Here is a 72,089-nt window from a genome sequence, read left to right on the forward strand (position 1 = left end):
CTCTCAAAAAGGGCTGGGTGTGCTGTGGAAGAAATGCAGAACAGGACTCAGCAAGTGCACTCACAGCCTGGAAAGCCAAACATTATGTGCATTATGCACCCAAAGCCCTGTGGGCAGCAGGGCAGGGAGGGGATTCAGCTCCTCTGCTCTCATAGGGCCCCACCTAAATCCTGCATCCAGTTGTGGGGTTCTCAGCACAGGAAGGACTTTGGTCTCTTGGAGAGAGCCCAGAGGAGGCCACGAAGGTGATTAGAGGGATAGAGCACCTCTCCTGTGAGGAGAGGCTGGGAGAATTTGAATTCTTTGGGTTGGAAAAGAGAAGGCTTCAGAGTGGCATAAATGGGACATTCCAAGGGAAGAGAATGGAAGGGAAGGAAGGCTACAGGAAAGATGAAGAGAAATTTTTTATAAGGGAATGTAGTGATAGGATAACTCGTAATGGCATCAAATGGAAGGAGAGTAGCTTTAGATCAGATGTTAGGAAGTAATTCCTTAAAATGAGGATGTTGAGGTACTGGAACAGGTTGGCCAGAGAAGTTGTGGATGCTCCAACCCTGGAAGTGCTCAAGGCCAGTTTGGACAGGTCTCTAAGCAACCTGGTTGAGTGGGAGGTGTCCCTGCCTATGGCAGGGGTTTGGAGCTAAGTGATCTCTAGGGTCCCTTCCAACACAAACTGTTCTGTGATTCTCTGGATTCTATGAATTTTTCAGAAAGTAAAGCTTTGAATCCAGAAGGACATCTTGAACAAAGGACATTCTTTTTGTTTTCAGCCCTGGAGTGGATTTGTGCATCTCAGGAGTATGAAATATCTTCTTCAGGTTCAATTCTTGACAAACAATCTATGGAAAGTGTGTAGGAGAAATAGATCCATCATGCTTATGTGCTGAACATACAAAGGGGAAAAGTATGGCAGGAGTGTGTCTCTTGCCCAGATAAGCAGGTACATGTTACTGTAAGAAGCCACACTAACGTTGATATGTCAGCCACCTTGACAGCAAGTGCATAAATACATAATTGCTTCTAAAGAGTGTAAGAAATCGAAACCAAAAAAAATTTCTAAGGAAAATGTATATAGAATGGAATCCAGTTCTGCAAACAAACAGAAACCCAGCTCCAGTACTTGAACAAATGTATTTCTTGAGAGGTAATGTGCAGTACTATAGTTAAAGACCAGGCCATCTTTCTTATCGGCATTGGACAGAGTTAAGGATGTGCAGCTAAGCTTTTTTTAACTGCAGACCTAAGGCAGTTATTTTTAATTATCCAGATTACTAGCTCATCATTTATAAATGAGTTAAGTATTTTTAGTTCTCCTGATTTTACACCACCTACTCACAGAGCTTTCTTGCTCTCACATATCTGTGTGGACTTGTAACAAATCAAAAAAGATGATGTTAGAACTCAGTCAAGAGATGCTGCAGCCAAAAGTGACAGCTCTCTGAATTTCTTGACTGGGCATGTTAAGTGGAAACAAAGCATGCCAATAAAATGCTGGAGCTCATCTGGAAGGATGTTGCAGTCAAAGAATGGTTTTCCTGTTACATTTTTGGTTCTTCCATGCCTTGAATCTGGTGCATGATCTGAGTTTCTGCATCTCAAGGGCATGAGGGTTAGGGGAAATGGCAAGGAAAGTGACCAGCATAATTTAGGGATTGGAGAAGCTGCTGTATGAGAAGGAACTGGAAAAGCTGAGGCTCTTCTGGCTGAAGACAAAGCTGAAGGGGGGATATGATGGGGACTGAGTCTTGAGGAGGTGCTGGGTTGTGACTGCAGAGCAGTTACAAAACACCAGAACTGCCTGACACCCACTGAAACCAGCAGAGGATCTTTTAAAAGCACAAAAAAAGAAAGAATTGCTTTGGTGGGGTGTCCCAGACTTCTGACACTGCTGCTGGAGCAGGCTGTGAAACATGCCATGAGCAGCACCCAGAGGGAACCTGAACATCTCTGCTCTGAGTGTCAGTGCTGGGGGAGTGTGTGGGAAATGAACTACAAATAGTATCTGGGCTTGTGAGTTCTCTTGAAATAGCATCTCTGACTGTCACTGGTGGAATAGATGGATGACAGATCTAACACAGCAGGGCATTTCTAATGAGCTTATGCTCTTATGCAGAGATTGCTTATTTATTTTGACTTCTGAAGAAAACCAGGGAAATTTTCAGCTAAATGGAGACAATATTGGGGAGAATTTCAGCCAGATTTGATGACTTCAAATAAAAGCTTAGTACTAAAAAAAAATCAAGCATCTTTAAAAATCTTGTTACCTCCTAATAAACATTCTACATAGAATACATTTCATTTTAATCATAGAACCACAGAGTAACGGGGGTTGTCAGAGACCTCTGGAGGTCTCTCAAAGCAGGGTCAGCTTCAAAGTTAGATCAAGCTCCTGTTATCCCTCTGTAGTACATCTCTGAGAAGTCTGGCTCCATCTTGTCTGTAATGCTCCTTTTAGGAATATAATAATTCAGTGAGCTGTATAAGAGTGATGTGAATTTTTTTCCATGTGTGTTTCAGCAATGGGCTATAACCTTGCATTAACACAAGTGTCCTGTGTGTGGATGGATTTTCTATGAGTGTTCCTTTCTCATCTCTCTTCCCTGTGGGACAGTCTCAGCAGAAGTGTTGAGTGAATAACTAAATTCCTTGGAAAATGCACACACCATCTTACAGCAAAGTCCTATGGTAACATAAAGGGGAACCTCTGTTCTCACAACTGCTTCCTCTTTTCTCCCAGGCTTCTGCTAAAAAGGTGGTGAGAAAACAAAGCCTGATTCTGATTTGCTCTGTGCTTTCCTCCTCCTTGTCCTGGAAATGTGATCCATGTGCCCCAGCTGGTTCATAACATACATAGGAGGCAATACTACCAAAGCTGTTCTTTCAAATAATGCCCTGCCAAGGGAGGAGTGCAGCTGCAGCATCCCAGGATCTTGAGAGAGGATATCAGTGTGAAAAGGAGTCTGAGGCAGCTGTAGGAAGGGGAACATGCCAGCTAACCACAGATCACTTCTCTTGAGTATAGGCTGTGATGGTGGCTGGCTTTTGAGTAAAAAAGGCAAGGAGAGGACTTTTTATGACTGTCCCCTGTAAAAGCACACATGCAGAGTTCTGGAGACAGGACAGCATTGTCCCAGGGACTGTGGGAAAAGACACCAATTGCTGTGTGCTGTGGGTCCCATTGGCCACTGCTGGGTGGAGTGAGGAGCAGGTACTCCTGACCCTAAAGTCCTGCTTTCTATAGCCAGGCACTCTGCAGGGAGCCACCACCATGGCACAATCCATGCATTCTTCTGTGATCATGAGACAGCCATTACTTCAGCATTTTACAGTCCCTGTGGATGTGGCTGAATAAATTCCACAAGGATCATTATATAGGGTCCAATTGCGCAGGAAATTGAAGGTGAGGGAACAAAAGCACTGTGGGCAGGTAAGCTGGGTAACAAGAGTAGTGAGGCAGGATTTGATGGATGCCAACACTGAATCAGGCAGGATTCATCCTTTGAGGGTTCATATCCAGTCTGTCAGTGTGCATGAAATGCTGCATTGCCACACAGTGTTTGCTGCTTATGTTCACGTTTGCTGGATCTCTATGGAGAAATCCCACTTGTGAATCAGAGGGTGGGACATGGCTTTGAGGAACGTGGAGGTCTTGCAGAATCAACTGTGACTCTCCCAAAGTGGCCACTCACATTCAGTGCATGCAGAGTGGTGGTGCTGGAAGCAGTAATGCTTAGCACTGACACAGCACTTCACCCAAACATTGGGTAATTAATCTGCAAAGCAGCAGGAGATGCTCTTTGCAACTGGTTCTGTAAGCACAACTAAAGGACTGGAGTGGAGAGAGCTATTAAAAACCATGCTGACATCCAAATTGTCCCTTGGCAACTAAAAAAAAGCCTCCAAAACTTACCATGTCCTCTTTGTTTTATTAGTCCTCTTAATATTCAGATGAAGAGAGAGTTTTCCAAAGTTTGTCCTGCCTAGCTCACAGAAGTTTGGCAGACTTCAAAGGAGCTGCAACAATTTATTGTGGTTCCCACTCCAGTGATTTTGTGACAATGAATACATATTCTATCTGGAGAGTAATTCACTTCTAAAAATTACAGTTAGCAGAACACTGTAAATTACCTGGGTTTATAGATTTACCCCTTCCCTCCCTTAGGTCTTTGCCATATAAAAGTTTGGAAACAGGATTTCTTTTGCTACTTTTGAGTTAATTTTCCAGTTGGTGAGCACTGAGGGCTTTTTCCCCTCCCCCAGTGAAGCTGCACAAGCAGGGCCATGGGAGGAAGGAAAGAGAATTTTGTGGTTACATCTCAGATTTGGAACCTTGGATGTCAGAGCTCTGCTGCCAGTCCTGTCTGTTTCCATGTGACTCCAAGCAAACCATGTAGCTCATTCTCCAAACTGTGTTGTAGCACTTGGTGCACCAAGTGGCTGCATTCTCTGACTGGTATCAAACAGATGATTTTCATTCTTTTAATATAAATTTTTCCAAATGACCACACCCATGCTTTAAAAGAAACCATGAAAGGAGGGTAATTGTTTGGCTCCTGTGTAAATGCTGGCTTCTCATCCTGATGAGAATCTGAGGTTTAATTCTCAGGGGTAAAATCCAGACTGTTTTAGGTCATGCTCAGAATTCACAGGACATGGGTGATTGTGCCAAGGGAGGGCAGCTGTGGCAGCCCTTGGTTTGGGTACTCCAGCTTTTTGTGCCATGTGGTCTGGTATGGAGAACCATATCAAGGTGTAAGGTTTTTCTTTGGGTTTTGATTCTTAATATCCTCTGCAGCTTATCTGGTTTTTTTTTTTTCAGCTCTACCCTGAACATGTATTTTCCTTTTATGTGTACTCCTTATAGCTTTGTTGAATTAGTGAAGCCTTTTTAACACCCTTACTTGGGGAGGACATTTAGACATTCTAGTGATCCTAAGTTAGTCCGTATAGATCCCTTGATGTTGCCATTATTTCCCAAATTTACCTCTACTTTATCAACATTCCTTATTACAGCTGTAATGATTTTTGCCACATATACCAGCTAGCAGAACAATTCAGAACTGGTTGCTTCCTCCTTTTATCACTAGTCCTGAAGTGGAAAGATGTCTTCCCAAAGGGTTTCCCAGTAAAAAAATGGGGTAGTAAAGCACAAAGTGCTGCATGGACCATTATGAATGGCCCAGCCACTTAACTGACAGCTCCTGATGTGGCTGAGAGGAGTCAGAGAGCTGCATGAAAAGATTGAGATACTGAAGGGAATACTGAGAAATAATTATTGACTATGGAGGGAGAAAGAATATGGAGACCAATTGGGATCATGGTCAAGATGCTGATGTGGATGTGTGTTTGGGCACACAGTGAAGCACAGGCAAACAACCTTCAGTGTTTTGGTGGGGTGTTTTGTTTTTTTGGTGGTTTTTTTTTGTTTGTTTGTTTGTTTTTGGTTTTGTTTTTTTTTTCCTTTTTTGTATGTATTTTGGGTTTTGGGTTTTTTGGGGTTTTTGTGGAAATTAGTGTGAGTGCACTTGAAAACCTGACCCCAGACTGTTGGTGAGGGAACTGGGACAGGCTCAGCTGCACCCAGCAAGGAGGGGCTCAGACAGGTGAGGCACAAACTGGATGGGTTTTTCTTTGCTCCTCCTGCTCTTTTTGCCTTGTTTCACAGTGCATCCAGGACTGTGCCTGTTTCCACACTCCTGCTCCCCACGGGGACAGAGCTGCATCCCTGGATTTGTTTTGATGGACTTCCTTGATGTCCTTAAGTGGGTTGATTCCATGCCTGTAAAGTTCTGCTTTTCTGTCACTCACTGTTTCTTTAAGAAAGAAACTCTGTGGTTGCCATGGAAAGCCCTGCATGTCTCCTGAGACTGAACCACAGAATATATAGTGCAGCCACAGAAAATATCTGGAAATATGTTTGCTGGAGAGCTGCAGTCCTCAGGAGCTTGGCAGCCTTGTAAATGGAGATGCCCCAGCTGGGAAAGGGAATTTCTTTTCCCCAGGCAGCTGAAGTGGGCATGGGGATTTGATGGTGCTTCTGTCAGGGGGCAGGGACAGCTGGGGAGCAGCTCAGGGATGTTTTGGTGGCCCAGTACAGTCACTGCAGTGGAGGAGCTGGTGGCAGGGCAGGCACAGGGCTGGAATGGGAGCCACTGGTGCCTCTGCATCCTCTCCTGTGCCCCTGGCAGCTTGTGAGGCTGACACAAACATGCACACAAACAGCACAAGCCTGCTGCTCCAACAGCTCGCTAAAAAACTGGTTCCCACACCTTCCTCTAATCTAAAAACCACAGTTTCCCCTCATTCCAGCTGCCAAAACCTACAAGCTCCCCCTCAACTTCCTTAACACAATGCCCTACTTCATGCTAAAATGAAACTTGGAAGTGAAAATCAATTGGGATGAATACTGAATTAAAGATAGTACATTGATTGAACTACCAATTCTCATTTATTTATTTTTTAAAGGGCCCATTAAGAATGCCTCAATCAATGATAAGATTACTGGGTCTGGAACAGAAATGAGGCCAAGTACAACTTTAAAGGCTCTCTCTATCTCTGCAAATTTTGATTTTTTTTTTTTAAGTGAATATTACTGGCTAATTTTTCCAATCCAAGAGTTAAAGTTTGGGCATTAAAACCAAAAAAAAGAGAAAAAAAAATCCCCAAACAAAACCAAAAGCCAAACATTCACATCTCAGCAAAATCTCTTTTTAAGGACAGATTAATTGATATTCTGGTGTTCTTGTCTCAATGACAACCAAGATGTCACTTTAATACACAAATTTTCCCAAGAATAGTTTGGGGATACTGAATGATCTCTTGGCTTGTGAGCAAGAGTTGCAGGACTCACAGGACTCAGGGATGAAAACAGATTTTCAGCCTTCTCCCATCCTTACAGTGTGGCTGCCACTGACCATGCTGGGCCTCGGGTTATCAAACATTTCCACTATATGTGTCTGTTTTTAAAATACAGTGGTTTTTGCTGAGAGTCTTTCAAAATCAACATTTTTTAAGGTAGTTTTAACTGAGGAAGTTCTGCTGTTTGCAGGAGGGAGGCTGGGGACACATTGGACAACCTGTGTTCACTTGGCACAGGTATCCAGCTCCTGGAAATTGCTCCAGATGTCTCATGTGCTCAAAGATGATGAAGCATGTGCCCCACAGGGGACAGCTTTGTGGGTCTGGATGGAACAGGATTGCTCAGAAATAAAATAGCCCCCTAGTTCTGCAGTGCTCAGTGCTCTTTGCACAAATGCAAAACTCCACGTGCAAAAAAGCCATCCATAGACAGGGGTGCAGGGGAGTCACTGAAATGAATTGTAGAAACTCATAAAGTCCCTCTTACTGTGTTTATTCCTTATCTTAAGCCAGTTGCTGGGCCTTTCATGCACACAGGAAGGTCATGTTTCCTTCAGCATCTCCTCAGTCCTCATCAGCTGCTGCCTCAGTTCACCTCAAGAGCAGTAGGAAATGCTTTGGTGAAAGCAAACTTGTCTCACTCTCCAGCCAAGCTGCCAGGGCTTTCTGCTGGTGCTTCTGCCACACTCCTACACCCACATGGAGTTCATCCATGCTGTTGTTGGCCCTAAACTCCCTGCAGGCCCCCAGACCCCTTAAACTGCCTTGAAGCCCCTCCTTGACTCACAACCTGTCATCAGGCATGGTTGGTCCAACTGGAAATGAAAAAGATGTTTTAATCTGCAGCTTTAATTCCCCATTTTCTTTTCCAGACAGAGTCCCAGTTTCTTCTTCAGGGCTTTCTGCCTGCCTGAGCTGCAGATATTCCCAGTTAGACCTCAGCAGGAACAGCCTCACTCCTGGATCCATCCAGGCCCAAGGCACAAATCTCTCTGCAAATCCCTTCCCAGTACTTGCAGGTTGCCACTGCAGGACCCTGCTGATCTGCATCAAGCTCTCTCCCAGCAATGCATTTCTTTTATATTCACCAGAAAGGAGAGCTTTTGTGGGCATAGGAGAAAGAACAACAAAGCTTCTCTTGTAATATTTAGCTCCACTGTTATGTGATGCCTCTCCTCTGGCCTGAGCCCAGCCTCACCAGCTGGAAAATGGGTGAGTGGACACAAAGAGGTCTGGACAATGCTTCCCCTGCAAGGATCAGCTGGTGCAGTGACACAGCCATTTACTGCCCTCAGTTTTTGGGAAGTTTATGAAAGGAGTGCTCTGAGGTTGGCTTTTTTGCTTTCAGTTTACAATTTTCAATTTCCAAGTAGTTCCACTGACAAAATACATCTTGCTGATCTTGGTAATATGACTACCTGGATGATGCCTGCAAACCATTCTCAGAAAAGTTTTAGTATTAGTTTACCAAGAAAATGAAACAATGCAAATATTTTTCAAATAATATCATCAAATTCTTTGTAAGTGCTCTGCATAGAGAATCTGTTTTGTGTTTGAGGCCAAGGATTTGTCACACAAAACAATTGGTGGATAGAGATACAGATACACTCAGCATGATGCACAAGTTTGCTCTTTGCTGCTACAGGCTCAGGCTGGATAATTTTGCAAATTTTCCTTGTTTCACATTTCCAATAAATCCCCTCCCTGCCTACACCCCCTGGGACTGAGGGTGCTCATGGCCACCACATGTAGATCAGAGATTTCTCCTGCTGAAAGCCTTTTGCTGCTGGTTGGCAGTGAAATCCCTCACACCAGCTTGCAAGCCACAGCATCCTTTCACTGAGATAACATCCCAGTGCTCCCAGCAGTAACTTGGGCTGTCCCTCTCCAGGCTGGACAACAGCAGTACCAGAGGCATGCTGCACAGTGGAATTCAGCAAAAGCCCTCCATATGTTTTATGCAAAAGAAAACATTACTTTTGGCACCATGTTTTGCACCAGAAGCCAATTGCCACCAGAACACAGATGCAGGACTTGCCAGAACAAACCTAATTGCAATACTTCGGAGGTGTTTTGTATTTTTCTTCCTAATTGTGTCCAGGTGTGTTGAATTGTTTGAGGGAAACTCAGAGTGTTGAGAAACACAAAAGGGTGAACTGTTTAGCTAATGATGGCAGCAATATAGTTGCTGATCCTGAATGTCTGAATTAATTTTTTGCTTTGTTGGTTTCATAAGTCTAAATAAACAACATTATGTGTAACAGCTACTTCTGAGATGCCTACTGTTGGAATTTATGGATGGACAAATATATGAATTAATGGATTATTTTTGAGTAAGCATTAAGGGGTAAAAGAAAAAATAAGGGAAAATAAGGTAAAGATTATATGAACACTTTCCAAATATTTAAAAATCAGGCTTTCAATCAAATCCAAATATTTTTAAGAATTTTGATCCATAAAGCATTTTCACTGTTTTTACTTTTCATCTTGTTTCAATGTATTTTTATGAGTTCCTGAAAGTACTTAAGTGAAGTGAAAGTTTTATTTTATCAGTTGTAACTTTTATTACAGATGGGATAACTGTGTGAAGGTGTATGCTGCAAATAGACATATTCCTCCAAAATCCTCCTCCTATAGTAGTTTCTTCATTAACAACATTGAGATAACTACAGTCTTTTCCCAGTGTCAAATATTTTGTGATTTGCTAGCACTCATAGAACTCAACCTAAGAACAGAAAAGTACTTTTCCTACCAGCAATGCCTGAAGAATAAAGAAAAGAAAATGCTGTAGGATGGGCAAAAAGGACTGGCCAAGGGAAATGTGGAAGCTAGCTGGGTTCTTTGTTTGTGTGTGGATGCACAGAGGCTGTGCACACGCAGGCATTTTTCACAACGTCTGTTAAATCATGTGAAAAACTCACCGAGCTCATTTCAGTGTCATTTGCTAACAAAAATGCATGTGTGTGCATCTCCCCAGGATGGCCCCTTTGGGTATTGGGGAACCCTTCAAAGACAGCTCCTGAATCTATTAAATAACCATTGTGGTTTTTAAATGGATGACACTTTATTTATCTGTGAAATGCTGTTTGCAGGTGGGGGTGAAATTCAAGGTGGCCCCACATGTGGACATTGGCTTTATCTCAGAAAGAGTCCTGCTCCCCAAAAAGCAAAACAAGACAAAAATCAAGCAGTTCCCACATTAAAACCCTGAATAAAGAGGGCTGGAACAGAAAAATATTATTAAAGGCAGTGAGGGACTCCTGTTTCCTCACCCATTGGTGTGGGTTTTGCTGGATGCTGTGGACAGAGAAATTGATTGTAAATAAAGCAATGGGCTTCAGCAGAGAGGTGGGTAATTGCCAGTGGAGTTTAAATTATCTTGTTTCACAAAATAGGCTATGTTACCACAGGGAAGCAAGAAGGAGGAAAATTGCAGACAAAACCAGCTAAAAGTCTTGTTTGGGCAGAGAGATCTGCTGGCTGCATTGCTCCCATCACCCACTGCTGGGGCACAGTGAGCTGGATGCCAGAAGGGGATTTCACTCCATGCAGTGGCAGGGAGGTGGCACATTGCCAGCTGATACCACCCTCGGTTTCATATTTGAATTTTCAAGGTGGGAAATGCAAGTTGCTGAGAGACTGTAGCACCCTGGCACGCTGCTGCAAGACAGACCCCAGGCAAAGTGAGCTAATGTTGTGGTAACAACTATTTCCTGTTATTTTGGCATTGGTTCATTTTATCTTTCTGAAGCGTTCACTGGGATAAAAAGCAATTTCACCTTCTTTAAACACAGAGAGAGGCAGGAGAGCAGAGAGGCTGCAGTCCCACTGTGGCACTGTGCATTCACCCATCACCCAGCAGCACCCCCTTCCACAAGGGTAGGAAAACAAGACAGGGAACCATTTTTCCAAGGAATTAGCTGAGTGCTTACCATGGAGTTCAGGCTGGCTCTGTGTTTTTATGCTGGGATTCAGCTTGAATTTGGAGTGACAGAGGTCTGTCATCAAGTTAAGCAGTAGAAGCCAGTGATAATTTTTTCCCAGTCTGAAGCCTGCCAGGATGAAGTCAACTTACCCACAGGTTTTGAAAAAAATTGAGATGGCAGACTGAGATTTTATCACATAAGTGTTTTGTATTATGAAGTTACACTGGTCTTTATTTGACAACGGGTGTCCTAAAGCTGGATTTATGGTATGACCATAAATGCTTTCAGTGATATCAGTGTCACTGGCAGTTTCTCCTTGTAATTCACAAAGATTCTAGTTTCCCCTGAAAGCTGAATCAAGTCTATGGCCCAAGTAAAAGACAATCACTTTCAGCTTGGTAGCTCTTACCATGGAGTCTCTACCTGACTTGGAAGATGAATTTTCAAACTGACTAGTTCAGGATTATGTTTGGTAGAAGCTGTGTTAGGAGGATCTAAGCCTGTGATAATAATTTCTATGGCAAGGTGAAAGGTTTTCAATTGCAAGTCTGCCTCTGCTATATTTCTGTCATTAAGTCACTTAAAAAGACAAGCAAAATATTGCCTCTAATTTTTCTTAAATACAGTTGGTGCATTTATCACAACATTTTGCTTTTTCCTCTTGTTTGATTTCATTCCACATCTCTCTTGGTTGCGTGGGTTTCTGCTTTTCTATGGGCTGTCCTTTGACTAGTGCTGCTGCAAAACTCCAGCTCATTTGTCCTTCAAGAATATGCAGTGATGTGGTTTTTTTATTATTTTTTTAATCCTTTCTTATTCAAATAATAATTTCATTTCAATTTTCACAAGAAAACTCAATATGAAAATAATACAAACCCACTTGCCTCCCGTGTTTCCTTGAAGAGGCTAAAATATTGGGATATTTCAGCAGATGATACCATGGTAACATCAAGGACGATGCTGGGACCTAGGCAGCCTGAGAGAGACCATATAATTCTCACTCTGGATCAGTCTTTGGGGATCTTTGTTTCCAAAGAGCATCACAGGAATGCCCATTGAGTTACCAAGGCTGGTGGTGGAACCCTGCTGGTGTAAAGGTACAGACGATGGCTCAGGAAAATGTGTTCCCCTAGGTGGTGTGTGAACCACCTTGCAGGTCCACACTCTACCTCGAGAAGGCTTCTGTGATGTCTCCTTACCAGCTGTGCAGGCAACAAGAAGCACAGAAGGAAGGATATCATAGAAAACCAAAGTAGAAGTATCCATGGAAACATGAGTTCTTATTGAGAGTGTCAGCAGGTGAGAGAAAACCACCCTGATGAGACATGCACACATTTTTGAGACTGGCAGACGTTCCTCAGGACACATCTTCATGTTTTGTCCTGTATTTGATAAATCCCTGAGGATACCAAGTTTTCTCTGTCACCCACACAGGGTAGAGCAGATTGGATCAGTACTTTCCTTGCCGTTTTTTTTTTTCTTTCATGTTTTATCACCAATTATTTGAGAACATTTTGAGAAGGGCTAATGTACATAGTGCCGTTCAGACTTAGCATCCAGGGTGTGAAGGCAAACAGCTTGGATAGTAACTGACTTGTCAAAACCAGTCTGCAATAATTTTGTGTGTGTGCAATGTGGATGTTCAGATCCAGATCCTCTCTTTTACTACTTTAGCAGTGCCCAAGTAAAACTATGCAACACTGTCTTAAAGAGAGGGCCAGGCCTGGGGTGCTGAGGTCACTGGAGGTGGGAGAACAGGAAGTGTTGGGCTCTGGAGTGACCATCTGTAACCCTCCTCCCCACTTCCTTCCCCTTGTCCCAGTGACTCCAGAAAACATGCTGAAAATGGTAAAGAAAAGTTATGAGACTTAGGAAGCTGTCTCCTGCTATGGCTCTGGGACCCTCCGCAACATTAAATGAGAATAAACTCAAAATGCCAACAGAACAGAGATATCTCTTTGTCACCATCCCTAGAAATGTTTTCGAAGAGCAGATTTCCTCTGCACAGAAGACAGGAAAACCAAATGCCATCCCACTGGACAAAACAATCTTTCAGATGAGCCTGGAGAGCTTCAGAGATGATCACCCTTGTCCTCCAGGGGCAGGTGGGGATCACTGAGAGCTACAGGCTGTGAAGTGGCTGCAAGGTTGAGCCCTGTGGGACAGACCCCAGTCCTAAAGAGCTGATGGGGGGCATGCGAGGGAGTAGTGCCAGACTGGGTTGGGGAAAAACAAGCTGGGTCTTGCAATCACAGCTGAAGTTCTTAATAGCTGGGCTTTGGTGACTCTGACTTCAAATGACATTTTGAAAGCAAGTAATTACTTCATGATCTGAAATGATGCACCTAAATCCCTCTCCTGCCTTAAGGCTTATTGATATTTATTTCCTGATGCTGGCTCGAGTGTTAGCAAAATCTCTTTTGTGTCCAAGAAGGTCTGAGCTTGCTTTGCAGCCTTATCCTCAACTGAGTCTCTCCTGTCTGACATGCATAATGATGCTGGTACTTTGGGATGTCCTGCCACCTCCCAGGCTTGGTTGACAGTGGCCTCAGAGGATGCACACAGAGGCACAAGCAGAGAGTGAGCCCAAGCAAAGTTGTGTCTTCTGAAAATCCAGTGGTAGTTGTTAAACTGAACTGGATGATAGCAGCAGTGCCAAAGCCCACTGTCTCTGCCAGTTTGCTCAGGAAAATGCAACCAAAAACTGGTTGTTAATGGGGAAACTAATGGATAAAACCAAACTGAATGTATGGATGGAGAGAGTGATAATGTAGGGGCAGGACAGGGAAGGGCAGGTTGAGGAGATGGGGCTGAGATCTTGGACTGTTACCATCTCCATGACACATCTTGCTGTCTCCTTGAGGCCCAGTGGGCCCAAAGGCCAAAAAACCAGGGCATGAGAAACTTGTGGCTGTTATATATAAATAAATGATATGAAAGATGGTTATGAGCCCACATTGGACAGAGAGAAGGAGTATGCACCAGGAGGGAGAGCAGAGTTTAATGCAGGAAGGCAGGAGGACAAAGCTGTGGGACCTATCAAGGGCTCATGCATCAAACTGCTTTCTTTCTTCACTGTTCATGCGACAAAAATGTGAATGACACAAAAAGGACACCACCTGTTGTAGTGTCCTGATCTGTGCTTTGCACTTTGAAAAACATTTCCTTTTGGAGTTGGGAGGGGGATGGAGAAGGCTGGGAGATATTAATTTCTCTACAGATGGAACGATAGTTGCCACTTACTGGAATAGTAGTGACAAGTGCTCTTTGGGCTCAGTAAAGGAATGCACCTTACAATGGGGAAAATAAATTGCCAGAAAAATGACAAAGCCATGGACAAGGCAGTGCCTGGGACAACTTTTCAGCTATGGCACTAAGAGAAAGCATATATGACAACCAAAATTATATCTTTTATCATTGTGTGACCCAGAAAATCTGAAAATATAGACAGGAAGAAATGTAATGGAGACAAAAAATAGCACTGATTTTGGAGATACTCATTAGTGATGGCTTTTGATAGTTTTGAGCTGCAGACAGGCCTGTGCTTACTGGAGTGATGGCAGAGGCTGCTTTGGGAGGTACACACAGCTGCTTTCAGACCCATTTTCCACTTCATGGTTCTCCTGTTTTCTTGTGGTGCTCAGAGGCCCAGGCCACTGCTTTGGGAGCAGGTCTGCTGTCTGAAGGACGTGGAACTAGAAAGGCATTTATTTGCACAGGACAAGTGGCATCTGACTCATCTGTTCCAGTTCACAGGCTGCTGCCTCTTGCTGGGTGTCTCTTCGAGCCTTCTGGCCTGCAAATGGATCCTAAGAGATCCTCTGGCCCTGGGCTGCATTTCCTCCCCTGCTCAAGGTTACTTTGGGGCCCCAACTTGCTCCACCACCCACAGCCAGCCAGATCAGCCACTGAATCTGTAATGCTGCAGTGATTTCAAAGGACCAGACATGTGAGTGGCAGGATCTGGCCCGGTGGGGACAATAGAACCTGATCCATCTTCTTTCCCTCAAGTCAGCCATGTTCTTGGCATCTTCATGGCCATCTTTACTGTGATTTTACACTGAGTCCTTGCCATTGTGCCTTAGGAAATGCTGATTTCATGACTGATCATTGTGGTGATAAAGCAAAGCAGAACAGCCCCACCAGTCCACTCCAAGGCTTTATGTTCTTTATGTGGGAGTTAAGAAGGGAGCAAGAAAATTTGTGGGAGAGATGTGGTGTGTGCAGAGAGGCTGAGGAAAACTCTCAGCCTGAAATACAGGCACAGGGATTGCTTCTGTGCAGTTGCTGATCACATTATTCTGACCAGGAGCAGCCAGGCGTTTCAGACAAGCAGAAATTTCTGCACTCGCATGTGCTGGGGCGAGACTTTTGTCAAGGGAAGGGTCAAGTTCCTGCCACATTTCAAACAAATTATGGGGATAGGAGCTCATAGAAGTAACCCTGAGGACTAGAAAGACCATTTCAAGCCCTTTAATCCCAGGGCACTAAAGGCTTGAGGGACTGTATTTCATAACAGTTGTGCCAATTTCTTGAGGAGACATTTTTGTCAGAAGCCAGCCAGTCTGCACAGCAGAACCATACCAGAGCCATACCTCTGCTCTGCTCTGTCTGCTGGAGCCCAGCCCTGGCGCATTCCGAAGCCAAATGCCACATCTGGCTGTCTCCTCTCCCTCTCTGCTGCCTCCAAAATGGAAATGCTGGTCTTAAAAATAATGCTCTCATCCCCAGAATGCACATAGAAAGTGACAGCAGTGGTATAGATTGATAAAAACAGAGTCATTAATTGAGTCCCCTTATTGGAAATCTTTAATGAGAAGCAGCTGTTTCATCGATGACCATGAGCACGAGGTGCCTGGTGGGTGTGGGGTGTGGGGACCCTGGCCCCTGGCCCTGCCAGCAAAGACTGCAAGCAAACTGCCAGGCACGTCAGCACTCTGTCAAAACCAGAAAAATCCTGAGTTAGTCACAGCAGGAAGACAGACAGCAGCAACATCACAGCACACTGTTGCATCCAAGTGGTTGGTGACTCTTTCAGGCTTGAAAGTCTTCCAGAGTGAAAAGCTGCACACAGCAATGGTGCAAGCCCAGGACAAGGAAAGCAGATGTTCACGTCTCCTCCCCCAGCCTTGTTCCCATATGTTGACTAAGTAGGTTTTGTAAAGCAGAACATGTTGTAAATCGGAGCTGGGCAGGGTTCACCAGTTGGGTTAAATGTGGCTTTTAGGGTGCACAAGTGAGCACTGTAATTTACACAAAGCAAAACTACTGCTTTAAGCTTTCCCTGGATGACTGCTCTGGCATCTCAGTGGAATAGCTAGCACTTCCCTGAAGCAGGCCTTACTTTTTTACTGTATTTTTATGTAATCCACAATTTCTTGCATTACCTGTGCACAGATAACAGGATCCTGTGCACAGATCAGAGTCATCTGAGCAAGAAGATTCTCATCTGAAACTTGTTGAACCTGCCCATCTTGTCCCTTGTGCTCCACACATCCACGACTCACAGTGGTACTTTTTGCAGGATCAAATGCTGTTCATTTTGATCTTTCAGCAGCAAATAGGGCATGATGCTGTGATTTTTGGGAAGGCCAGATTTAAACCAGAATTTGACAATGGATGTACACTTAGGATTTGTGCATCTGTCTCTCTCAAAATTCACAGTTTACATTGCACAATATGGTTTGCAGACAGCTGAGTTCTGATTGTCTAGGGATTTTGGAACAACAGGAAATATTCCCAAGCAACCTGAAGTGTCTGCTAAAAAAGCTTTTTTAGTCATAGGTTGGTCAGGAAACTGCTTCCTCTTGCACATATTACATCAGGTCTGTAGGTTCCTGCTGAGCTGTGTCCCTCTGCATCTTGGCTCTTCTCCAAAATGCCCCAGCTCCAGCTCTGCAGCTCGAGGGGGAAAATCCCCCATGAAAACAGGCAGGGACAAACCCCATCAGGCTGCTCCTGGCTTCACACAAGGATCTTTCACAGCCTGGAATCCTGTTCTCACAGCAAACCTGGCCAGATGTGAGGCTGGAAACCACAGTCTGGTCATGCAAATCATGGACTTGAAAAGGCTTCTTCCTTCTAGTACATTGACTCAATCCCTTTATTAAGATTTATAATCCTGTAATGAATGTGTAATTAGCAGTTGAAAGACAACTTCTTAAAATCGATGTACTCTAATGTACTTCATGTAATATACAGCCTTTTAGCTATATATTGATTTTCTTCCTTATGAATATTTTATCCCTTGTATTTCCCTTTTGCACAGTTTAATTAAGAAATTAGAAACTTTAAAAATTTGCTGCGGAAGGAAAACATTTTATTTGAGATAAAAGTGGCCTTGGAATCTTCCAGTATGCCTTTATTTTCTATGGCCCAACTGCAAAAACACCCCCCTCCTGTTCAAATAGGAAAAGGTAATAGCTAATTTACATATGTAACATTTAAAAAAAATCAGACTAAATAAAGCCTGAATGAAAACATGCAGAGAATCATTTTACTCAAAACAACTTATTTTAAAGTAATGTATTTTCATAAACAGCTGAGTAATATTAAATTTTAAATAAATACTTCAAAGTGGCTGGGATTGGGGAACACATCAAAACAAAATAATCTTTTACCTGTGTTTTAATGAAAATTTTTAAAGTCTTTTTTCTTTCATTTCAAAATAAGAACTTGCTGCTGAGTCTCATGAAATATCTATTTCTATGTCCAATTTAGTTTAAAAAAATCTTTCTTTTACTTACAACAGGCCAATAGAAATTTTTATTCATTATAGACATTTATTACACTTAATACAAATCAACATAAATTTTCATTACACATACATCAGTGGTATTTTAAATGACGAATAAGCATTCCTTTACAATCTTAATATCCTTCAAATTACAGGCATTGATGGAGAAATTAGGAAACCTTCTCTCTTCAGCTGGTTGCAACCAATATCAGAGACACTGTCTATACTGACTTGGAAGTTATTGAGAGACAATAAAATGGGCTACTATTTTTTTAACAAACTACTTTAAGGTGGTTTTGTTTTGGGTTTTTTTCCCAGTTTTTAAAGTCTGTTCAGAGCTGAGGCACCTGCCCACACACTGGTGTCTAATTTGTTCACCACCAACATGAGAATGAAGTATTTTGGCCTGCCAGAACAGAGCACTTTGGTGTCCTGGTGTTTTGTGGTGCCAGGTCTGAAGTTTGGGTGTGAATTCACAGGCTGGGCAGGATCCTGACGGAGGTGAGAGAGGCTCCTTCACCAGGCAGGAACACCAGGCAGCTGCTATGTGAGGAGTGGGTACCCAAACCAGGTGTAGGAATTGCTGCATCCTGGGTAGTGTCTGAGGCTGTTAACCTCCTAAAGGATGGATAAATTGAGGCTGCTTTGGGCTCAGTATCCTTCTCTGTTTTGGTGCCAGTATTGCAGTTTTTCCTCTGGGAAACAAGTGAGTTGGTGAACATGAACTTTGAGGTGGTAGAAGAGTTGCCCAAGAGCTGGAGAGCACATGAGCTGCAGACCTGCTGTGACCCTAAGCAGCACAGCAGCATCTAATGTACCATGTTCTGTGAAAGAATAAAACATGCTTTTTTCCCCTAAACTGAGCATATGGGTAGAAATCCAGGTCTCCTCGTGATGGATCCTTCCTTCACTCCCCAAAGAATTTCCGAAACATCAACCCCATTCCCTGCAGGAGTCTACCTAAATCCTGACCCAAACCCCAGAGTCTGGGGGCTGCTATTTTAAACCTGACCGTGGGCCTGTGACACACCAAAGAGAAAAAAAAATTCCATTTCTAATAATGAATCTTGTTATTTTCCAAAACTCAGAGGAAATCTGCAGCACAGCTGGTGGTCCTGGAGGAGAGTAAAGGAATACCACTTAATGAGAACCTGGTGGGTTAATTAGTCTGTTGTGTGATGTGGTTGGTCAATAGGAAAAGAACACTCGGAAATTTTGAACGACATAATCATGATTGACCTTAAGGTAGCAGTGGCCTAATAAGCAGCTAAATTTGCCTGAGCAAGGGGGGATGTTTGAGCAAAAGGGGATTAAGAGGAACTGTGCTGATGTGTCCCTGCACAGTGTGAAGCAGAAGAAATGCAAAAAGGAATGTATTGCTGAGGCTTTTAGCAGCAGAAGAAAGACTGCAGCATTCCCAGCACAATGTGTGATGTCTCCTTGGAGTCCTGACCCACAGAGTTTGGGGGAGCTCTCAGAGGGGCAGCACAATATGCAAGGCCTAGGAGGGAATATGGGAAGGAAAAAAGAAAAAGGGATCTGAGCTTGAGGTTTATGTTTCTGTTTGACCTTCTCAGATGTCCCAAAAGGGTTTTGTCTTCCTGTGCCTGACTCAGCTCCCTAGTCATGTGCACCCAGCCTGCCTCCTCTAGTGACCCTTTCAAAACACATGCTCTTGCAACCTGTGCTTCTCCTTTTGCTTTTATGACAGATATTGGACCACCTACTCCATTTTTAACTGTTTTTTCTTTAATTTTTAAAGCATTTTCTAACTCTTTGAGTTAGAAGCTCAAACTCTAAGTTTGAGATGTATGGTTATTCCTTTTGCAGTGAGTTTGCAGCAACCTACTAAGTCCTGTAGCCCTACTCCTGGACAGGTCTCTGAAGGATCAGGCTGCTACTAGCAGCATGTGCCTCCTGCCAGGGCAGGATTTGTGTCTCTGCTGTGCCATGCACTCAGTTCATCCCTCCTTTGGGCCTTCTCCTCTCACACCTCCCATCTCCTCTGGCTCAGCTCATTGCTGGGTGCCTTGCAGGGCTTTCCTCGCCTTGGCCTCCGTTCTACAAGAGCTCCAGCTCCCTGCCATTACTCTTCCATTGCTACTGTTTTCATTTCATCTGCTGTCCCAAGCCTGTTGCTGTTTCATATAAGCCTGCCAGATTTGCCTGCATGATTGTTCTTTTGTCCAGATGAATGTTTAGCTCAGGCTATTTAGTGCTGATCTGGTTTTTCTATTGCTTTGTGTGTACCCAGGGGAAGAGGTTTTGTATTAAAATTCTCCTGGAGTGCTGAGTCACTTAAACTCTGCTACTGTGTCATGTGCTTGATTGTCTGAGTGCGGGACCTGGTTATGTCATATCTTGCAAAATGTGTTTTCTGTTTCCCCACTGGAGTTTTGCCTGAATGGCTTCCAAATCATCCACCTACTAGAAGCTGGGAAAGTTCTCTCTCATGATGCAATTCCCCTCTTAAATTTGTTTTGATCTTTTCCAAGAACCTGGCTGGAATCTGATAGATGGGATACTTTTTTTTTGCATGTTTTGCTCTTCCTATGTATTGCTGGGCATTCAGGAGGATTTTCTCCCTGTGATTTGGCCAGCCATGTAATTCCCAATTGCCAACTGCTTGTATATTTGTCCCATCTGATTATAGCCACATTAAAGCATGCTCAGAGACCTTCCTCTAATCCAGCAAACTCTTGACTGCACTCTGAAAAACATGTGTAATGCTGCTGGTAGGGCTTCCATTAGTGATTCAACATTCACCAGACCTTTCCTGTGCCTTGCTCAGACTAAAACACAAGCCCAGAGAAATTCATTATCCGCAGCACTTCCCCTAAGACTCATCTTGATGCAATCATCAGCAGACAGTTTTGCCTTGAACAGCTCAAGTGCTCTGGCTTCACTCACTGGTAATCAGCAGTGACTTTTTTTTTTTTTTTTTTTTTTTTGTGATTCTGTTCTGTGGTTTTGGGTCAGTGCAGATACCCAAGTGTCTGCCAGGCTTTCACTGCTGTGAGAGGCAGCCCGTGCTACTTTCCAGAGATGTAACAATCCATTTTCTTTGCAGCCCTGTAACTTCCTTCCTCAGTGACTCCACGGTGCATTTCTCACGGCTCATTGGCTGGAGAGAAGCTTATTTATAGCCTCAGTTCCTTCTCTTGTGCCCCTGTCCATTAGAGAGCTGACCTGCCGTGCCTGCTGCCTCACCCTGAGGACATTCACTGTCTCTGCTTTACCAGATCAGGGTCTGTCTGCATTGTCCTGCCTCATGCTGGGGCCCCTGGCAGTGCTTTCTGTAAGAGTTTCTCACTGAGGGTTTGTATTCATCTGATGGTTTTAGCATAGTTGCGTGGCTTTTAGCATCTCAAAGACACACAGTCCCATTTCCACAGCCCTGTGCTGATGTTTATTGTTGCTGGGGTGAGCTGTGCAGCTGACTGTGCTGTTTGCATGGCAATGAATCAGTTGTTGATCCTGCAGCCCGTGGTGGGCGGGCTGGAGCTGGGCTGGCAGCTCCTCCAGGAGCGTGAGCCCCAATCAGGCAATCCAATGGAGCCAGGCTGGGCTGGGCTCCTCAAACAGCTTTAGCTGCAACCCTCACTGCTCACACCATGGCCTCTGCTGCCTGGCCCTCCCCCTTCAGCTGACCAGCAGCACTCAAATATTCCAAGAACTGCCCCAGATTTAGATTCATTTCTCCAAACTTCTGCTTCCTTGGGATGACTTCATCTCCACAGTTAAAGATACATTACCTGGAGGAGTCTACATGTGCATGAGCTGTCTAAGGTAGCATTATAGTCAGTGAAGGTGCAGTCCAGAGACCTGAAAGAAGAACTCCAGTGGCCAATTTTCAGTGCCCACTTTGAGACAGAATGGCTGAGAAGCTCCCTTTGCAATTCAGATTGCCTGTAGTGTCAAAAGAGGGGAGCACTGCTGTTTAAAACCAGGTCAGTGCTATTTGAGACATCCTATGGTACCTGGCATATCTGCAGTGGATTGGCCAGTATGGAACTGTAGAATCACTAAGGCTGGAAAAGACCTCCAAGATCATCAAGTCCAACCTTTGATTAAGTACCACCATGCCCACTAAACCTTGTCATATCAAAATATCACAGAGAGCATAGAAAGTGATAAAATCATAACAATTTAGGTTGGAAAAACCTCCAGGGTACTAAAAGGCAGATAGTCATAGAACCCAAAATGACACTGGACACATCAGCCTCCACGACCATCTACCTCTTTATCCATCTGCCTTGCATGCATAATATCATGGTATATTTTATGAAAAATTCTTTTTCTAGGATTTTTCTCCAGAGAAGCTGAGAGGCCTCAGAAACTAAATGTAAACAATAAATATCTGCTGCTGTGGAATGCAACAGGTGCATCTTTGATTGGTCTCATGTGGTTGTTTTTAATTAATGGCCAATCACAGTCCATCTATCTCAGACTCTCTGGTCAGTCACAAGATTTTATTATCATTCTATTCCTTTCCTTTCTAGCTTTCTGATGAAATAATTTTATTCTATTCTTTTAGTATAATTTTAATATATAATTTTCCTTTAATATAATATATATTATAGAATAATAAATCAGCCTTCTGAAACATGGAGTCAAGATTCTCATCTCTTCCCTCGTCCTGGGACCCCAGTGAACACCAGCACCTTTGGTGACCCCGAGTGAGGAACATTGCAACAGCATGCATGTAAGAGTGGCTATCCCACTGTCAGCAAAGTGTCTGGGGCTACTTGAGATGCCCTTGGATGGCTGCTTGCCCTCCAGCTGCTGTTCCTGGGTGTCTCATAGGATACCCAGTTTGGGCAGTTGCATCTGCCTCATCATGTTTCAAAGTGCAGAGCATTGTCTCAGCTGATTAATCTTCCACCTATCTCCACAAATACTTTTGTTTCTTCCCTTTTCCCCAGTGAGACAGTGAAGCAGTTTTCCACAATCTTGTCACCAGTACTCAACAGCCAGCTCTGAACACAGAGTCATCACCAGCTTTTGCTCTCTTCATGCTTGTGCTTCCTCGTAATGCCATTCCATTTTCTCTCTAATGGTCTCAGTTTTCTCTGTATCTTCTGTTTATTTCTCGTTTTCTTCCCACTTGAAATGGCCAACAACACCTCATCTCTTTGTGCTGTGTTGAACTAATAACATTTAGCTTCCAAGAGCTGTTTGCAAGCTCCTAGTGGCAGAACTATCCAAGAGTGCAATTCTTACTCCACCACGTCCTCAGGGGGTGTTAGGGATACCTCCTTCAGACTCCTTCTGATCTTTACTTCACCTCTCAAGACTCAAGTACATTGATGAAGGAGTAAGGTAGAAACATTTTTTAAGGCTAAAGAAGAGAAGATGCTGGCAGATATCCTGAGAGCCATATTCATGAGGATTATTTCTCACTGTTGATACTGTGTCTCCAGATTGCATGAAAGTAAATATTTCCTATTTACAGTGCATGGAAAGCACAAGAATAAATGTGTGTATATAATGGTTAAACTCTCAAGTATTTTATGTGATCTGCAATTGTGTCAAATGGAGCACTTAATTGCTCCAGCCACTACCTTCAGTCTCTGACCTACATTTATGACAGGAACTGCACAAAAACCTACAAAAGTCGAAGACAGGAATGGTTTTAGACAGCTTTTCCTGGCTTTTATCTGATGAACCAGAGACTGTTTCTGAATTAGAGACAAGTGTCACCTAAGCCCAGATTTCCAGTAGGTGTAAATGTGACTCACAAAAAAGGGGCTTGAAAGACTTCAGGTAAAAGCAACTCCCCTCCACCATCCCCCCTTCCCCAACCCACTCCTGTATGTTAATTTAAGAAAAGCAAACATTTGTAAAAGAAAGCTGTTCAGCTAGAAATGTTGAGAACATGTGTTTTCCTTGTTGCAGCACAGCCAAAAGAGACAAAGTTTGCTTTACACAGTATCACATTTTGCCAAATTAACAGTAACAGTATTATTAATATTTGATATTTATATGACACTGTCATCAGGAGGTCAGCTGGGTCTGATCCCTGCTGTGTGAGATGTGCAGACACCAAAAAATTATCTAGATTATTTTTATTTATGTTGAGGAACTATTGTAATGTGCCGCAATCCTGTGGAGCCTGCCAAGATGTAGGTCCCATCTCCAAAAGGCTTACGTGCATTTTTAGGACAATTTGCTTTTATAACTGAGAGTTTCAAGTAAAGTTCTTTCTTTGTAAGCTTTTGACATATTATTAAAAGCTGATTTACATGTTGAGTCATAAAATTATGGGATCTGGTTCTGACAACACCTGAGTAGTGGTGTTGTGGAAGAGTGCATTTCCTATGGCTGACATACAGCTGCAGAGGGAAAAGTGGATGTGTTCTTGTCATGACATGGAAAATTTGATCATTGTGGAGTTTAATATTTGCATATGGGTATAAAAGCAGATGTGTTAAAAGCATATGTGTTAAAACCTCCAGTGAAGCTGGTGAGAGGTTTTGGTTTACCAAAGCCATCCAAATTTTCGTAAGAATTCGCTAGCCACATAAAATGAGCTTTTCTGGGTATTGTCCTGACCCTGTGACTCTCCCATGTCCCTCAGTTTAGGCATTTCAGAGTGAGATGTTTGCCAGTACATGAAATGGGGCCTTCAGCGCAACCAGAAAATAATTAAAGATCACAGTTTAACCTCTACTCCCACTACCTGTTTGCCACTGGACATCTCTCAGGTCATTGTAATATGCTGAAATTGTAGTATCTTCTCTTTCAATGCACACAGGTTTGATTTGAGGTTCATCCTGACATCTCTGGCCAGTTGGGATGGTTGGGCCCCCAGCTCCATGTACCTTTGTACTTCTAGCAAAGTACAAAAATTATCTAAATTGCTTCTTCAAAGTGCTGGAGTGACCCCAGAGTGGAGCTATTTTGGCAGAGCCTGTGCCCCTGCCATCACAGACACATCCAGAATGGCTCACAGCTGCACCCAGGCTGCAGTGCCCTTTGTGCTCTGGCGGCTTGGAAAAGTCTCTGCTTTTATCCCCCACTGTGAGAAAGAGGCTTGAAGGTTTCTATGGAGCATGTGATTTTCTGAGACAGCAGTGTAGAAATGATGGCTTTGAAGTAAGGAACAGGCACGATTTCAGCTCCAAGCTTTGTGCTTTTTACTCTCCCGATTGCCCCCACTCTCCAGCTTTGGTTTGCACCATTTGTCTCTGAGTGCAGGAACCAGATCCAGCCAAATGTTTTGCTTTAGTCAACCAAGCCCCAGTGTGCTCGGGCAGCTGAAAGGAGTTGTGTCCTGAGGACAAGATTAGAGCTGTCCTGCAGTAAAACCCCATGAGCCATGAGGTATAGCTGCTGTCCTCAGCACAAATGGCTTTGTCATGGTTGCAATTTGCAATAGGACACTCTGGTGCTCCTCCTGCACCCACATCCCTTGTGCATGCAGATGCAGCCTGAATCAGTGTGTGCCTGTGGGGAGCAAAAACACACACACAATCTCATTGCCTCTGTGTGACAGCCTGTCTGCCAGAACATCAATGATTCCCTGGGTATTCAGGAGCCTAGGGACTCTTCTTTGGTGAATAAACTGCAGTAGGAAGATGTGTTTGAAATTTCCATCATGTAGGATGCTTAGCAAACTCTCCTGTGACAACTGCACTGAAGGAAACTGGGTGGATGTATGTGGAAAGTGTTTCCTGAAGCTATATGCAATGACAGTTCACTGCATTTATGTCATTCCTTGCTGAGTTATTTTACTTGCATTGCTTACAGAATGCTTGCTACAGAACAAATTCAGGCAAAATAAATAATATAAGCAATATAATATCACACAGAGATTTTCCAAACATTATTTTGCTCAGCCAGCTAAAGGGATATTCTAGGCTCTGAAGATGACAAAAGAAATTTTATTCTAATCTAAGCGTGCCTATCATTCAGAGCCTGGGAAATGAAAGCTCTGAACAGCCAAGGGCTCATCTGTTCCAGTCCTTCCCTGACTTTATCCATGCCCCATGTTATAATGCATAGTCATAAGAGCAAAATTCACAATAAAATTAAATGGCTGGCCTAAATTCTTCTCCCTCAGCCCAGCATTTAGGTAGGAAAGGAGGACTGCAATCTGTATAGGAAGGGAAGAATTACCATGCTGTGCCTGCAGAGTGGACTCACATAAATCAGGAAGAATTGCTCAACAGAGCATGCTGGGGTTTTTTCTGCATTTTAAGGTTTTGTTTATTTTTTTTTTATCTTAGACAGAAATGTAGTAGTAGTTAGGACTTTTTTTAATGCATTTCACTTGAATTAAACTTCAGCTACCTATCCTGTGAGTTTAATAATCATGGACAAATTCCAGTCTAGCTCAGCTTCTAGAAACTTTCAATTAACAGCTGTAAAACTGTAACATAGAAATCAGATAAATATTTTTCACAAGTGTCAATTCTAATTGATTTTTTTTAAATTACAGTGAAATATATTATGATTCCTATGCTTCCTTTTCCTTCCTTCCAACTTATCAATCTACTTTTCCACCAAATCAGAGACAAATCAGAATTATCCAAGTATGATGAGAAGTAGAAAGAAGCTTAGACACGGTTTGTATAATTCTAGAGATGAACCTAAAGCTGTGAAAAAAAATAAATATCATCAAATATGTTCAGATTTGAGTAATCTTTGTTTGTTAAGTGTTTTTCCCAAAAGTGGCATTTCAGTGGGCTTAGAACTGCTCCAAAAGTCAGGATGAACTTGTCACTCTTGAAGGTGAGAAGCAGAAAAGAAGAAGAGATACATAAAGATAGATTAGTTGATTAAAAAGCCACCTGTCTCCTGTCTTTCAATAGTTCATCTGGCAGGGACTCATTCAAAATGCAAAGAAGAGGGTTTTAGTTTCCTCATCTGCCAGACGAGATCTGAGCCCACCTGAATTTCCCAGGAACAGCCCCCAAGTAGGAGACTGATATTCCCCAGTGCAGGATAGAGACAGAAGAAATGTTTTTTCAATACTTCTGATAGAGTAGGTTCTCCCTTGTTTATAATATTGAAATATTCATGAGAGTGATGTCCTGTCTCTCCTCTGCAGGGCCTAAACACCATGATATAGAGTTGTTCTCTCTGGCCTAATGAATATTTCAATATTCTATACAGAGTAGAACAAGATCTACAGGGGAAAAAAAAAAAGAAAAAGCAAGACACAAAGTATTTCCCAGCAGACTATTCCCCTGTGTAATAGAGTAAACAAACTCCTTTAGCTTCTCATCTCTGGGAGGGAAGTGGGAACTGAACCCCAAATTTCTACCTCCTGGCAAAACTCTGCAGCCACTGAATAAACTGGTAGTGCCTGTTTAGGGCATTTCTAAAACATATAGTTTCCATTCTTTTTTCTTTTTCTTAACCTAGGAAAGGGACCAAAGGAGAAATCAATGGCTTTGTTATTTTCTTTTTATAATGAAAAACTGTAAATGCTTCATGTTTGTTCATTGGGCTGATCAGGTTTTGTCCACAAATTCAAAAATCTGTTACTGCCTCCTGAGTTATAATTGATAAAATGGTGCTGGGGGAAGGCAAGATAAATTTTCAGCTTTTTAATGTGAAGATCAGAAAGCATTGTTTGGAAAGGTGAAACTGACAATTTTGAACTTCTGATGACATAAGATCAAATATAATCACTTTACAAATTAATAGGGGTTGTTTCTTAGGGGGTTTTTTGGTGTTATTTCCCCTTAACTGATAGGTACATAAATTCTACATTGAAGTTGTTTGCTCCATGAACATGGGAAGCAGACCTTTAAAAGAAGGACTATTTCTGAACCCATGCTTTTCAGACCACTGCTGCTGTTTCAAAAATGACTTGCTGAATTTACTTCAGACCTTAACAGAAAAATATCTCTCCTGGATGCTCACCAATCTACCTGAAATTTCAGCCTCTTGGGAGTTGTTCTGCCTTTATTTTTTTGATCAAAGTGTGAGTAAGGGTCTCATAATCTGGTTCATTAACAACAATGTCTTACAGCTTTAAAATAAATATCCTCTCCATTTTTTACCATTTTACCTTTCTGGTTAAGACGAGTTGCAATTCATGCCAAAAAGTGCTCTGCCAGCACTGAGGCTCCAGTTTCACTGCTTTATTAGAGCTTTAGCTCTATCATTAGCCTGAGGATAGATTCACAAATAACAGCTGCTCAGCTGGGGCATTTCCTTAATCCATGCCTGTGCCTTTCAGAATCAAAGCAATACCGAGGCAGGAGAAAATTATCTCAACCCTACAGAGCTCCATAGAGTGGAGTGGGGAAGCGAGCAAATGGGCATTTCTCTGCTGGAAATCTTGTAGAGGCTCAGATGAGACAAATGCACTTCACTGATGGAACTACCCTCTGTTGACACATTTAATCTAAATTAATTTTTTCATCTTTATGCAACAAAATATGACCCAAACCGTCTGGGGCACTGGAAAAAGAAAGACATAAAAAATAGCTATAAGCAAGCTGCTGTGTGAGCAGTACCCTGGAAGTGCTGAGAATGTTTTTAGTGCTAATTATTGTACATAATAAAATATATTTATCTTCCTGCTCAGGAAATTCTTGAATGTTCTGCATTTGTCCCTTCCTACTTCTCTAAAACATTTTTCATACACACTTGGTTATATTTTTTTCTAAGGAGAAGTATAATAAAATAGAAAATATGGAACCTGATTGTTTACCTATGTACTATGGCACAAACAGCAGTAGTTTCACTGAACTCAATAGAGCTAAACCTCAATTGATGAAATCACTCTGGAGATATTGGTTGTGGTAGAAACCTACTGATCTACATGAGATAAAAAACCAGTAAAGCGAAACCAAAGTTGTATGAAACTAAAGTAAATGAGAAAAAAAATCAGTGCCATTTGTTTACTGTTTTCATACCTGCTGTGTTTTTGTGATGCTGTTATGTGAAATAATTCAATGACTATCTTATAGCCAACCAAGTAGAATTTGCTGGAAAAAAAATCTTTTCTAGCTGTAATAAACCAAATTCCTTTAATACTAAGACCACTCTTCTATGTCTGAAAGCTTTTGGATATTGTGCTAGCTACAGACAGGCGTTCTCTGTCTTCAACAGCTGAGTTTTTGAAGTCAGGCCCATAAGGTAAGTTGAACTGCATGAAGAGATGAAAAATGAAATTAAAGAGATAAAACATGACTCTTGGACTACTGGACTCGTGGATATTTACCCTTCATGCACACAGCTGTGTTCATACATAATTGGAGCTGGAGAGAAAGTTAAGGGTACAGATGCAAGATAAATGGCTCCTATGACAGCAACATGTCCAGTACTTTTTTACAATTTTGAAGCATCTCTCTCCTCCAAAGAAATTATTTTTATTTTCCCTTCAATTCTCTAGAGGTCTGTTTCCTTCAAGCATTCAGAATAAAATATGCCACTGCTAGTGACATAAATAGTATTTTGTTTCTGCTAATTGTGCATAACAGCACTTTAGGGAGAGAGAATCAAGATTCTGCCCTTCCTTTTGCCTCATGGATAGAATATCTGCTACCAAGATTTCACTCTGTGTAACTATGAAAGCAGTGGAATCATTATTGTGTCTCTGATGATGCTTTGGAGCTTTGCACAGCTCCAAGTCAGGCCATGCCCTCTGACAGCTTGAAGAGAGATAGATAAGTAAGAGCTGGCACAGATCTGAAAATCTGAGGTGTAGTGCCCATGAAAACAACTGCAGAAGTTCACTGAAAGAAGGCTGTGTGCCCATCAGTCTGTCTGCCTCCTCTGCACCCATTATTCTGATTGGTTTCATAAAGAATTTGTCTATGAAACCCTCAATATCGCTTGTCTTTATGTTAGATACACACAGGTTAAACTTTTCTTCCTCACAACGTATTGCAATTTTACCATTTGACATATTGATAATTTTTTCTTGGTATTTTCTGCTGTTCCTTATTGATTGCAAGGCTTGGGGCTTTTTAGTTGGAGGCTGGTTGGAGTTTTTTGCTATGATCCTATCTCAAAAGCAAATGCAATGTTTGCCTGTTTGTCTTCTGGTTCCCCAGTAATTCAGTTGTCACAGCTTGATGCTCAGTGATATATATATATATATATGTATATATACATATATATGTATATATACATATATATATATATGCCTGACCCTGGGTGATACTCCTAGTACTAATTGCTTTTTCTCTGACTGAAAGGAGAGCTTTAGATAAATAAGTGCTGCCTCAGAGATGGAAACATCAGGAGCTGAGGTAATTAGATTTTTAAGATTTCATTGCTCTGAATTTGTGCATTGAAATGGAGGAGGCTGAAGATGAAGCTCTGGGCTCACTGATGACAGGGGGAATTTTGACATGGGTGTTCAAGAATCCTTCTCTGAGAGTTCAGGATAGTCCTTGCTGGGTTTCAGGTATTTACCCAAAGAGGCCTTGTTTAAATATAGATCTTTTTCTCTAAGTACAATTTGTTACAGCCAGGCACTAACACCAGGGGCACGCGGAGCTGTGGCTCCCCTTACAGCACACAGCCCCCTCCTGCCCTGCAGCAGCCCCTCGGGGTCTGGGTGGGCAGATGGTGAGAGATTGCCTTCTTCAGTGAAGCTGATTCACCTAATCCTTAAGTGAAATAACACCACACAGAGCAGCCTTGTTTAAGCTGCATATTTGTTTTTTGCTTTGCAGCTTACAATTATAGTGGAGCATATGGCAATGCAGAGGAGCAGTCAAGGTCCAGACCCCTGGGATGAGTGTAGCTGCAGTCTTACATCAGTGAAACCAAATGACTTATGGCAGAGATGGCTCTGGTCCCAGGAGACATCTGCTGCCTTGCTGGGGAAAGCTGTGGTGACTGCACAGAGCTGCCTGAGCAGAGCAGCAGAGCCCAGCTCAGACCTGTAGCCCAAAGTGTCCTTGGAAATGCAGTGAGTGGCATCAACAGGTCTGCTTTTGAGTGCCTGCAGTGGTGCCTGGAAGAAGTTGAACCCAGGCTATATATTAGTAGTTTTCTGCACTATCCTGGGGCAATGGAATAAAGGAAAACAAGACTGTTGCCTGAATGGCCATATTTCCTTGCACTTCTACTCCAAAAATCTTTCCCTGTTACTCAGTGTGTTGCCATCCCATTCAGTCCAGGAGTAACCTGACAACAACAATATCAGTAGCAACAATAACAAATAATAACAATAATAAATATTATCTCAGATCTATGCTCTCTGGGGACATTTGCACAGAAAATTTGCATTTCATAAGGATACTTGCTCTAATACTTACCTTCCAAATATCTGCCTTTGGAAATATTCATACCACAAAACTCCCGCCCAGTGAAAAAACCTGGCATGGTTTATTGGCCTGTTTTTCTGCCTGAAAGAACTGTCTGTTAGCTCATTTTCTAAGGACAACTCCCAGGTCTGCCATGGTTTTGATCACTAGTGCTCTTTCTTTGTCCTCTGTTCACTCTTGCTACAAATATCACTGTCCCACCACTATTTAATTCCCCTGCAGTCCGTGGAACACGTCTTGCCCCCTGTGGTGTCAGGGACACCAGCAGTGGCATATCTGTTCTACAGGACAATTCCACAGTCCTGGTCTTGTCAGAACCCAGGAAATTCCTCTGGCTGCCCTGGAGGACTCGAGACCCTGACAGGGGCTCAGAGACCTTGGCACAGAGCCCAAGACTCCTGTGCCTTTGATCTTGACCCATGGAAAAACAATTACCAACCTTTGTATGAAGAATTACAAGTCAAGAAGTTTTAAGTAGAATAATAGTTAGTTCATCACAGGGTGAAAAATTGTTTTCTGGGGTTTTTAGAATGGGGGTTCAGGAGGCAAGATGGAGGAATCTGGGCGTGCCCAGCCTTTCTCCTTCTTCTTCTTAGCCTCCATCTTCTGCTGTGATGCTGGCACTTTTAGATTGGTTTAGAGTAGAAACTCACTGTCTAACATAGGTAATAGGTATTGGGAAGTTATGGTAAATAATTTACACGTAGTTTTTAGTATAAAAGATAACACCGCCCTGGGGCAGGCAGAGTGCCTCTGTCTGACCTGCTGAGCAGACCTCAGCAGGCCAGAGAAAGAATTTTATAGATAAGAAACAATAAACAACCTTGAGACTGAGAACTGAAGAGTTCTGACTCCTTCTTTGACCACTGGGCTGAGAAAAGAGACTTTCTAATGTATCTTGGGGTCACTGTGACCAGCCAGAGTCCTGAGATGGTCTGAGAGTCTGATCTTCCCCACCACACGCTGGGGAGGAAGGAAGGACCCTCAGATGTTTCATTGCGCTCTGGATGGCTTTACCACTGCTTTGCTTGGTGCAAGAGGATGGTGAGATAAACAACAGTGACACTACTTCTGAAGGGCCATTGAAATGTGGAATTTATCCTGTGTCTGTCTAAATGGCAGCAACTGCTCAATGTTACTAAAGGAACAGAGAGTCGCATTTTCAAAGGAGAAGGATGGTATGACTACAAATCCAACGGAATAATGGGATTTGTATGGGGGAAATGTTCAATCCCTTTCATAATAAACAGGTTTATAGATGACAGATGTGGATAAATAATGAATGCTTCCAATTCACAATCAAGGATTGAGTGAGCAGAAGATAATGCAGTTGCAGCTCTGACGAATTTTAAGCACCACTTGAAATCTCAGAGTTCAGTGTGAAGAAGGCCCATTCAATCATACACTTCTGTTTATACTCTTTACTTCATTAGATTTAAGTAGTTATAATTCTGCAGACACAACTAAAAGCAGAGGTGGGTTGAGAACAAAGAAATGTAAACAAGTAATAAGATTTCGTGCTTTATCCAAAGTGTTCCTTGAAGCTGTTTCACTATGAACACTCCAGCACAAACAGTGAGTGTTAATTGAGTGGAATTGGGTGTGAATGCACGTATCAGTCTTGTCAGCAGCAACAAGGCCAAAGAGACAACAGTGAGGAATACTATACACAGAGAAAAAAATTAGTTTGAGAGGCACCCAGGACTGGAGGAGTACTTCAAAGCATGTAATGTGCTTGGGATTTGAGCACATCTGGTCAAGCCTTAAAACAGAAATTAGAAAAGGGACTAAATTTTTCTTATTAGGTCATCCACTCAATCTCCTTGTCAGTGTAGCATCCTTCTCTGAGATATTCCCTTCAGGGTTAACTTTCCAACATTTTATTAATTCTAATTTGGGCATTTTATCTGTACTGCGACAGTGAATAATTAAGTCGAGGAACTCCTTGCTGAAGGTTAGCCTTGGAGCAAAGTGCTCAGCAGTGTTTTAAAAAGGCGTGGATGCATTTGTTAATGGCATCTGCACCTGCTCTGCTGGCAAATGGAACAGGAACTATCAATCTGGCACTACCTGGTCCCAAGACAATTATCCTAATGCTATGCTATAGCTGGATCATGAGACATTTGTATCAGCATCTAGAGCATCTCTCAGTTCACTCAGAGGCAGGAAATCAGGTTTCTAACTGAGCTAATGTATGAGGGTATCCATCAGCAGAGTAGCTGAACTGTCTGTGTCAGTGCAGCAATAAATAAGAATGCAATCATGTTAAAGGTTGCACAGTGTGATTAAACCTGCTGCACACTCAGCACAAAGCATGTCCTGGGACCTGCAGTGTCACTGCAGATGGGTCACAGCTGCCACAGGCTGTGGCAGGGAAACCCAGGGAGGGATTCTGGCTGGGGTGAGCTGCTCCTGACCATGTGCTTCACTGTGGCTGGGGCAAGGGGAAGGGCTGCATTCATACCAGTAGTTTAAATGGTGTCAGGAAACTGTTCTAGGAACTGGAACCTGATCATTTGTGCTGTGAAAATGCCAGACCTAGTCACCATTATGGCTTGGCTCCAAGGGTCTGTCTCTTAAACTTCCCCTGGGCATGATCTGGGGAAGGGCAGGGGATAAGGGTCCCTCCTCACAGGTGATTGGAATGTGGCCACCCTGCTTTGCAGAGCAGACCCAGGGTGTTCTCCAAAAGCTGAGAAATTACTCTGAGTGCATTTGATGTGTGCAGTTACAGGGTAGTTTAGGGTGCCCTGCCTCCAAAGCCATAAGTGGAGGCCTCTGGGCTGGGACCCAGCCCTTGCATGGTCACAGCAGCCTTGAGCATCCAAGAGCCGAGCGTGCGAACAGCAAAGCTTTGGAGAGTTCATGGGAGGATTTTTGGGCATGCTTGCTGTCAGGATGATGTTGCCACCCTCTCACACAAGGTCCCACGTGGCCAGATCCTGCCTCTTTGTCTTTTCACAAAGCTTTTCACACTCACTTGCCTGCCACAACATTCCTCATCACCCTTCTGAGTCTCCGGGCTTGTACCCATATAGATCCCCATACCAAGGAAAACTAAGGCTGTTCTTCCTTTGTTCTTTTCCATGGCCATGCCTGTAATATGCAGTTTCCAAAAAGGCCTATGCAGCACAGTTCATACACAGAAGAGGGTAACTCAATAGTCAATCACATAAAAACAATTAATTATGAAATATAGGGTATATGTATTTATCCATGTTTATGAATATATGTGTATGGACCTCCACTTCTCTCTCTCACTCTCTGAAGGTAGGGGGATAAATATAAGTCAAAAGATCAAAACTAACAAAATATTTGAGATACTTCTATGGTCTTCCTCTCTCATAACAACTGAACTCCTGAGAAATTTTTGTCATTATATCCTAACAATACTTCTGTGGCAAAGGAAGAGGCAAAAATCAGGAAGAAATACAAATTGGTGAAGGAATGAGAGTAGATCCAGATTGTTCACAGAGCACTGCAAGTGGTGTGTGCTTGCCCAACATTCTCCTGGTGTTGTAACCAAATAAGCAATTCTAATTAAAAAAAAAAAGGCAAAAAAAAAAGAGGCAAAAATATGCATTCAGAAGATAATATTTTATAGTTCATTCCAGGAGATTATATTTGAGATATCTGTTTAATAAAATCCCATCAAACATAATGTCATGCAGACTGATGTGTAGGACTAGGAGAAATAGTTACCACTGAAGTGATTTAGGGTGAGTAACCCAGACCACCTACAATTATTGGACTCAAAAATGTACAAGTTCAGTTTTCAAAATGCTTCTCTAAGAGTAGCCTGCATGCCATATGTCTGCAAATGTTGCCTTCTACAGTACATACAAGGAAATCCAACAGCCTTGGAAGGCTCATATTTCATTTGATGCTGCTGCTGTGTTTATAAGAAACAGAAGAAAAATAATGATCTGATGGCAGAATATGATTTATGGCTTTGTGTGTAGGAGTGGGATACAAGCCCTGCCTCCTGGCAGACAGTCCCTGGCCCTGCATCTTTCCAGTCCATTTCAACTCGGCGACAAACATCTCGCAGGAGTGGAGCTAGGGCTGACTGAGTTTTCCATTTAGGAAAGGCTGGGAAGTGGCCAGATAACCTAAAAATGATTTTTGACTGAATAATCCAGGAGCAGACAGAAGCATTTCCTTTAGCCTTCTGCATAGCATTTCACTTTTAACTACATTTTGGGTTTGGTTGAGGATGCGACTGCTGACTTTCTACAGAGCTGACAGAGCTGCAAAGGCAAACCAGCACCCTGGACTGGATATTTTGCTTTTGAGACTAGCCCCAAACACAAAAAAAAAAAAAAAAGGCAATTATGAAGTTGCAAGCTGTGCTAATACAAGTCTCTAGAACCTACTGGGGTGTCCAGTCTGGAACCTCTGGGTTCTGAGACCAGCTTACACCAGCTGTGATATGAACATGAAACTGCATTGAAGGTAGTCTAAGCATCTTCACTATAAATAAAACAGTCAGAGGAGCTTTGTTTTCCAATGGAAAAAATATGAAACACATAATTTTATATCAAATATCCAGTCTTGTTCATTGCAGGATGATGCCAGTTAAATGGTTTTGGACAGGACAAGTCACATACAAGCCCAATTTTTGACTTTGCATAAGATGTAAAATCTAGTATCTTTGAAGTTCAGGGTTTTTAAATAGCTAAGACATTCAGAACCCAACTGCTTTCAAATGACTTCAGTGGGAGTTGCATATTTCCCTGCATTTGAAGATCTGGCTGAAGTGGTACACAAAAATGGGACTTCAGTACTGAAAATTCTTCAAATTTTTTAGACCTATTTCTTTTTCAAATTGTGAACTATGTAAATGTGCTTTGGCAAAACTGTGTAATAAAATGAAATCCAAGGAAAAATTGGATTTTATTTTTTTCATATTTTCCAGCATCAGTTGTAACTTGGTAATTGGATATTGTTTGGCCCTATTCCTAATTCTAACATAGACCAGAAGATACAAGTCTGTGAACTATTTTTAAAGAATATAAAAGAAATCAACTACACCAATGTCTGCAGCAGAGTGCACTGAAGGGTCTCTTACAAAAATATGTCAGGTCTGGATGAGAGAGCCATATTTTCATGACTATAATCCTAGTTACTGCAAGGTGAGCATTTCCTTTACATTTCTTACTCAGGCCCTCAGTCAGTGGCTCTGACATGACTGGGACATGAGCAGCTATCAGCAGATGAGCAGGATGATTCCTGAGCATCAGCTGAACTGATTTTTCTGTAGGCTGCGGTGTAGTCATTGCTTCCTCAAAGTCCAAGAATGAGCAGTTCCCTTCTGCAAGTACTTCCCCAAACTGATCCAGGGACACTAGAAGCCCTTCACAATCTTGTCAAAACACAAGAGAAATTACCTGTTCAACCATCCAAGACACTGTTTATCTTTGCTATGAGTGCTCCTGGTGCTTTGAGCCCCAGTGCAGCTGTGTGTAGGATGCAAAGTACAAGGTCCTGTGCAATGCTCACACAATGCAACTTATCAACATTTCACATCATTGCCAACTAGAAATCTCCATTCTCAGCTAAATAACATCTGCCTCACAGCTGATATCATCATTGACTGTCCAGTGACTTCTGGTGGCTGATCTTTGGTAAACCTCTCCCTAAACCCCAGATGCATTTATGCTCAGTGGTGTAAGCCACAAGACCAAAGATGTAAATACCCTAAAGAAGAATTCCTATTTTCCTGTACTGTGGTGTTCTCTGAAGGTCAGGTTGAGGGCATATCAACATGGACACCATGGATCAACCTCAAGCTCACTAAGAGGCAGTTTATGCTGGAGGAAAACCCATTTACGAGGTTGACTGGTGCAGAGTATGTGGAGGCGTTTCCACAAAATGTTGAAATCCCTGTTCCCACCTATCCAGAATACTCCTACACAGAAGCCCTCAAAATGCAAGCAAGCAAAACAGGAGCAAAATAAAAGTAACAAATGAATGTTTAACATTTAATCTATTTTTTATTCTTTTGGAAATAAAGAAAACACTGTGACAACACTGCAACAAACTTTCTGTGAATATTTTTCTTTGTAGGCCTTTCATTTTGTTTTGAAATGAACAATACATCCATTAATTAACAAGGGTGGGAAACACTCTTCTGAGGTCAGAGAAGTGATAAAAAGTGAACAGCTCTTTATTCTGTGATGAGACACAGGTCCTCCTCCATTTGCCAAAATCCTATGTCTGCTACTTGGCAAGTCACTTTGCAACTCCCTTGTATCTATGGTAATTTTTCTTCTTCACCGTTTGTACAAATACTTGCATCAGAATGAATGAATTACAAGTACAGTCTCATGTTTAAAAAGTCACAAAATGATTAATTCCTGGTATTTGACCCACTGGTCTAAAGTCAGACTGGTCCAGATTTTTTGCATTTTATAGAGAACATTTGCAAACAGAAAATTATTTTAAGAAGCAAATTTTATGCAGATGAACTACAATTGATGTCTACAGGCCTCGGGCTTGTTGAACTTCTGGAAGTGTCTTCAATAATAGCCAAAGGTAAAATACAAAAAACACAGCTGAAGAAACATTGTCACCATTGAAATGACAATATCTGATTACATGACTCAGTGGTTCAACTGACAGGCACTTTAAAGCAACTCAGATAAATGAGCAAGAATGGCCTGAAAATGAAATAAATAAATAATAATAAAAGGAAGGAAGAAAGAAAAATATCTCATTTTTTTTATTGTTGTCAGGTGGTGTTTCATCTTTTTGCCTTAAAACAAGACCTCTCTGCCCCTGGAAGAGTCCAACATCACCCACTTGCCTTGCTGAAGTGAAGGTCATGCCTGCCTCTCCCATCTTCCTCCCTTCTCTGTTTCCCAGCCTTTTTCTGCCCAGAGTTTTTAACTCAGCCGTAAGAAATTGCTTCTGGGCTGAAACTTGGCAGCAAAAGTCTGACTTCAGGCCAGGAGTGATCCCCCTGCCCTTTTCTTTTGGTGAGGTTTGAGGGGCAGAAGAGCGGAGGGGAGGGGAGGGCAGCGTGGGGCGCTCGCACAGGAGCTGGCTGGCTCTGGCTGCTTTCATCATGCTTCAGTGGCTCTTTATTTTCCCAGCTGAAACAAGGGTGATTTCTGCATAATGTGGCAGGGATATTTTTGTGTGTGTGTTTGCATTTAAGCAGAAAATGGCTGAGTCATTTCTTCTCAAAAGCAATTTTACTGTGCGAGCCACTCACTTCCTCTCTGCTTCTCCTTCATTTTAGTTTGTGTTCATGTTCAAAAGGGAGATCCAAAAGGACATGCTCCTCTCTGGGTCAGCAAAAACAGCCTCACAAACACTTGTGTGTGCATCCAAAATTCTCCTTTAGTGCTGGAGCTGAGCAGAAATATTGAAATGATGGGACTGATAACATTGTAACAGCAGTGACACAGTAAAGACCAAGAGGATTTTGGATGGTTTTCTTTAGGTTATGAGAGTGAAATGGAAAGTGGCTGAAAAACCAGACTAAAATCATGTTTCATAGTGTGAAAGGGCAGTGATGATAAGTTCTGAATTAAAAGCCACCAGAATGAAAGAAAGAGAGACAAAATATGAGGAGAGGTGGAGCAGGGGCTCAGCATAATGACCTCTGTAAGGTGCACCATGACTCTTTGGGTGCAGCAGCAGCATGGGGAGCAGTGCAATGAGCCTGATGTGTATTTGGTGCTAATGTTCTATTCATGATGAGTATTACAAGAATGTGGCTAGCACTGGGGTGCTCACACAAGGAAAGATGTTGATGTTGAAGGCAGAAGTGCAGCCTCTTCCCAAACACCTCTGTGTACTGGCTCTGTGCTGAGCCCCAGGAGCCTTTATGTCTGCTCTGAGCAGTTTGTGACCTCAGTGCTAAACGTGCGCGTCCAGCTTTCAGGTCACTTCAAGATACTGCTTTCCTCTGGTGCTTCTGTGAGGGTTCACTGGAAGGACATAATTGTCCAAAGCCTGCAATGACACAGAAAAGGGTGCTTGACACCAGCCTGGTGTGTCAGGCTGCTCCAGGGTGAAGCACACTCTGGATTCACGTGTGAATGTTCCTCTGTAGAGCTGTGAGTGTTAGTCATGGGTCAGAGAATGCTTTGGGTTGGAAGAAACCTTAAACATCATCCTTCAAACTCTCCTGCCACAGGCAGAGATGCCACCCAGTACATCAGGTTGCTCAGAGCCTCGGCCAACCTGGCCTTGAACAATTTCACTGAGCCACATATCCAAAGAAATCCCCAACCAATGACTGACTGTGGAAATACAGGAATCAGTGATTTCCTACAGGATATCAGACAGCAAGGGACCAGCCCTGCTTTGCTGGATCTGTGGCTGTGCTTTCTGCTGCTGTGAAAGCTCCTTTGCTGCTGCTCACCCGGCTCAGTTCTGTTGTCCCTGCAGCTGTCTCCTGACTATGGGTGGGACTGCTGGGGCCTTTGTGCCCAACACCACACCCAGTCCCAGCACTGGAAATGATCTTTAGGTCCTGTGGAAAAAATAGTTTGTGGTTATCTAATTAAAGCTTATACACAGTGGGGCCAATTATGGTTGCCCTAGCAACTTTAATTCTGGTATTTCCAAACTCCAAAAGGCTTTGGGAAGCCTTTTGCTTCTGTTCAAGTATCTTGGGTTGTGTTTGTTTACATCTGTGTATTTCCCTCTGCCTGTGATCACACCCTCCCCTTCCTAATTATCCCTGTGGCTTCCGAAATCTCTTTTCCTCTCAACTCCCACACCTTCTCCTCCCTGACACTTGGGCATGGGGAGATGTGTGGTTCTTGTTTCCAGTCTTTGGAACCATAAATACCTGGGGTGAAACTGGAGATTATGTTTTGTTCAACCCCTGCATCTGCTGCCCAGGGCTCAGCCTTTGTGGAAGGACTCAGAGCTAAACCCAGCTGCCTCAGCAGCTCTGAGAGGACGGTGGGCAAAAGGAGATATCTCAGAGGCTTTCATGGAGAGCAGCAGAAAGTATATTCCTGCTATCTTAGTGCACCCTGAGTCAAAGACCCTGCTTCTTGCTGTGAGGGGTGCTTCATAGCCCTCAAACCACCACCATAGCTTGTGCTTTAAAGTACCCAAAAAAAGGGACTCTTTTTAAAGGCACTTCTGTAACCCCTGTATATAAATTTCCCCATGCATTTGTTAATGCACACCTGGAGAAATCTATTGACTTTTTTTTTTTTTTAAACATAACACCAAAATGTCCTGCAGGTGCAAGGCATGAATTTTAATCCATATGACATTGAAAAATGAGATTTGTATGAGTGGTAGTGGATTATCTACACTCTCCTGTGAGTTGGCTCAGGTGGCCATTTAGAGCTTTCTCTTAGTTGCAGAATCACTTCATGATTGCAGTAAAAATCTCTCTTGGAAGAGGAAACTGTTGAAGACACAAGAATTTAGCCTGGTTTCATCCAACTTTAGTTTAGGCTCTTAATTAGTGTGTCTAGATTAGGGTCATGGCCATCAGAAGGTTTCCTCTGCAGATGATGGAAATCTCTCCAGACACTCCTTGGATTTCCATCCTGAAGAGAGCTCTGCCTTGACTTTAATGATTGTGTATCTTCAACTCCTGACTGAGCTCCACATTTGTTAAATATTTACAGTCTTCCTGCCCAGCTCATGCAATTGGACAATTAAGGGGAAGGCAGCCTGGAGCCATGAGCAGACACACGCTGACAATCGGTCTCAAAGCCTGGAGGGAGTCATGCCTGTGGACTGATGTCCTGCACAGCTCAGGGGTGATGCTTTGTTCATTTTGCCTCTCGCTCAGAGCTGTTGGGCTTCTCACTGGCAAAATTTCCTATCTTGGGAAGCTGGACTGCCAACCTTGGGCACCCAGAAATCATGAGTCAGGTATCAGAAAAATTGTATGACAGCTTTAAAAGCAAGGGGTGTTAAAAAATAAAAATAAAAAAAAATAGGCAGAGAGATGGTTGCATGCTTCTGAGTTTCCATCTGGTTTCTGAGGCTTTTATGTTTGACTTAAGATTCATGTTTTCCAAGCCTTGTCCTGCAGCAGTGTGGTCTGGAAACTTCATTTTCTTCAAGAGAAAGCTGACATTCTTGTGTAATGCATGTTTTCAGGAGCATGGTCTTTAAGAAAAAATGCAATAATGTGAGATGTAATAAAACATTGAGGTTGGCAGAGGAGAGATGTCAGGCTGTGGCTCTGGGAGAGCAGCAATGATGAGCAAAGCACGGAGTGTTGGTCTGAACTTGAACTCCTGTGCTTATACTAAGCTCTGAGTGTCATGCTGGACTGGGTCCATAAGAATGTTGAATTTCCTCTTTTTCTCTGAATTTAAACCCATGAATTTTCCTTTACATCCCATCCAGAAATATCAACACTAATTTTGATTATTTAAAGAAGAAAAAAATTGTCACTAAACCAGTGCTGACCTATGTGGATAACTGAAAACTATTCCTTCTCCCTTATTAGTTGGCACTGGCATTTTATTTATTCTATGTGGTTTCAATATTGTTTTCCTCTTTCTTTTTTCCAATAGGAGTGTCCAAATCAGCAACCCTTACTCAGCTTCTGTCTCACTTGTGGGTGGAAATTTACAGCTTCTGAAGCTGAGAGAAAGAGAGAAGGAGTCAGGATGTCACTGGGAGACCACATCCTTGTAAGAACTGCTCTGAGTCTCAGTACAAAACCAGAGCTGCCCCACATGTGAACCCTGTGTCATGTTTTGGTCCAAGCCTGCTGCTGGAGAAATTCCTGGTGAAGGGGGAATAATAAGAAGAAAATGTGGCAGTTTAATGGGATATAATCTTTACATCAGCAGTGATAAGTGCAGTGCTCAGTCAGACAGGAGAGGCAGTGATTCTGCACAGCCCCCATGAAGTTTGTGTCTGAATCCACCCCTACAGTGCAGAGAATATCTATAAACATCTCTTCCCTGGCTTCTCTCAAGCTGTAATTGGTAAAGAGCACTTTAAACACGCTCCAACTGGCAGTAAAATTCTACTTTTGAAACGTCTGGTGGTGCAGCTTATTTGTATGTTTTGAACAATAGTGCACGAGCAACTGTAGATGCTTTTGAGAAAAATTACATTGTGCAAAAGCCCCAGAGAATCTCTTCATGACCATTAGTATTTAATTGTGGAAAGCAGAAGAGGAAAAAAGCAAAAGACAGCAAGTAATGGATTGTTATATTGTTATGACTCATATTGCCTCAGAGGTTTTGTTTTCAACTGGTGCTCTGTATATTGTTATTAAGCTATTTTATTATTAAATTTGTACTGAATTTTTATGTTAAATTTGTGCCTAAAAATTACTGTCTTGGTACCCATGAGATGTGTGTAAAACAGGAAAAATATTGATAAAAGGATCCAGCAATGAGACTAGAAATGTTAAAGTAATGTAGATGTAGTTTTTACACCTGTTCAGCCTAGAAATAGAGAAAATCTTGGGAATTTACTGGAAAAAAAGTCTCATTACCTAAAAGGCAAAATATCCTCCCTAAAGAGAAGTAAAATTTTCAAAGGAACAGTTCTGCAACTTCTATACAAAAAAGAGAACAAACCCAAACCACAAAGAGCACAGACACAAAATCAAAAAAGCCCCATCCCAAAAAAAACACCTCCCCAAAAAAAACCCTAAAAAAAACCCCAACAAACAAAAGCAAACCCAAGAAACCCCAAGAAAAAAATGTGCTCTGAAAAACAGGAATACTAAAATGTGAAGTCTTAAATCAGTCTATAGCTATACTAAATGCTTTGCTCTCTCAGCACTGTTTACCCTCTCTGCCTCATTTCTAATCTTAAAGCAAAGTTTTCTCTCTGTCAAAGAAACTCATTTTGTGTCCTTCTTTATTATTTCCCAGCAAGTACCTCCCATTCTTTGGTCTCCTCTCTGGAACTTTGCCTGTAAATTTTTTTGAGGAAAGGGACTGTCTCTCATTATGTGCTATACAGACTTGAACACCATAGATCTCCAAAGGGCCTAATTCTGCCAAATTCTTTATTGGTGGCCCACTTTTGATTAAATTTTTCAGCTTAGAACTTCATTCTTTGTTGCACATCTAACTTTATAAACTGTCCTCAGGCTCCCCAGGAGTTTTGCAAGCCCCTGAGATGGTGAGTAGAGGTCAGGCTACAGAAAAATGGGGTTGAGAGAAGGCAAAAAACTGGAACAGAGCCATGAGAGAGGCTGCAAAAGCTGTACAAAGGGGATGGAAGGAATGAAAAATGGTAGATCTTCCTTCTGGGACATGATGTTCTTGTCCATCCTGCTCTCTGCTTAGTAGAAATTCTCATCTCTAGCACCCCCCAGATCCTTCTTGAATGCAGCAAGTAATACCAGTAACAGTAGTAGCTGCAGTAACAGCAGTAGTAGCAACAATAATAATTATTAATAAGAACTATTTGTCTTATTTCCTCCTTGGGTGCACCCAAGTGAACTCTCACTGTGGTGCCTTCAGAGGACCTTCCATGCAGTGTCATCATAACAAGTCTTTGTGGCCCATCTTGTCTGTCAGTCTGTCACACTGAGGCTGCATCCATGGTAAGGACAAGGTTAAAAGTGAAGAGAGGAGCAATAGCTCAATTATCATTCCAGGCACGTGGTGTAATTGTGCTGCTGGCTTCCGGCCATGTGGCTCTTGTGGCAGCAAACAGTGCTTCCCCTGAGCAGCCCCAGCAGCCCTGTTTTCATACGGGCTGGGAAGGTCAGAAAAATCAATTAGCAATGTGGGACATCAACGAAAGCCAAGTCCAAATACAACTTCAGAAACACTTTGCTGAAAGATTAATGTATCTTTAAAAAACAAATGGACATCTGTGTCATTTTTCAGAGCTGCTCGTGGTTGCTGCTCCTACTACAAACAGCCAATGTTCTCACTCTGTGCAGCAGCGCTCTCTCAGCTGCCACAGAGTCATCCATCAGACAGGGACTGTTGGACTTGATGTTGTCCATGCAAAATCCACAAAAATTATCTCATCTCCAGCTGAGATGGTGTTTAAGAAGCAAGAGACACACCAAGTTTTCTGAAGACAGAAGCAGCAAAAAGATGTGATGACTCCCAGAGACACCAGACTGTGCAACCCTGCCAGCACTGCCTGACCCCTGGGTGAGGGACCAGGCTGACACAGCTCAGGGTTTGTAATTAGACCAGGGAATAAAACTCAGAATTCTGAGCTTTATGAGTTATGAATTCAATGTAGTACTACCTTGGGCAAGTCACCTTCCTTTTAGTGCTGTCTAATAGCAATATCTGGCAGGGGCATTGTAAATTTTAATGAAGTCCTTCACTATCCTACTGTTACAGATGCTGAAAACTATAACGAGTTATTAAATTCATTGTCATATGGCATATCAGTCTTTAAATGGTTTAATCTTAATTACACCTCTACTTTCTAATATAAATATTTTATTTCTCTCATGCAGGAATTTACAAAGTAAATTATAATCCTCCTGCCCACAAGCCTTATTTAAAGCCTTATTTAAAGGCTTATTTAAAATATACTCATATATATTTGTTAGATGTTTGTACTCTTTTCCTCACTATTTCCTTTTCTTATTTTAAGGGAAATTATTTAGAACTGCAGAAGCTACTCAAATTGTCCCTTAGGCTCATCTGATTTTACTTACAGAGTTGTATCATTCAGTTAACTTTGCTCCTTGACAGGTGTTTTATATTTTAATGTCTTGAACACTAACAAAACCACACTGGGCAAGATGGCAAGTTATGATGACTCTGAGAAAACAGCACTGCATTTCCTGGGCTGAGACAATGGTGGGTACATAAACCAAATCCATTCCAATGGTATCTGCACCACTTGCAGATCATGTTGAGTAATGAAGGCAAGAGCAGTTACCACCCAGCTTTTGTGCTTCTTTTTCCTGATCCCTCTGCAAAGACAAGGGAAAAAATGCCCCAAAAATGCTTCAGTAATTTCAGTAATTTACACAATTAATTTAATCAGGTGAGGATATGATTTCTAAGAAAAAGGAGAAAGGAAAAATCAAGTAGGTCAGTCATGGACCTTAGAGAACCCAACCACAAACCACAACCTTTTAGGCTCCATCAAGCTGAGCAATGATTGCAAGTGCCCATATGAAAAGGACCCTTTTTCTCAAATGTGGGGTACCAACCACCTTGTCAGAGAAGAAGTTGCTTAAGAGAGTGTTTAATAGGAAAATTATTTACTGTTACCATTAGGTGGAGGCTATGAGTGTCTGCTTGGAAATCTTCTTTTTAAAAACCATTCTTTACCCTCATATATTTATCAGGGAAGTATGGGGGGAAAAAAAAGGTTTCCCATGTATTTGAACTGCTTGATTACTGGTATTTAAATAGATCACTCTCTCAAAATTCTCAAAAAGTGCAAAGCCATTTTCCATCTCAAAGGCTGGATGACCATTAGGAACACAGATAATTTCTGCAATGTAGGGCCAGCCATGAAAATTTGTTAAAAATGACATTATCCTGGCTGGGCAATAAGTAAAACCTGTATGTGACAGCTAATTATCTTAACAGCATTTGAAGTTAATTTTTTCTTTTCTAACCAGTCATGCACCTACAAGGAGAGAGCATCAGAGGAGGGAAAGAAATGGAGCAAAAACCAATGGCGTAAAAAAAGGAGAAAAAGAATTATCCCATTTTTGCCCAGTGGAGTACAGTTTGTCAGTATTCTTTGGCATCCCTGGTGTAATTTGGTTTTGGTCAGTCCAGTAAAACAATTGTTCCTTTAACTATAACAAAGACCAATTTACCGATTATCTGTTTCCTAAAAGCATTGAATGCTGAGTATCCTGTTCCATTTCCTGTCAGATATTCACATGCAATTAGATACAGGCAGTGGGAATGTAATGTAAAATGGGTATTTTGTTCTGAAACATGGCACTGTGCCTGTGCTCTTCCCCATCTCCTTGAGCAAAGTTCAAGTGCCAAAATGAAAGGCATGTTTAATGCCAAAGGTGATTCAAGTTCAGGCCAAAAATAATTCCAGACAACTCAATTTTGAATTATTTTCCTTCTAAACTTTTTTTTTGGGGGGGGGAAATGGAAATATTGCCGGGTGTTTGAGGCTTAGATGCTAACAGCAAAACCTCATGCAAGCTATTCAAATATCAGCTGCTATTGTGTGCAAAGTCCTCCCTATCACTTTGGAATTTGCAAGAGGAAACCAACAGAACAGCCAGATTTACAATATACTTCCAAAATTTTCCATAAGGTTTAGTTGTTATTATATAAAAAATTAAAAACACTGTGAGGATGTTCTTTTCTTCTAATATTTTTGCCTGAATTCCAGGAAACAGATCGTGCACATAAAATATATTTACTGACATTTGATTTTGTATAATTGTACTTCAAGAAGACAGACTTGGTAGCTTAAATTTGAAGTTAAGAAATTGTGAGTTAAATACTTGTGTGAAATAATGTACATAGAAAAATCCATATTTGTGTATTGGAAGAGACTTGCTTTGCTTGCATAGAAATTGCTTTTCATCACAAAACATCCCTAGACCTTTTCTCTTTTCTTTTTTCTTGTTAGATAGCATCCAGTCATTTCAAATGTCTCCAGAGGCAGAGCAGTTACTCACTATGATAATATTTTGAATGTCACATTCAGTAGAAATGAAACATGAAGCCATGGATTAGTATCCCAACCAATTCAATATGGATTCTTGGATAAGTCCTTCTATCTGAAGAAGCTCTAAAGACAGAATGGCTTTGGAGACAAGGATGTGACATGTGATATAAGCTAACCATGGTCCATGGAGGGCCCCCAAAATTAGATTTGATAGTACTGTGCTGGAGGAATGAAATGGAGTGACATACCAGTGGTTTTGGGCTTAGCTGCTAAAGAAAGGTCCTGATGAAGGTGATACATTTGAAGTTTTCTGACCAATTTCAGCTCTGTGCAATGGAATATTTCAGTTCAAAAGTTGCAAGGCAAGAAGAAAAAGAAAACACTTTTTTATGAGGTTCTTCTCTGGCAGAGAAAAGTGAAGTCTTTCTTTCATCAAAAAAGACTGATACTTATTTTGTCAGAAATGCCGAAATATCCAGAATCCAAAAACTTTGCACCTTCTTGATTGCAGTCAAGTAGGGAATTGAAATGTCACTGAATTGTAGTGACAAAGAGAAGACTCCTCCCTTGCAGGATTCTTGGGAGAGGATAAACAAAGGAGACAGAAGTTCAAATACAAAATACTGAATGAACATAAACTAGGCCTGAATGGAAGGTATAAGCATGGACAGCATGTTCTTCTAACCACACCTGACAGAGGCAGAAAGGTGGACAAGGTCATGGTCTGTGCAATGCTGCTTGGAAAAATCCTGCAGGAGGTGGCTGGACAGCCATTCCCCAGAGGCAGCTGTCTTGGGGATGAATGCCATGGGGTGTAGAGCATGATGGCACAGAAAAGCTCACTGTGACTCTTCTGAGCCAGCTGCACCTGGGCTCCCTGCAGCAGGAAGCTGTGGAGATGTTCCATGCTGTGCTGGACCTGGGTGAGGATGCAGCGCTGAGCACTTGGGCTCCCAGTAACACCAGTGGAACCAGCTGACCTGGGCACTGGATCCAGCTTGTCCCTGGCTGGCTGATGTGAGTCTTTCTATTTCTCTGAGACTTACTGTTAAAGAGTCTCAGCAGGGAGACCTGTGAGAAAGCTCTATAAAAATATGATACATGAAAGAAAGATAGAAATCTATTAAAAAGAATGGAACAGCGAGCATGAAACAAAAATTCATTAAAAATGTATGACCAGAGTAATAGGACTAGCTTTGTTTTGGCATTGGCAGCCTGCAGAAAAAAAGATGGGAGAGAGTCATATTGCAGAGATGAAAAGGAAGGAAGGCAGAAAACTGGATTAAATAGATAGTTATACACTTTAGTTTTAAGGATTATCATTGAAAACCATATAAAGCTAAGACCATTAAAAATCAGGAATGCCAAAAGGGGCAGTTGGATGATGCAGAATTAATTATGGAGAGAGAAAGACAAAGGCAGAAACCACTTCACAGGAAACAGAAAAATGACTGTGAAATCTGCAGACTTCAGCTAAATCAGCATCTGGATCTCCTTGCCAAGAGGACAGAGTGAAGAGATACAAGCAATTATATGGAGACTCTACACAGAATATATTAGATTGTTATTTTCAATTATTGCAGAGTTGTGAGAACTGTTTTCCAGGCTTTTGAGACATGAGGCTCCCTTCAGGAAGATGCTGCCACCCAAATCCTTACCTTGTAGCTCTGCCTGGTGTTGAGACAGATGTTTTCCTGTTGACATCTGCCCTGCCCACCCTTTCCTTCCTGCTGCAGGGAGGGACAGTGAACTGGTGAAAGTATTTTCAGATTGTGACACTTGCTCTGATATATTTTACACGAGTAAACAATTTTTTCTGGTTGTTGTTTGTTTGTTAGGAAATTATAAAATAGTAATATTTTAGAAATATTGCCATATTTCTTAGATGGGAAGGTCTTTTAAGATCCTCTAGCCTGACCTGAGGCCTGCTAAATACCATGAAAGAGCAGCATTTCCATAGTAAGCACATCACTTCTCTCAGTACCAACTGGCATTTCCCACTTGTTTTCTCTCTCCTCTTTGCTTCTCCCTATCAGTGCAGCAGAGCAGGCAGAATCATTTCACACGATGAAAAATCAGGTCAGAAGGAATTGGCCAGTAAACCTGGATTATAGCTATGCTGAAAAGTGCCAGCTGGTGGCTTCTGGAGAACTTCTTTAGCCACGGTCACTATCAGTTTGACATGGTCCCTGGTCCTCTGAATACAGCAGAGGATTAGAGGATGGCATCTGTGAGGAGCTGGAGGCACCCAGTGACACTAATCCCTCAAAGAGTGGGGAGCTGAGCAGCCTCCTCTTCCTCTGGGCTGCCTCTGCTTTCCAAACTGGAAGCACCCCAGGGTGGGTGAACCACTCAGCACCAGGGGCAGAAATGATCAGACACTCTTGGTAAGAGGTGTGACCTCCACTCACTCGAGTAAGCCCACGACACACGAGCCTGTGGCATGAAATGGTCTGGAAAATAGTGTTCATCCTTCTGGTTCTTGCCTCAGCAGAATATAGCACCCCATGTCCTTTGCTGCCCTCTCCTTCACACAGCTCCATTGACTTCTGAGTTTTGTCAGGATTGTAAATGATTATTTTTTAAGCCAAAGCCAAAACTCAACTTTGTTCCCATGGACAGAGAAGATTAAAACCGAACAATTGAGGTTAATAACACATTACCTCAGTGTGAACTTCAGAAATGAGTTAGCTCAATTCCAAAATATCTTGGTAATACTTTGAATGGATTACAGCTTCTTTTTAGGAGAGAAAACAAACCCAAATCCTCCTTGGCTGGGTTTAACTGTCTGTGTCACATTCTGCAAGTTCGTGTTGAGTCAAAACCCCCAGGTTTGCTGTAGACAGATTATAGAAACTCGTTAAATTTGGAGCTGGGAGCTGAAGTCACTAAAGTGGCTGAAGGCTGGGGAGGGGAAGCAAGGCAATATTTAAAAGTGCAGCAGATGTGAGTTGTGAATCCAAGAATAACAGCACCTGTCCCCAGATCCCCTCCTCCAATGCTTGCCCCTCTGCATGCAAGGCCAAAGTCAGTTATCTGCCAAAGTATTCTCAATTAAAGATTTTCAGCCTGGCATGGACTGCTTGGAGGTTGATAGAAAACACTGCATTAGATTGTTCTGTAATAAAAGACCCTAGAGTCCATGTCTAGACAGAGAAAATCAGGAACAGGCTGGGGCTTAGGCCTTTAAATACCTAGAGACTACCATGGTAATTCCAGCATGGCCAACACCCATCCTAATATTATAGGCTCAGAATGTTTCAGGAAGAGCAAATTCCTTAGGGGTCAGCTCCAGCCTCCATCTCTATCCTTGACAGAGAGAAGTCACATCCTTTGCTTGCAGTGAGTCCTTGTGGTGAAATGGCACCTGCAGCTTTCTCTGGCTGAGGGGTGTTTCCAGGCTCTGCTCCAGTGTCACAGAGTCACTCAGTCTCTGCATTGAGCTCCTCATGCACAGCGCCCAGAGAGATAGTTGGCAGCAGCCAGAAATAATCAAAGAGGTGAATGTTTATGAAATAACACAAGTCAGAAGCCCCCATTCAAACCTGGATGCTATTTTGTCCAATATGCAAGGATGGACGAGGTTTTTATTTTGTAAAGTTCAATAATGAAATAAGTAAGGCAGGAAAATGCTGAAGAAACAAGGTTTGGTTTTATCTTATAAGTTAAGGACAGAACCTACTGGTTACCACATTTATTCCAAACCATTACCCCATATATAAGGCTTCAGAGAAAGACAGTAACTGCTTTTGTTCCACTTTTGCCCACATAAATGCTCCAAAGTCTGTCCAGAAAACAAATCAGCAGGCTTCCTTGCTGAGTTTACATTTTGATGAAATAACAAATTTTTTTTTCAACGATGAAAAAAACAAAAAAAACCCAGCAGAACTCCTCATCACATCTGGCTGAAGTTCACTCTGCACTACAGGCTTGACTTAGAAATGTTTCCTTGAACTCCTCCATTCCTGCTCTGCTCTCTGGTGCATGGACTCCTGGGAAAAGCATTTTTGTTCTCTCTAAAATTTTAGAAAGGTTTAGCTAAAACAGAGTAATCATTTTTGAAACAGGACTGGAAAATTAGAGGGTTTAATTGTCTTTTAATTTTGGTGTCAGAAAAAATATCTGGACCTCAGGATTAGCACAAACTAGCAAAAAATAGAATATTTATTTATATATATACATATGCATATATATGCATACACATACATATATATATATATATAGGTGTATATATACTATATATAGGTATATCTACAATAGATATAATAGATATATCTATATATATATATAGGTATATTTATAATATTTTCTTAGTTCCTGCCTAAAAACTTTGCCCATTTACCCAAAAGGTTGATTAATTCATTTTGATGCAATCTGTACCAAATACTTGAACCTCTGAGAACTTCTTAAAAACCTAGTGGTATTTCCAAATTTTTCATAACTCAGTTATTTTGTGGTTTGTAATTGCTGCTGGGATCTCTGGAGGAATCAATGTTCAGGCAGATAAGCTACTCTGAAGATTGAAGTTCCTCAAAGCTTAAAATTACATAAAAATTGAATGTTCTGTATATAAAATCTGGTGCTGATGCCACCCATGTAAATTTTAGAGCCATGTTTTAAACCAATGGAATTAATCCTGATTTATTTTTGTACCTGTGAAAGAATAGCCAGGCATTTAGTTGTACATTCTTTGCAACAATTAATTATTTCATTGGATTTTGCTATAATCAAATAGGAAGTCAGAGAAAAAAGGACCATATTTCATTTCTGTTATACTTGCAAACACAGCCATTAGTAGAGACAGAGGCTCATGAATAAATAAAGATTTACTGCTGACCTTTATATGGACATATTTTAGACCCTTTTATGAGTTGAAGGAAGCAGTTGATTTAGACCTAAGTTAGAATTTGTGTTTGGGCTGTATCTGAAATATCTGCAATCAACCTTGAGCTCTACTCCAATGTGCAAAGTGAATAACCACAATTTAAATTCTGTATTCCCCTAATTCCAAACACTTAGCTACATGTCAACAGACTCACCTAAACAGACACTTTTTCCTTTTTTTTTTATGGCTTCTCAGAGAAATAGGAGGACTCAATTTTCTGAAGCAAAGCAGTGTGTAGATGTTTGGTACCTCTCTGTGTTGACAGTTTGGGCTGCTGCCCTTCCACTGAGCTGTCATATTCCCAGGTGGGCTCCTGGGGCTCCAGGTGTGGCTCCAGCCTGCTGGGAGAGATGAAAATGCTTTTTGAGAGCAGGCCAGATGGCAGAGGGACGTGTGGGTCGGGCATGATTTGTCAGGTAATGGTGCCCTGCACCCCTTAACCTGGCTCAGATGCTGGAGCAGGGAGGGACTCGAGGAAAAACTTAACTTTTGCTGTTAAAAGTGAAACTTAGGCTTGTCCTTAAGTGTCCTGTTAATCAGGATTGGATTTCATCACATTTTTTTTTAAGCTATTGTCTTATAACTTTTAGTTGTTGTTAAGACATTATCTGTAAGCTGTGCAATAGAGGTCTGGTACTTTGAAACTCTTGTCATATTCCCTTCAAAATTACTAAAGGAAGCAATAAATGTCTAGATTTCTTAGAAATCAGACTTGAAAAATCATTCTTTTAAACTTCACATGTGTATTTTATTAAATATTTGCAAGTGTATGTAAATGTATTAAAGCATGGGACTGTAAAATAATGATCAAATATAAATATTTGATACTGTAGATGACAATCCTCATGGTGATGGAATTGCAGTCCAGTTTTATTTAAGTACAGGCTGACTAGAAACTGATGGAAAATTGAGAATACAGTCCCTTACACTCCATAGATTGCACCAAACTAATGCCTTAAAGTGAGCTGTTTGCTAGATAAATCTTCTCCATCATGTGTTTGTTTTGACAATGTTACTTCAATGCTCCATCTGTCTGTCCTCTACTAAATTTACCAATGGGGAAAAATCAATAAACTATTATTCTCCTGAAGCCCCTGTTGCTGCATTAGGAGGAAAAGCATATTTGCCTGGGTATGTAAGGGGTGAAGGGGGTGTGAACTTGAGATTTCAAAACTGCCAGGTTTTGGCTGCAGCTTGTGCCAGGTGTGGAACACAGAATTCACCCTTTAAGGTAAGACCAAAACACCAGTGTCAGTGTGAAAGAGAGATGACAGGGGCAATAACCACTAGGTTTGTCTTCACCTGCAGGGCCATGGTGAGAGCTCTGGCAGGCAAAGACTTTCCCTTTGGTTGTTTTCTATCCCTTACTGCACTTTTATCAGCTCCCTTTGTTCCCACAGCATCTGCTCTGTTCCAGCCAAGCCCAAGGCTGCAGTGGGGCAGGGGCAGCCCCTGCTCAGCTTCTCCTGTGTTCTGTCATCTCCTGACTGGGGGCATGTCAAGGGGTGTCACTGGAAATCAGACTGGCAAAACAACTCTTCCAGGCTTGGCACTTCCCCCTTCCTGGCCTGCTAAAACTACTTTTTCTGACTCGGCAACCGTCCTCATAACTGAGTATATAAATATACTTTTTCTGCCTCAGTTCGACACATGAGGCTGTGGGAAATAAAATGAAAAAGTTTCAGATGCTGTAAGCTTTCTGTGTACCCTTTCCTACATAATCCAAAGCACTGGGTCTGTAGATAAGGAAGAAGCCTGCTGGGATCACAATAAAAAACATTCTGTTTATGCTGCTGATCACTACGATACCTCAGAGAACCCTGATGGATGATGTACTTGCAAATAATGTTTACTCCATGGAGAAAACTTTAAAAAATTCTCACAGATTATTGTCCACAATGTGGTTCACTCTGGAGCTCTGGGTATAATGAAATGGTTTGTGGTTAAAAAAAAAAAAAAAAAAAAAAAAAAAAAAAAAAAAAAAAAGAAAAGATCTGTGGTCTTTGTCTGCTCAGATGACATTAAGAATGTAAAACTATGGAAATTTACCAGCAAAAATGTCAGAAGTTCACTCAACTGGAGATATCAGAGACATGCCAAACTCAAAAGCTGATATCTAGCACCCCTCACTGAATTCAAAGAAATAACACTATTCCTAACTTCAATCAATTCATTTAATTAAGTGGATCCACACAACCCTAGCAGCTGTCATCCACTGTGACCCATGTCTTTAACTCCTGTTGAGGTCAGTGTCTGCATTTGCTGTCTTTACTGAGATGGCCCTAAGCCGGCATCTCAGAGCAGACCCACCACTGGATCTTCACCAGGGTCCTCTGCTGGATTTAGGTGGAGCTGGGATGTGCCCTCCAGAACATGTGGAAATTTTTTGGCTCCCATGTTGCTGCTCAGCACTTTTTAATCAACATGCAAGCTGCAGCGTGTCCCCCAGGCTGCTGTGTGGGGGAAGGCACACCAGGCATGGCTGTGAACATGGACACATGTAAAAGTTTTGCTGTTCATAGGCACAGCTGTTGAGACTTGGGTGCACACACTAAAGCTAAGTGAGCAATAGCTACTCCTTCCAATTACTACATTACTAATGAATAAATAATATTTGGCCAGGAAAGGAGAAGGAGCTTGGCTGAGTCTGAAGCCCTGTTTGGACTAGGGTTCATATTCCTACACCAACAGTTATTTGGGGAATGCAGAGTAGCTCTTATAGAGGATGCTGAAGTCAGATGAGAACAGCAAATGGACTCTCAGGTACCCAAGCAGATAACTGGTAGATCAATGATGCGGTCTGGGTATGGATTTGGGTCTGGGTGTTCTGATCTCACCAGGTGCCCTCACAATAACCTACTGGCTTTCCTAGAGGAGCAAAAACATATATCTCTCTCTCTCTCTTTGAAATCCTATCCTACCATGGAAACCTTTCTTGAGAAAATTTCATCAAAACTGGCATGTCCCCAAGAGAAATCTCCTTTTCAACAAAGTGGCATTTCCCAATGATAAACTATGTTTCTGGAAAATGCCCAAATAACTCTACTGCTTGGCACCTGTTTCAGTTGCTAAATATTGGATCAAGTGATTCACATTACCATGGAGTCCCAAAGATTTTTTCATAATATGATACTTGGAACAAAGGCTCTCTTTTACAGTGCCAAGAAGCACTTGGGGCAGGGTGGGAGCCCAGGGGTGATCAGGCCACCAAACATGTGAGACTCCCATGCATGATCAAAGCCCTCCTGCTTTACCTAAGGTGAAGCACTGGCAGCAATGCCTTCCTGAGGTGTATCTGTCCCTTTCTGCTCCCCCTCCCACATTCCCCTGACATGTTTCTGCTCACATAGGTTTAGGGAATTTAATCTGGTTTTAGAAAAACAATCCAATGTGTTTCTGTGAAAGTGGTCTTGGTCCACCATCAACCACAGCTTCAGAGCTGAGAAAGTCCAGCAACAGCTCCAGATCAAATGCAGGTGGGCAAAGGGGCAATGAATTTTGAGGATCTTATTGTGGTGGCCAACATCCAGTCTGGGGGGCAGAAAACTAAAGCTAAAAAGTGTGACATTGCTTCTATCTCAAGCAGGTATTTGGTATACAGATCAGATTCTTTCAGGCCTGATTCAAATCTTACCAATGCTCACAGAAATCACTTTTACTGACTTCAGGAGTTCTGGTCTCTAAAGTTATTCTCTGTTCTACTTAATGTGCAAGAGCCAAATCAAATAATGTTTGCTTTTGGTAGGACAAAAATAGTAAATCCATGAGGATGTTTTATTTTCTTCAGAGATTATGAAGCTTTCTTACTCAGATGGAAACCTCAATGGTAAACTTAACCCTAATTTTATGCATCTAATGTCTCTACATAACTAATGATCAGGCATGATTCATCCTACCTACCTGAGATGTCTGCTTTGGGATGGGATAAATGGGCCGCAGGCAACACTGATTCTCTTGATTGCCTCCCATCTGACCATTTCAGATGAATCCTCTTCCAATTGTTGGCAACAGAAAATAACATCTCTTCAGAGGCACATTAACATTTGTGTCACAATGTTTGTACCAAATTTCTTGATGACTCAGATGGCTTCAAGGGGCTGATGCAAGGCCAGTCTGAAGCTCTTATTTTCTCTCTGTTTATGCACACATATACACAGAGAGATACTTTAAATACATAAGTGCTGAAAGCCCATTTTCTTCCATAATTGGTAGATTCCCAACTACAAAGATTCAACTCCTTGAGCCTGGCACCCTGTGGGGTCACGTACGTGACTGCAAAGTGGATGCTGAGTCCTGTTGTGAGCTTTACATCTGCTTAGCACAGCTGTGAATGGCCAAATTTAGTGCAGGATGGCAGAGAACTGAGTCCTTAGGAGTTTTATTCACTTTGAATGCAGATTTTTTATGCCCTCAAAGCACAGTTTAAGCAAGGAGTTTCCAACAGACAATCAAAACATGCACTTAACCCAGTGAAACTCTGAGGAGAAAAACATTCTCTTTGACAGCAAAACTGATGATTAATTGATAGCAGATCTGACAAAATCATCAGGAAATCATGAGATAAATAAATACAGGTGCATTTCCTTCCTCTTCTTTCCCATTTCAATAGACAGAAATTAAATGTAAATGGTTATTAGAAAAAAGATTCTGTGTGGCATTTAGTGGCTTTAAAGGCCATTGGATGCTAATTTTTTTTTATTTATTCCCACAGCATATGGAAGATAAGTGACAGCACAGCAGGATATGGTGCTGTGGAAAGAAACCCTGCCATTTCCAGCTGGTATCCTGAATCAATGTAAATTAATTGATTTCTCTGGTGTGGCCATGGATGTGACTCCTTGGACATGAGCTCCTGCTCACTGGACCCTTCTTTCAGGGTGGCACAGTCTGCAGGGTTAGGACATCCCAGGGAGCAAGAGACAAATGAGTGGCTCTTCCATAATTTTTTCTCAGTTTCCCTGTTGGTGGGATAATCATAGTTTTAAATTACTGTTATTAACTTAATGATCTGTTGCTCCTTGAGGAGAATTCTGTGAAGAGATTTATCCTGGTCCTGGCAAACAGCAATTGTCCAGTCCAGCTCAGATTCTGGAGGCTGCAGAGATTTGGTCTGGTCTTTTCAGAGGTCCTCATACTGCTGGACTTAATGGTGAGTGAGTTTCCCATTCTCTCAGTTTTCAGGACCATCCCAAAATGCAGAACTTGAGCTCTTGTGGAGAATTGTAGGCCTTGTAGGTTTTTTCTGCTCAAATAGGATGAATATGAATACTGAACAACTCAGCTCCTATTTTGGAATGTTACCACAGAAACCAACAGATTTTAGGGGTGTTGGTAGGACAGAGACTTTAAAAGATTTTTTTCAACACTTTGTCACTTTCTTTAAATTTGGGCCAATAAAAAATTTGAGTCCAGAGCAGTGCGACTGCAGAGAGCTGTGAGGCTGAGAAGACCCTGGGCTCTGCTGTTCCAAGGAAACCTCATGAGAAGGTAAAAAGCATTGCAAAGGTCATTGAAGAGAAGGCAAGGTTGGGATTTATGTTATCTGAGTATGAATGTAGCACTTTACACCACACAGAGGTCAACATCTGGGTTAGTCCTTGTGTCTTGACAGATTTACTTTTCAGATTTGACACCTATTCCCAGATGGAATGAACTGCCCTGTGGAAACTCCCTTTTCTCTCCACTGACTACAGAGATAATCTAAACAGCTCAGCTGCAGACATCTACACTGAAGCCCTGACAGTAGCCAAGGCAACATTTAATGCACCAAGTGAACCAGCAGAAGCAGCAGCTTATGGAGATCAGAATGGGATCTAAGTTAACACTGTGAACACCAACCCCTTGACAAAACTGTGCTGCCACATCATTTTTCACTGCAAGAACTTGATGCAGAAAAATGCAGCACTCTTGCTGCTGAAATCGCACAGTAGATCCCTGCAATGATCAATACATAAATGTAGGAAAGGCTGGAGTCTGTCAGGGTCCCACAGTGCAGAATCACTTTCTGTCCATCACTCTCTGCAAAGACTCCAAACTAGGTTAATTATTGGCTTGTTTCCAGTTAGGAATCAGTAGCTGTTGAGTCATTGCTGCTAGGGCTATGTCTCAACCTGAGGAAAGCATTTTTGGGAAGAAAATTCTCGTTAGTAACTACTGGAAAGTCTGTCTCATAAAAAATTAATCAAATTTCTGTGGGGAAAGTAAGGGTTAAACACATGTGTGGCCACTGTGGCTATTCCTTTGCCAGACTGCTTTCTTTGGGGCTCTAGTTTGTTCTGCCCTTCCAAGGCTCTCCCAGGGAATGACTGGATGCCTTTTCCATGGAAGTGAAGGCAGAAATGTGAAAGTATGAGCATAAATGAAAAGCTCTTCAATCAAAGGATTAGTTCAAAGAGAGAGTGAGAGGAGTGTGTCCCAAACATATCAATATCAATGAGACTGCTCTAATATGCCTTGATATACAGTTGTGCAGACCTATCAAAGGTGTTAAAGAGACAGCTAAAATGAAAAGAAGATTTCTAAAGTTCAGTAAAGTAGAAGTCACAGATCAAACCTTATTAACACCTGTCACTTACAACACCCACGTCATGAGGAATTAGCACCTCTTGGCACAAATCCCACATGTGCACAAAGCAAGTAATGCACAAAAGGCAAAAAAAGGGGATGAATATTAAAGGAATCACTCAAAGGAAGGATTCATCTCCTGATCCTAACTGCGCATGAAGTAAAAAAAAAAAAAGTCTAAGGAGAAATTTTATAGGCAGAAAAGCAGCTGGGTACACCAGGGACCAGAGTCAGAGCGTGGAAGCTGTGAAGAGCAGATGAAGAACTCAGTTTGATCAAATGGGGATGATTAAACGTCAGTGAACTGAGAAATAATGAATACTTAGATGAGTAATGGGGCTAAACACTGATTAAAACTAAGCACTTGTTTAGAGAGAAAACCAATCATTTTAAAGTACCAGCAAAAAGAAAGGTTGAAGTCAGAGCAGTGACAAATATTGCTGTGACAGAAAGCCCCTACAGTACTCTGGTTGGATAGAGATAACAGAGGTAAATAACTTAAAAGTCATGAATTCAAGGAATGTGTGTGTTTGATTTTCTCTCTCCTACAGTACAGGTAAAAAGGACTGGAGTTTGCAATCATGTTGGTGGAAATGAAAAGACCAGAGGAGAGCTAGGGGAAAGAAGAATTGTTCTGCGTCCAATTTACCGTGAGATGAGGGAACACATAGTGATGAGCCACAGAGTCATCTTTCACTGTTTTGCTGCTCTGTACAGCTGCAGTGGCAATACTATGTCTGTCATCCATTAACTTTTGGTGTCTATAAATGTCCAATTGCCCCTTGCTGGCAGCAATGATCAAGTGTCTGAAATTCTCCTAATCTCAAAAAAGACTACTGCAGGCACACCCTACCTCTGCTGATCACTCTGTCTGGCCTCAAGGCCCCCACCATAAGCACAAATCAATAATTTTCTATTGAGTTTGGGGACACAACAGCCTTTGGGAATCTGCTTTTCCAGCTTGTTGTGTCTGTGCTTGCTGGCCATCCCCCTCATCCAACCCAACAGGTTTCATTTTCTCCTGGCCGTGTGAGGCCGAGGATGAGATTGTGTGTGCATGGAGATTTGTCTCTATAAAGGGAGGGCTGGCACTGCACTTTTTACTGAGGGAGGTACAGATGCTGCAGCCTACTCACTCTCTCTTCTCTCTTGGACTCCTACACTCAGCAGCTAGAAATACCCCAGAGACTGCACTAACCTACGCTGGCTGGGAATGGTGCCAAAGTGGCTGTTGGCTGAGAGTTGCTGAAATCTGCTTTAGCGTGGCCTTTCATACCCTCTGTTCGACCCTCCTGTACCCTGGGGGATTAGTAGCCCTCTGAGCCTCATTATACCATCCATCAAAGAGTCCCCACATGAGGGTAAATCTCAGCTGGCCAAGGAGAGCTGGAGGTTGGGCAGCACAAAGACCTTCATTCACTCTCCACCAGAGGCTCTTAATTTTTAGGCTTGCTAACTGCTTATATACAGTTTGAAATGCTCAAAGCAACTGCTTCCTGGGATAAGGAATTAGAACAAACAAGTAAACAGAGAAGCAATGTTAGCATGTTTCTGCCCTACTATTAAAAACAGTTTTATGACCTGAAAAGGATACGCCGACTGATTTTGGCAGTGATCACTCATTTAATCTACTCTGCACATACTTGCATCTGTCTTCCTACTTAGAGCATTAGCTGACACCATGGGACTCTGTCTTTATTTTCTTCAACAGATTTGTAGTGGGTTCTCTAGAACTAAAAATAAACAAGCTCTCCTGGGGAATATGTTTGTCTCCTCAACCCCCACGTGCAGGTTGCAGCATGATTCCTGCTGGCTGTTTGGAGATTTATATTCCAGAGCTCTGCACAGACCTGCCAAGCGGCAGGATGGGAGTGGAAACCAACAGATGAATTACAGAAGTTGCTGGGTGTTTGCAGCAAAGGGAACACTGACTTCCATAGAAACATGGGGGCTGATCTTGCTTATCCTTTTGCATTTGATACTGAAATTGTCATTGTGGACTACAAAATATGATGATCTGAATTACTTTGTGCATACCTATCTCAAATATGGAAACCCATTCCTTTTTGCATGTGCCTTCAGGTCCCTCAGAGTCAAAACCTTTGTGCCTGCAGAACTTGATCTTTAAGACAGAGGCTATGAGCTCTACTTCACTATCTGGGTCCATTGGATGTACTTAAGGGATTTTATTTTTTAATCATTCCACTTGGAGGGTTGTCTTACATATGAAGCACTCTGAATCACAGAATGACAAAAAAAGTCTAGGCTGGAAGAGACGTCTAGAGATCACCTAGTCCAACCTTTTGTTGAAAGCAGACCTTAGATTAGGCTACCTGGGCCTTCACAAGTCAAGGCTTGAGTATTTCCATTGAGGAAGACTCTTCTGCTTTTTTGGGCAACTGATTCCAATGTTTAATTGTTTTCACAGTGAAGCATGTAGTTTATAGCCAGGTGGAATTTCTCTTAAATCCAGTTGTGCCCATTGGATCTGTCTTCTCACTGTTCATCCTTGTGAAGAAAGTTCCCTCTTCTTTATAACTACCATTAAGTACTGGAAGATTATGATTAGATTCCCAGTAACCTCCTCTTCTCAAGGCTTAACAAACCCAGTTCCTTCAGCCTTTATTCATATCAAGTTCTCCAAATGTTTTGTCATCCTGAGATTGTCTCAGATTTTTTAGCAGCTCCAAGTCTGATCCTGGCACTTATTGGTCACGTTGAGTCAGGGACAAAACACAACCATGCAAAAAATGACCTGTCTCCTGCTTTACACAGCCCAAGGCAGCTTTGCAACAGTGGTGTGAGAATGTCTTGTGCTGTAGAGCTGGCTGTGAGTCCCGTAGTCAGTTTTTGAGGCTGCCAGCCTGACACAGCTCAGCTCTGCTGAGCACACACAGCGCACACGACGTCCCTCCCTTGGAAAGCTGGTTTAGCTGATCTCTTTAGAATGCTCAGGCCATATGGTTCTGATTATTTATGAAGATAAAAGTGTGTATTTTTCTCTGTCTAAAAATAACCAGACTTAGGGAAGGAAGATGCTTTTGTGTAAATTATTTAAAAACAGGAAAGCTGCTAATCTCTGGAGAAAACCCTGGCTAGTGTTGGATGTGGTTCCAGGAAGCCTCTGAGAGGACAGGGCAAGGGGTCTGTCTGCTCAACCATGGTTCAATAAAGTCCTTTTACACCCTCTGTGTGAGTACCCTGACTGCTCCCTCTTGAGCTAGTGCACATTTCTGCAGAACAGCTGATGAAAGGCAGCTGCAGAGCACATATAACACTTGGCATTCTCTGTGGGGGCTTCTTTCCTCCCTCTGTGCTCTGAGATTTTAACAATGTCCCTTAAACACTCACAGAATGGGGCTCTAATGAGGATGGAAGGCTGAAGGCTGACCATCTGTGACTGCTCAGACTCATTTCATTCATGGGTTTGGGGTCTAAGTCGTCATGGTGGAGGTTGCTCTAAGCTGCCCAGCAGCCTTGGGCAAGATGAGCAGTGTGGATATACGCGGTGAGGAAATTCAGGTTTAGGACGGGTGTGTCCATCTAAGGTCTACACTTGGTTGGATGAGGGGACCCAGGTTTGGTTAAAGAACATGAACCATCCTCTCTGCTCCTCCTTCTCTGCTTTCAGGCTGGTGTCATAAGCAGGACAAAGCACAGCCCGTGGCTCCTTGCGGCCACCATGTGTCCCCTCCATCTCTGCCACCCTTGGCTGGCTGTGCTGCACCTTGGCACAAGCACAGAAGGCAGCCAGGCCATGGTTACCTTTTCCCTGGTGGTGTTTGGCTGTCCTAGAAACTGTCCTCCCACACTAGGTACCCTGCCAAAGGATTTGGTGAGGTTAAACACAGTAACACTTAGCAAGGTCTCAGATACAAGTGTGAGCATGGTGGAAAACGGGACTGCTGCTCATTCTGGTCCAAATAAACAAACAATTAAATTTTGAATTTCTTCTCAGTTATGACACCTTTCCTTGTGACTTTACCTGTCATTTTTTGATGCTGAGCAAAAAAAACTTCTCATAAGATTTATAGTTACATATAGTTCTCTCTAACAAGGACTTTCCATGGCATGATTCATAACTTTCCTTCACTCACTTTCATCTCCAGTCTCATGCTGTAGCAAAGTGTTTCTTCAGGGTGAAATTGTGAGGGGACCAGATATTTCTGTCTCCCTGACATTTCTCATTACAATCTTCTTCATTCCCCTAAATGGTTTGTTTCTGACTGTCAGCATTGCACAAACTCTTTGGTGCAAGTGGAGGAGATCTGACATTTAGCTGAGCTTTGCATTGGTTATTTGGGTGAAACAGAGCAGTGAATGGTTTTTATTGATACTATTGTCATTTTCTGAAATTGCTCTGGGAATGCAAAAAGCCATTATTCTGCATCTCAGTTTCTCTCTCATGGTAATCCCTGGCCTGGCACTGCACTGTCTCATCCTAGCTCCCTCCAGATTCACAGAAGATCCGCACTTGTGTCCCTTTCAGATCAGCCTTCATGGCTCCAACTGCTGCACTATGGCAGCACCTCTCCATTTCATCTGCCCAACATTTCCATGAAGAAGTGAACATACAATTGCACCCATGCTGTACATGGGCACCTGGAACATAAGTAGAGCCTATAATTTGCCTTTGTTTCCACGCTGGAAGTCTGTGGGAGGTCAGGAGCTTAGCTCAAATTACCCCCTTGGAAGCAAGTGTTCTCACTGGATGCTGGATGACCTCTTCATCTTAAACCACGTCCTTCCAGCCCTCTGGGACCTCATCCTTTGCTTCTGTTTCTCAATCAGTGCTTTCACAGCAGAGCTCAGGCTCAGAGCCCTGCTCTGGGCTGCAGTACATAGCTCTGAACTGGCACTGGGTCAGGGACAGGGCTGCCAAGGAGTGTGGTGGATGGCAGCCAACCCCAGCCACATGGCATCTTCTTCCTGTGCTTGGGGAGCAGGAACAGGGGATTAGTCTTTCCCTCCTTTCCCTCCTTGCCTTCAGGTGCCCAGCAATATGGAATTATCTCAGCCGTGTCTCATGGGAGACCCTTCCCTTTTGCATTCCTTCAGAACTCCTTGGATGCAGGTCCAGTCGATGAGCTGCCATATCACATCACATGTGTAATAATGATTACTATGGAGCACAGAGTTTTTGAGATAAAATTCTTAGACTTTGGCTTGATCTATGATAGAAGACAGGAAAAATTCTTGAATCAGGATTCCCTGCTCATTCAAAACAGGTTGATGAAGAAGCTGTTGCATTTGCCACCTTTTCTTCCTCTGAAGGACCCTGTGATTACTTACTGACAGGTGGTCAGGAAAAGAGATTTCTTCCCTGCTGAACAACAGGTACATTCTGTTTTCATGCTGGTGGCAGAGTTGGTGCTATTGTTTCAAATCCTCACAGGATATGCATTAATTAGTAGCAAGAGTGAGTTGCACAGATCCAGTGCTTATCCCTGACTCATTTCTCCAACATAAAGACTGCCAGTGGAATTTCTCCTTGGAGAGTTTAAAAAGCCCCAAACAAAGCAAGCCTTCAAATCAACAAGTTGCCGAGATATGTTGCATGTCATAAGGGAGAAGCATTAATTCTGTGTGGGTCAGAGAGTCCTTCTGGGGCTGAAAGAACATCTCAAACATCATTGAAGACATTCTGCTAAGGTGACCTCCTGGCTACTATCTTCCATCACAAGCAATTCTTAATTGTCAGAAGACATCCTTTGTGTTGTTGCAGTCGATTTCAAGGAGTAAGAAGAGTAAGGAATTTTCCTCCAGGCAAAGAAAGGTAACTGGAGATTTACACATGTTTTCAGTGGAAGTACACTAAATCCGTATGTCTACATTTGGAAGCATTCTCTGTTGGTTTTGGACATGGAAATAATGAAGTTGAGATTTCTGTTTTGCAAAAAAATAAATTCTAAAGGATGGAAATCAGTCCACAGAGCAAATTTTGGATTTTGTCCTACATTTTTTTTGGATTTAAAGAACTTTGAAAGGTAGGTTAATTCCAGCCCAGAGGAGATAAAAAAACCTGAAAAATTCTTATTCCACTTCCAACTAACTAGCAGAAAAGAGGACTGCCTTGTTTCAGGTTTGTTTCCAATACATTTCCCAAATTCTTGTTTGCTCATATATTTTGAGACTTTTTTCTTGCTGGAACTTTATTCTTTGTAGAAGTTTTAAAGCCTGTCACTGAGCTTAGAAATAGCATGGGGCCCTGCTCTCATCAGATAAGCCTCAGCAATTTTAATAAAAACTTCTCTTTAAGTGTTAGTCAACTTTAGGGCCTGCAAGCTGGGAAGAGAATATGTGGATTTTTTAGAAATTGTACCAACACATCAGGTTAGAGCTGAATTTAAGTTCTGTGAAATGAAGATTCAAACCAATAGAAATATTTCCATATTTAAGCATTCCAATGAAAACTATTTTAATTGGACCTATTCCCTTGCTGGGTTTATAAGCCAAACACTGCATCATTTTGCTAGAAAAGAAGAACCAGATTTCTTAGCTTCCAGTAAATTTCACAGTCTATTTTCATTCTTTATGTGGAGTGAAATAGTTAGTATGGAATGACAAAAATTGAAATGCAAATTAAGTTTTTAAAATTATTTGCTGTGAGAGATACAGAAATGCAAATGCACTGAAGAATATGATCTCAAGGTTGAACATTTCCCCTGCTTAATTTCAAATCAGAGAGGAGTTTCTGTACTTTTGAATTGCATCCTATGGCTGATGTTTGCAACGCTATCCCTGGTGAGCAATACAAAGGGGTGTTAACTATTTAATGATGTGGACAGGCAGTCCATGGGAATGGGGAGAGTGGGAAATAAGGAAGATGAGCAGAAGGAAACAGCAATGCAATGTAAACAATGAACTTTTACAGCTCCGTCCTGAAAAAAAACTTCTGGATTACCATAGCAACAAAAGCCAGGATCATGGCATGGGCAGCGCCTCCACCACCCTCAAAGGCTGCAGCTGATGAAGGGAAGTGTCCGGGATGTGCTTTGCAGAGGTTTTTTTGGGATCCTTTGCCTAGAAGTTTGGAATCTGTTCCCTTATCTGCAGATGTCTTCCAAGAGATGCATGAAGGTCCCTCCTGGCACCCACCTTTTTACTTTGGCAGAGCCTGGACCCTTCACAAACAGCAACTGCTTCCCAGAAGAGCACTGCCTATGCCAGTCCTGAGGAATGATCTTCCATACCTAACCCAGGCTTGAAGCCAAAATAGACCTGCACAGCACTTTGTTTCTCTGCTCAGACAATAAATACCATACCAGTGTCCTCTCTCAGACCCCAGACCACAGAGTTTGGGAGACCAAACCATAGGACCAAGGAAGGTGAGGTTCCAGCAATTCTGTGAGATCTTGCAGTATCAGGAATTTATTTTAGGAGTTGAAACTGGTTGCTATCTTTGTGTCTACATCAGTCTTGAAAGACACCTCTCTAGATAACACTATAAATCACTTTGGTAATGAAGCAATTTCCATCTAAACAATCCTATGAGCTGTTAGCTTCCAATGAAATTGCCAGGGGCTGGGTTTTTGTGTTTAGTGGAAGCATATCTAGATCTATATTGCTTCATAGCATTTTTTCCTACATGTTAGAGCTTGGGAGAATAAAATAATTCATATACCAAGTAGAAATAATAAATTATCAGAGAAAGGGGCTTAAAATTCACCATACATAAGAAAAGATGGATCATTATAACTTATTATGAAGTTCCCTTACTGCCAAGCTTTGAGGTTCAATGCCAGAACATAATAAAGCCAGTGAAGCTCAGTGATTAAACTCTGCTTCCTCAACCCCTTTAAACGCAGATGGGGAAAATGCAGGGAGGGGATATGACTTAAATGGTGATGCGAGGGAATGGTAATAATGCAGAGTCAAGGAGAAGTCATTCTGAAACACACCTTAGGGACAGCAGGTGTGGTAATAAATTAACTCTATATACTTCAAGACAGGGCCAGAAAGACGTAGAATTACAGCAAAGGGTGACTTGCACATGGCAGAGCCTGCCAAGCAATAACTTGCTGATTGTAGGATCCATTCTTGGAGAAGCTCCATGCTCAAAACACCCACAGACAATTGAACAAACATGGCCAGACCTGTTCCTGCACTGCAGCCCCCTTCCAGCACTGCTGCTTTTCCAGCATGGTACATTGATCTGTCAGTGAATGATGTGGTGCACCCTGCTGGGGAAGGCATTGAGACAAAAAGTGCCCTTGGAGGAGTTTTGGGTCCATCTATCCTTCCATAGCTACTCTGAAATAATCACAGTGCCACCTAACCTGTTTAGGGACCCATGGCTGTGGATCTGACATCCATTGACAGAAAATGGTACCTGGGGAGCTGCTGCAGCACCTGATCTCCACAGCTAATCCAGGCAGGAGGGGATTTAATCCCTTTTCTTCCCTCGTACAGTGGAGGGTAACTCAAGGAAGGAATAAAGGTTTTGAAGTACAGTAAAGTTCATGCTGTTCTCATCCTGAGAACAAACAGCACAAAAAGCTGGTGGTGCAGCTACTTTAAAAGACCTAAGAAATCCTGACATCTTCACTCTCAGATTCAATGATGTGCACAAATAGGCTCATTACTCCTCATTTCATCCTCCTCCAATGTTTTATAAACCAGGTATTGAAAATCAATACAGGAATTTTGAAAATTGTGTCCAGAACCAATCAGGAGAAACCCAATCCAGCATCAACAATTGCTGGACAGTTTTATGGTTGCATCTTTAAGGCTTTGGGACAACAACAACAAAAGATTTTTGTAGCAGTTGCAGCAGTTGAATGTTAATCATACCAGGCTATGAAGTTTTGTTGACATTTGTGGACCCTGAAATTACATGGCCTAGATTGTGCATCTCCTTTTGCTCATTCCAGAAGTCCAGATTTAAGAAGTAGATCTCTGTTTGTGACATTTTAATGATCTGCAATTTACACAAAGAATGGGACACTCAACTGACAGCTTTCAATATGGCATTTTTGGTAGGAAGTTTTAAAGTGCAATCCCTCTTTTCATCCTGCATCCATGTGCTGAAAGGCTAAGAAGCTCCATGTATTCAAGGGTGATAAGATTGAACCTTAAACATAAATCAGAGTGCATTTCCATCTCTCCTCCCCCAATATGCTTTGTTTTTAGAGTATGCTTTGTTTATAGAGATGTCATGGTGTACTCAAATATAGCCTTCTACTTGTTAACACTTACGAAAAACATCTCAGCTCAATTGTAGAAAAGTGGGCAATTTGCCTGTCTAGATTTCTGAAAATAAAGAATTTTATAGTGAAAAAAACCTCAGATAAACTTCTCAAAAAGCTACATTTTGCTTTAGGCCTGAAATATCAGTAGTTTGTTTCAATTTTCTTTGTGAGAAACTGACTATGAAACATATTTTTCTAGTCTCTCCCAGCTGAAGGATGCAAGATCTCTTTACTTAATGGATTTTACATGGGAATTAATGGGAGAAAGGTTGGTGGTCTTGCTTTCTAGGGACGAGTTTAATTTTAAATTATATAGAGAAGTATTATAGAGAAATCAATGGCCATGACATGCATTAGAAAATCCTTCCTGAAGAGAGAGCCTTTGCCTATAAGGTATATTGAGGAATAGCTGATCATATATGTCAGGAGCAGACAGGACTTCCTTGACATCCAGGTATACACAACAGCCCAGCACATTCTGACTCAGAAATCAAGGTTTTATCACCAGGGCATGGAGTAAGAAACAGCCTGGAAAAGGAGAGAAAAGGAAATGATATCTCCATGTGGTTAGGTAGAGGATAACAATGTGTAAGAATAAACAGGTTCAAAAAATGGGAAAGAAAATAAGCTCTGTGCAACTCAAAATGGACAACTCAGAAAGTAGCAAGGATTGGCCCAAAGAAGTGAACAGTCTTAGAAAATTTAGGCAGGTCTCCTGCAAAAAGAAGAGTAGAATAGTGCAGCACCTTTCCAGGAAAAGGTGACGAAGCTTTTAACTGCAGATGTGATCCTGAGGTGTGGAGGGACAGCCCCTGGTCCCCTGCAGTGACCTGCACTGACACTGGTGACATCGGAAGAAGCTTCATTGCACAGAACCTGGGAGACATTGCAAATGGGACAGACATCCCTCTTGGCTGTGAAGAGGAAAGGTCCTGGGGAAGAGAGGGGGATCCTTTGGCTCTGTACATTTGGAAGGGAAAGGAAAAAGAGAAGCCCCTCTTCTTCTCAGCTCATGTAACCATTGTGTGTTCATGTACGATTCCAGCTCAGAAAGACTGCTGGAATGCACCTTTGGAATATGGAAGTGTAAGATGTTTAGCAGCTACAACTTCTGCCTGTCTTTAACTGGACAACACAACTGTCTTCTCCTTAAACCTCTTTTTGCAACATGGGAACACAAGGGGCAAAGCTTAATGAACTCTGTAAATTTGTTATCTGAATGCTCCAGAAGGCCCAAAAAATCATGATCTTCCAAACACAAAATAAGAAAACTGAGTTGTTTGGGTTGGTTTTTTGGTTGTTTTTTTAATGGCATCCTGTGGGAAAAAGCACCTATGAAAGAAGCATTTCCCTAATGTAAAGAACAGGAAAGAAGTGGGAGTAAAATCCACAAATGAAAGTTACAAGTTTTAAAATATAATAAGTAATTGATAGGAAAAACTGAAGAGTCAATAGAATAGCAACAATTGCCAGGACTACAAACAATAAGAAGAAATATTTTAGGGCAGAAAAGAAAAGCTGAGGTCAAGCATAAGGTTTAGTTGAGGTGTTAGGGCATGGGTTGAACTTGATGATCCTGAAGGTCTCTTCCAACACAGTGATTATGTGAATTCTGTGAATAAGTTATCTAATGGATTCAGATATAAAATAATACAATAAGTATATATAAGATCAAAATTTCTAAAGAAAAAGATATTTGCAGATATTTTTGTTCTATATTTGAAAGATACAAAAAAAAAGATCTAAGCCCAAGTAATGTTGTGGATTAAAAAATAAAGTTACTATCCATATCAAAGGAAGATATGAAGCAGAATCTGATACCAGATTTCTTCAAATAAACAAATCAAGAAAATAACTTGCATTAGGCATCAAGAAGGGATGAAGCAAGAATTGCCCAGATCTGCTGTGGTTACTTGATAATTCATCCTGGTAAATAAGGTAGTCTGTATTCAGACAGTTTTATTTTTTTATTCCTGTAAGAGAGAAAAGGGAGAAACCAGATATCACCAGTCAGTCTGATGTTTGTTATGGGCCAGGCAGTGGGGCAGTAAGTTCAGGACTCTGTCAGGGAAGAGTTGGACCTTAAGAAGGGAATAGATGCCAGGCAAAATGGTTTTAATGGAAGGTACATCTTGTTAAACAAGCCTGTTATCTCTTTTTGATAAGATTATAGGTTTGGATGATTAAGACAGCTGTGCTGAGGAGGTACCTTTGGATTTCTCCAAGGCACTTCACTTAATACTGCTTGACACACTGATTAAAATCTTGAATTAAAGGGAATCAACAGGGCAAAAAATAGATGGATGAAAAACTGTCTCACTGACAAAGTTGGAAATGGAGTTATTAACACAGCTGGTGCTGGGTGAGGCCATTAATAGAGGACTTGTCTGGTCACCAGCTCTTGGTCAGATAACATATGATGCCTTCACCTCTGATACAGCAGGTGATATATATATTTGCTTTTTAACACATGTTATGAGAGGAATTATTAGAAAGGTGTGGTATTTTTTAGTTTTCATCCAGAAAATTAAGGCTCGTGATGCCTAATCAAGGTGCAAGGACACAAGGATGGGAAAGAAAGAACACAAATGTCTCTGCAGGAAATATATATGTTAAAAATGTTTGTAGGACAGTCATCCTTTCTTCAGGCACAACACTGGATGGTTCATGAACTAAATCTTTCATCCAACTGAGCTGACATCCTTCCAAACAGATATGGAAATAAAGGAAGTCCAGAAGAGGCCCAGACCCAAACACTAATTGAGAAATAATGAAATAAACCTTTCTTTAGAAGATATAAATAACACAATCTATCCAGTTTATTTGTGAGACAGTGGGAATGAGAGATTTGGTCCTATCTGTTTCTCTGCAGATTGCTGAGAACCAACATCATGTACAACAGCGTGTTAGGTAAAACTGATCCCTACCTGAAAAAGAGATGAATCAAGAGGCCTCTCAGGGTCTCTCCCAGCCTTGTATTCTCTTACATGATGTATTTTAGGTTAGGAAAAAAAAGGCAATCTCCTAGTTGTGAGATAAATTAGATATTTGATCAGCTACCAGTAAAGGGGCTGAATTCTCCTTCATTTGAAGTCCTTTCAAAGAGATTAGGTATCCTCATAAAACACAAGCTTAGTTCAGATTTTAGGGAAGATTGCAGTGGCCTGTGCCACCCTGCAGGATCCATCTCTCAATCCACAGAATGGGAATATTTCTGTCAACATATCTTTGCTATTTGCACCTCCACGCGTCTTCTCTGATGACTTAAACAGTACCTGAGCATCTCTCTGTCTTCCATTACATACATACATACATATATATATATATATATATATATATATATGTATGTATGTATATATATGTATATATATATATGTATATGTATGTGCACACACAAATACACAAATATAAAATGTCACTCCTGGGGTTAAATTTCTTGGGGGTGCTTCTTTAATATACAGCACTAACTTCACCAAGTTACATTTGGAACTATAAATCTGGACTTTTCTGGGGGCTGAGTTATTTCTAAAAGCCTGAGGGGTGGGAAAAAGTTTTCAGCTGTATCTTCAGGCTGCTCTGTAATTCTGAAGTCTCCTGGACACATCTTTACTTTGCCAGCCTCTGTGTCTGGCTTGGGTCTTCTCATAGGGAGCTATTTCAGTTTTCTTCCAGAAAGATTTTGTCAGGGAAATCTCACCACAACAAATGCTATGAACATTTTTAACTTTCACTAAGAGAAATTATGTTGGAATTGAGTCCTCTCATTTAACTGGGAGGTGAATAGGAGGGTGTTGAGGTGCAGACCTTGGGCTCAGTGCTGTGCTCTGCCCCTGCATGAGCTGCAGGGAAGCACCCAGAGGTCCTGGTTACCCTTTCTTGCACCCATTTCTGCAACAATGGCTTTTCTCTGATGCATGAAGAAATGCCAGTCATCCAAGAAAAAAATATTCTTAGAAGAAAACTGACATGCCTTTGCTTCTGAGCTGTCATGTAATTATTATAATGCAATCTTTTCTCATATTTTACTACATTATTTCATGTTTATAAAGAAGGTTGGAAGTAAAGCACACACTTTGATTACTTTGCAGAACCCAATAATTAGCAATATTCTTACAGTCTAGGTTTCCCAACAAATAATTGCCTGATTTTAGATTGTTTGGAGTAACATATTCTTAAATTATTGTGATTTTTCCATCAAAGACTTTTCTTTTCTTGTGCCTTATTTTTTCAAGTGATATCCCAAACAGTATCATCCTGTAATAATTTAGCAAGTTGGCAAGGCTAGACTGTAGCACTGAGAAAAACATATGGAAGTTTTGGAAAATGTCAGAAATAGTGATGTGGAGAACGCAATAATCAAAGATCATTCTCTCTGAAGTCACTGTCCTTCAAGATTCACTCACAGGAGCTCTGAAACTGAAAATTCCTGGGGGTACCAACAGTGATTTAGGGGACTGGAAGGTTTGGAGGGATGATTTTCTTTTCAATTCAGTTCCACTTGGCCATTCTGACTCAGGGAGAAAAGCTAGGACTGTTATATTATTATCATTAGTAGTAGTACTTTGCCTTTTTTGACTTAGTATTAACAATTTTTCCCTTACCAAATAGGGCTTCTCAGTTAGTATAGTTATTTTTATTTTTTTTTAAAGAATGCATGCTTTCAAATCAGTGCGCATGCCTATTTTGTTTTTTGAATTCATTACTAGGTCTTTAAAAGCACCTTCTGGTTTATTACTCCTGAAGTAATTATTAGAAATATGAAGGTTCACAGTGTCTTGTCTCCTGCTGATCATGTTTCTATTATGAGCATCTTAGAGAAATGCTGACAGCTGAGTCCGCTCTATAGCACAAAACTGAATTCCCACTGATTTCAGAGGGAGCAGGGTAGCATCAGTTGATTCCTACTGATTTCAGTGGGATGTTAGGAGATGTCTAAATAGGAATTAGAAACCTAAATACTTTGTTGTAGCAGGGATTTAGGGGGTAATAAGATGGATTTCTGCAATAAGCTGGGAGCTCATCAGCAGGAGGTAACTAAGGAGAAGAAAGACCTGTACTAGTCAGATAAAAGCTGAACATGAGCCATAGAAATGGTGCAGGTGTGAGGAAGGCAAAGGCACTGCTGGAGTGTCTCAG

This window comes from Melospiza georgiana, chromosome 1 (genome assembly GCF_028018845.1).
Source record: "Melospiza georgiana isolate bMelGeo1 chromosome 1, bMelGeo1.pri, whole genome shotgun sequence".
NCBI lineage: Eukaryota > Metazoa > Chordata > Aves > Passeriformes > Passerellidae > Melospiza > Melospiza georgiana.